Source organism: Salmo trutta, chromosome 8 (genome assembly GCF_901001165.1).
Source record: "Salmo trutta chromosome 8, fSalTru1.1, whole genome shotgun sequence".
Classification (NCBI taxonomy): Eukaryota; Metazoa; Chordata; class Actinopteri; order Salmoniformes; family Salmonidae; genus Salmo; species Salmo trutta.
In genome coordinates this window covers 5,705,898-5,777,986 of record NC_042964.1, presented here as the reverse complement: position 1 = coordinate 5,777,986, position 72,089 = coordinate 5,705,898, and positions in this window count along the sequence as shown.

The following is a 72,089-nucleotide window of genomic DNA, read 5'->3' as shown; positions in this document are numbered from 1 at the left end:
GTGTGTGTGTGTGTGTGTGTGTGTGTGAGAGAGAGAGAGAGAGAGAGAGAGAGAGAGAGGTTAATAAAAGTCCTTCACTTGATTAATCCTTGACTTTGTTAGTGACAGCAGGTGAGAACTCGCTGGGAACAGCGGGTTAACATTGTGTGTCAGTCATAGCTGTGTAACTTACTCCTATTCCTGTAGAGAGACGGAGAGGGCTGAAATAAATCTACACATGATATCTTATTACTTGTATCCAAGAATAGACACATGCAATGTTCCCTTCTGCATTGGCAACTCTGATTAAATCATGAAGTGATGATGGAAGGGAATGTCATTCAGTACAAATATGACCTCTTAAGCACAGGCTGAACCACTCAATAAAGGCTTCAGTCATATGTATTAAGCACAGGTTGAACTTCTCACTAAAGGCTTCAGTCATACATGTCATGTCACTACTTCACAGGAGAGGCAATTGAACATATTTTATTTTTATCATTAGGCGCTATTTGGCAAAAAAAAAGAAGCCTTTTGGAACATGTGAACTTTCATGTGCCTTAATGACAAACGTGTATGCTGTATGTAAATCCGAATAAACATTTTAAAATATGAGCCTAGTTGGTTTAACCACAGAAAAAGACAGGATCCTTCCCCCTGCAATAATTGGCTGAGATAATGGATGGGCTGGACATGCCGAAAGATGAGCTTGGATTGGTCTGCCATGTAGCATGCTTCTGTCTATAACGTGAGCTGCTCAGTATGTGTCGATAATTCTTGCTACCCATGGCTTTTTTAAAAGACATCATGGAGAACTGCGAAAGTGTTGTTACTGCTCTCAACATTGCTGCCCTGAATTTAACAAGCGCTATTGGCAAAGGTCAGTGGGAAAAAGTTGTGATGGACTACTTTCTGGAGGACGATTGTGCCATGCTGACTCTCTCTGAATCTGACAAAATCCCTGGTTGAGGTAAAAACATTTTAATTGAATCAGACACTGTAGTCTTCTGATAACAGCGATGGGGAAGGAACGGCGATCAACAGTGTCACGGAATAAGTTGACAGAGTTTTGAAATCAGTGTAACGCCTGATGGAAGCAGAGTATGATTACAAACGCAGAGGGAGCTGAAAAGAGAACTCAGAAGGCTGTTGTATAAAACACTTGTCTCTGGATTACATCTTCAAACTAAGGGCATCCATGGCATCCATGACAGAAAGGGAGAAGCGTTCATCCATGTATACGAGTAAGAGTCTGACATTTTCAGATATAATATGTTTCTAATTTTGTCAGAAACAAATTTATTGCAAGTTAAACCATACTGTTAGCTAGTTAGCTAATGTTAACTGGCTGGCTCGCTAGCTAACGTTCTGTGTATGATCTGTGTAGTACTATTATTCATATATCAGGAATCCATTTGCATTGCTAGTTATATCCTAATGTTAGCTAGCTAGCTAATATTGAACCTATTTGGTTAGCTTTAGCTACCTGCAGATTCATGCATGGTGGCTAGCTATGAGAATCTGTTTGTATTGCTGGTAGTATGGGTTGCGATTATGGTTCATTGTTTAAATAGCAAGCTACTGGACATGTCTAAACAAAGAGTCCACTATGCAAGTAACCATTTCACTGTAACATTTACAGCTTCTGTATTCTGTGAATGTGAAAAATAATCGTAGATTTTATTTGATATGGTGTGTGTTTACCAGAGACGGTAATGTGAACAACAACATGACCTGCACCAAAGTCAGATTAGGATATAGGCCAAGGACTAGATACAGTGTATTTTTCTACTACTTTCTGCTACTACTTTCACTACTTTTAGTCTTGAAACCTTTGGTTGTTTACTACACTACCTTACTCACTCTGTTTAGCACATGACCTCACATGTGAACACTTAAAGAGATGGGTGGGGCTAAGGTTTAAGAGGGTGTTAACAATGCTGAATGGGTGTAGACAAAGACGAGCTCTCCAGTAGGTGTACTAAAACATTCAAGGTCACATATTACAACAAATATTGTGGTTAAACTCAAATATACTAATTGATAAAAAAAAACATTATTTGTGATTTTTTTGTTGTTGTAAAACAGTAGAATCTTTGTTGATGATATCATACATAGGACTGGTGGAGTTATGTCACACATGCAGCTAACAAAAATATATGGAAATGTCTGCTCTATTCAAAATTACAACCAACTGATTTCAGCATTACCTCAAAAATGGAGAAGGTAAGTGGAAGAGGGAAAAGGTAAGGAATGTGTCTGTTGGCCCTACATTAAAGACCAAAATTGGTTAAAGAAAGTTGTGATAAATAAAAAAGTATACCAGTTTCATATACAGACAAAAAATGTACAGCTGCACCATACAGGTTGCAAAATAGTTGGGAAGAGATTTTCGATGTACCGATTCCATGGCACATGGTTTATGAACTGATACACAAAACACCCGATTCAAAACTTAGAATTTTTCTATTTAAATTATTATACAAAATTATTGAAACTAATATAATGTTATATACATGGGTGATACATTCATCCCAGCTCTGCAGATTTTGATGCTTATAGACAGAATAATTAGATCACTTGTTTTGGTACTGCCCATATGTAGCTTGTTTTTGGTCGCAGATTCAGGAATGGATGAAAAATTGTAACATTTATCTGGAGCTAACTCTTCAAATAGCAGTGATGGGTGACTTGAAAAGCCATAGTCAATTGATCAACAATATAATAATACTATTAGCAAAAATGTTTATCTTTAATTTACAATCTGTAGGAACTATGAGAATAGAAAGGTTCAGACCTTTTGTGAAACATTACAGTACAGTTGAAAAACATATGTCAATTACAAATCCTGTAACGCCTGTCGTAAGTGGTAGTTGAAGTGGACCAAGGTGCAGCATGGTAAGTGTTCATGATTTCTTTATTCATAAACACACTCAAACAAAATAACAAAAGCGAAAACGTACAGTTCCGTCAGGTACAGACACTAAACAGAAAACATCCTCCCACAAACACAGGAAGAAAACAGGCTGCCTAAGTATGATTCCCAATCAGAGACAACGATAAACAGCTGCCTCTGATTGGGAACCACACTAGGCCCAAAAACATAGAAACAGAAAACATAGAGTTTCCCACCTGAGTCACACCCTGACCTAACCAAACATAGAGAATAATAAGGATCTCTACGGTCAGGGCGTGACAGTACCCTGCCCCCCAAAGGTGCGGACTCCGCCCGCAAACCTGAACCTATAGGGGAGGGTCCGGCTGGGCATCTCCTCTTGGTGGAGGCTCTGGTGCGAGACGCAGATCCCCCTCCGCTTTGGGATCCCCCCACTTTCGTGGAAATCGGACCGTGGATTGTCGCTGGAGGCTCTGGACCCTGGATCGTTGCAGGAGACTCTGGACTGCGGACCGTCGCTGAAGACTCTGGACTGCGGACCGTCGCTGGAGACTCCGGACTGCGGACCCTCGCTGGAGACTCCGGACTGCGGACTGTCGCTGGAGGCTCCGGACTGCGGACCGTCGCTGGAGGCTCCGGACTGCGGACTGTCGCTGGAGGCGTCAGACTGGGGACAGTCGCTGCAGGCTCCGGACTGGGGACCGTCGCTGCAGGCTCCGGACCGGGGACCGTCGCAGCAGGCTCCGTGCCATGGATCATCCCTACAGGCTTCGCGCCATGGATCATCACTGGAGGCTTCATGCCATGGATCATCAATGGAGGCTCCGGGCCATTGAACATCACTGGAGGCTCAGTGCCATGGATTGTCACTGGAGGCTCCGGGCCATGGATTATCACTGGAGGCTTCGTGCCATGGATCATCCCTACAGGCTCCGGGCCATGGATCATCACTGGAGGTTTCATGCCATGGATTATCATTTGAGGCTCCAGGCCATGGATTATCACTGGAGGCTTCGTACGTGGAGCAGGCACAGGGCGTACCAGGCTGGAGAGACGCACTAGAGTCCGGGTGCTCGGAGCTGGCACAGGATATACTGGGCCGTGGAGGCGCACTGGAGGTCTTGAGTGTAGGGCTGGCACAACCCATCCTGGCTGGATGCTCATTTTAGCCCGGCAAGTGCGGGGCGCTGGCACAGGACGAACTGGGCTGTGAATGCACACTGGCGACACAGTGTGTAGAGCTGGCGCAGGGTATCCTGGACCGAGTAGACGCACCAGAGACCAGGAGCGCTGAGCCGGCACAATCCGTCCTGGCTGAATGCTCACTTTAGCCCGGCAAATGCGGGGAGCCGGCACCGAGCGCACCGGGCTGTGAGCGCGCACCGGAGATACGGTACGCATCATCGCATAACACGGTGCCTGACTGGTCACACGCTCCCCACGGTAAGCACGGGGAGTTGGCTCAGGTCTCAACACTGACACCGCCAATCTCCCCGTGTGTCCCCCCCCAACATTTTTTTTTGGAGCTGCCTCTCGGGCTTCCGTTGCTGTGCTACTTCCTCATATCGCCAACGTTCATCTCTCGCTGCCTCCATATGCTCCCTTGACCGGCGATATTCCCCAATCTGCGTCCAGGGTCCTTTGCCTTCCAGGATCTCCTTCCATGTCCAACTATCCTGGCCACGCTGCTTGGTCCGTTTTTGGTGGGAGGTTCTGTAACGCTTGTCGTAAGTGGTAGTTGAAGTGGACCAAGGCGCAGCGTGGTAAGTGTTCATGATTTTTTTGTTCATAAACACACTCAAACAAAATAACAAAAGCGAAAACGCACAGTTCCGTCAGGTACAGACACTAAACAGAAAACAACCTCCCACAAACACAGGAAGAAAACAGGCTGCCTAAGTATGATTCCCAATCAGAGAAAACGATAAACAGCTGCCTCTGATTGGGAACCACACTTGGCCCAAAAATATAGAAACAGAAAACATAGAGTTTCCCACTTGCGCCACATCCCATCTATCTCTGAAAACCATCCAGTTCGGATTTGTCACACCCTGACCATAGAGATCCTTATTATTCTCTATGTTTGGTTAGGTCAGTGTGTGACAAATCCGAACTGGATGGTTTTCAGAGATAGATGGGAGGGGTTGAGGGTAGCTGAAGGGTGGGACTAAAAACAAATTAAGAAAGATAACTAATGTGAAATGTACCGTGTCTGTAAAAAATGTATGCATAAACAGGAAGTAGAAGCCTAAGTATTGTTGTCTATTAGTTTATTTCAATTAGGGGAGGCTGTGTTAGTGCTATTAGACCAAGAAGGAAAGTTATGGAGTTCTGCATCAGATGACCTGGCCTCCACAATCACCTGACCTCAACGCAATTAAGATGTTTAGGATGAGTTGGAACGCAGAGTTATGAAAAAGCAGCCAACAAGTGCTCAGTATATGTGGGAACTCTTCAAGACTGCTGGAAAAGCATTCCTCATGGAACTGGTTGACACAACACCCAACAAGGCCTGACTGGGGCCTAGGGAGCATAGGTAGTCAACCAACAAGGCCTGACTGGGGCCTAGGGAGTGTAGGTAGTCATCCAACTAGGCTTTACTGAGGCCTAGGGAGTGACCCTGTATGGAGATTCTAAGCTTGAGAATTACTGATCAACACACACACCACACTCACAATGTCTCTCACACACACACGCACAAGCACACCCACACCCACACCCACACCCACACCCACACCCACACCCACACACACACACACACACACACAATGAGCCTAGTGTACTTGTCACCTGACACCGCCTTCAATGGCATTTTGTGAGGAGTAACAGTAACTGACAAGAGAAAGGTTATTGTTTCAACGTTCCCTCACCAGTCTAACTGATTTTTTCACCCTGTGTGGTCGATGTTCAACTCCCCTGACAACATTGGCATTTGTCTATGGTCCTAAAGCCTAGTCAGAAGGACTTCCCTGGATTTTATATTTTTTATTCATTTAACAAGGCAAGCCAGTTAAGAACACATCCTTATTTACAATGACGGCCTACCCCGGCCAAATCCTAACTCAGACGATGCTGCGTCACTTGTTCGTCACCCGATGGGACTCCCAATCACGGCCGGTTGTGATACAGACTGGAATCGAACTAGGGTCTGTATGTGATGGCTCTAGCACTGAGATGCAGTGCCTTAGACCACTGTGCCACTCAACTGAAAGTAACTCTTCCAGGACACTGTAGGACATTCTTGTGTTTGATCACTCTTCACACCACTAAAGAGCTGTAAATAACACAGAAGTCATCTAAAAATTCTAAAGAAGTAGTGTAAAGATTCTAAAGAAGTAGTCTAAAGATTCTAAAGAGGTAGTCTAAAGATTCTAAAGAAGTAGTTTAAAGATTCTAAAGAAGTAGTGTAAAGACTCTAAAGAGGTAGTCTAAAGATTCTAAAGAAGTAGTCTGAAGATTCTGAAGAAAAAGTGTAAAGATTCTAAAGAAGTAGTGTAAAGATTCTAAAGACGAAGTGCAAAGATTCTAAAGAAGTAGTCTAAAGATTCTAAAGAAGAAGTGTAAAGATTCTAAAGAGGAAGTGTAGATTCTAAAGAATTGTGTAAAGATTCTAAAGAAGAAGTCTAAAGATTCTAAGGAAGTGTAAAGGTTCTAAAGAAGTAGTCTAAAGATTCTAAAGAAGTAGTCTAAAGATTCTAAAGAAGTAGTCTAAAGCTGGTTTTGTCCAACAAAGTGGAAACAGTGAAATAAAATGCCTCGCCAAATAACTACGGAACATATCTAAAAGACAGAATCACAAGACTAGAACATTCAACTGATAGACAGAAACTGTGTTTTAAATTGGGGAAAGTCCAGTGCCAAAGTACCAATCAATGACTTTGAGAGGTAATAATAGCTCTAATAGCACACAGTGAGTAGCCACTCAGTGGTCTCCAGGTAGAGTTGTACATGACGCTGTGCATTCCTAAGCACCTTTCTTTGACTAGGAACTCCAGTTAAAAGTCCCCCTTCCATCCCTCTGAACTGCCCCAGAGGACCACTTCATGAGGAACACTGGATCTTGTTTTGGATTGATAATCAGGCTTTGGGTTTGTTGACGGGTCGGGGTGACTTTGTTCTCTCTGATAACGAGCTCTTTTATATATTTTTTTCTATTTTACCCTTTTTTTGTTCATTAATATATATTTTTTTAATTCCCAAGGATCATGCATCGGATATTTTATTTTGGGATGCTGCAAAATGCGCACTGAGATATCGCAGTACATTTGATTGTGTGTTAGGCCACTTGGGGAAATGCATTGCAGTGTTATGCTTAGTAGACTAGTTTCTAGTTTTGGAAGCTACTTCCAACATAAGGACCATTTTAAAATATTACTGAGAAATTGCTTTGGGTTTGGGGTGACATTGTTTTAAATAACAGGGGGGTGATTTTTCATTCTTTGATAATTCTAAAATAAGGTACATGTAGGGTACATCAGCTCTTCTGGGGCCCAGTGAGTTCCATTGGGGACTTTTCACATTATTCTCCTGCAGTCAGTTTCCATTTTTTATATATATATATATATTCAGAGTACATTGAGCACTTTGCATTCAGTTGCTCCACTTGCGAGTCTTTGAAAGTGTGCATGTGTGGTGAAAACACATTATGTGTGTCCGTGTATGTGTGTATATTTCCGCCTGGCTCAAAGTGAGAGAGATATAGAGCCAGTAGAGAGACAGAGATGATTCCTCGTTACCTCTCTAACACTCCACAGTCCCCCTACCTCTCTAGCTCTCTAGCTCTCCACTGTTCCCCTCGGCTGAGAGAGAAAGGTTACGGATGGCGAGGATGGGGATTGAAATTCAGGACCACTTCACCTAACCCAGTAGTGGATGTCTGGAGATTAATGAGCTATTTGGGTAGAGTTCAGCTATTTCACATGCACCAGGTCCACATTAGTGATATAATTAATTTTACAACGCTGGGGTGTTGCCACCCTGTCGAGGCACAGTGCATGCGGCGTGCGGCTATGATAAGCATTCTCTAATTAAACAGGTAAAAAAAAAATAAGATTGGCCACCTTTTGACATTCAAAAAGCTTTGGGAGACAAAACATGCTTTCGCTCCCAACCCCGCAGGGAGAGATGTTGTTGTTTGAATGGGTGACGAGGCAGAGGGCAGGAGGGAGGGAGAGCTGTGAGTGTTGCTAACACGCTGGTGGGGGATTGTTTGACAGGACAGGGCATTAACCCTCCCCTCAGGTAGACCTTTCAGGTACATCACCACCCCCCCCCCTCCCCTCAGGTAGACCTTTCAGGTACATCATCACCCCCCCTCCCCCCTCAGGTAGACCTTTCAGGTACATCACCACCCCCCCCCCCCCCTCCCCTCAGGTAGACCTTTCAGGTACATCATCACCCCCCCTCCCCTCAGGTAGACCTTTCAGGTATATCATCACCCCCCCTCCACTCAGGTAGACCTTTCAGGTACATCATCACCCCCCCTCCCCTCAGGTAGACCTTTCAGGTACATCACCACCCCCCCCCCCCCCCCCCCTCCCCTCAGGTAGACCTTTCAGGTACATCATCACCCCCCCTCCACTCAGGTAGACCTTTCAGGTACATCATAACCCCCCCTCCACTCAGGTAGACCTTTCAGGTACATCATCACCCCCCCTCCCCTCAGGTAGACCTTTCAGGTACATCACCAACCCTGTTCACAACTTTACTGATCATACTGCATTACAGTTGAGTGGGCATATGCTAATTTGTCCAAAAACATAAAATATAAAACAGAGAGAGTGCTTTTTCTTTTTCTTTCTAAGTGTAAAAAAGACAGTTGTTGGGATGCATTTCCATTTTTTTCAACTATGTGATTTCAAAAGCCAATGCATTATTAATATGGAATAAATGATATGAGTGTTTTCCAACAGTTAAAGCATCTCTTGAGGGAAGAGGACATGAACTCAGCTGTCCATGTCTACAGGTAACCAATTGAAGGCTGCCAGGTCAGAACGCCCGCAAGCTGAAACACTATTCCATTTATAGAGTTATATGGACTTATGGGTATTAACATGCCATTATGGCTAAATATGAATATTTATTTTCCTTTTGACACTAATATATGAAATGCTAATACAACACACACACACACACACACACACACACACACACACACACACACACAGAGACACACACACTGCACACGCGTACTCTACACACACATACACACACACACACACACACACACAATTGCTATCCAGTAGGTCATATCTCGACATTCTCAATATCATCTCTCATCATTTTAGCCTGTTACAGCAGCTCCTTTCTCTCCTCCTCCTCCTCCTCTCTCCTCCTCCTCTCCTCCTCCTCCTCCACCTCTCTCCTCCTCCTCCATCCTCCTCCTCTCTCCCCCTCTCTCCTCCTCCATCCTCCTCCTCTCTCCCCCTCTCTCCTCCTCTATCCTCCTCCTCTCTCCTCTTCCGCACTCTCTCACCTCTTTCCCCAGCCCAGCCTCTCTTTCTGGATGACAACGCAGACGAAATGGCCAGAAGTAATGAGAGACAACAAGCATTGGCGTCTGTGCCAACACCTTGCGGCACCGCACTGTTGAAAGCTCTTTTCCTGCATGACAGATGGATATTGTCTTTGGACTGATTAATGTGCCCAGCCACTCTACACCAGCCACTATTAAAGGGAACAAGTGGTGCCAGGATTCTAGATTTATTCTGTCTATAGAACAGGTGATGTACATGTTTCACACCCTTGCCAACTCCCCTTTAATATGCAGCAATGGGATAACCCTCCTGAGCATGAAGGGGGTCGGGTGTGCTGATCAGTACTGTGGACACAGTACTGATATATAATATTATATGAAAGCTGGGTTCAAGATGTATGCGTTTTCATTCAAATGCTTGGAGTGTTTTATTGCGTATGCGTGGAGTGCCAGATGGGTGGGTTTTGCACTTTTGGGACTACTACATTGGTTCCATTGTGTCAGGCAAGCTCAAAGTATTTGAGAGGAATCACATTCTATTTGAACCCAGGTCTGAATGATACCTCTTCGAATGCATTGTTTCTGGGATATGTCTGTCAATGGTACGCTACATTGTTGTATGCACACTACATGTCCAAAAATATGTGGACAAGCCTTCACATTTGTGGATTTGTCTATTTCAGCCAAACCCGTTGCTGTCAGGTGTATAAAATCAAGCACACAGCCATGCAATCTCTATAGACAAACATTGGCAGTAGAATTACTGAATTACTGAAGAGCTCAGTAACTTTCAACTTGGCACCGTCATAGGATGCCACCTTTCCAACAAGTCAGTTTGTCAAATTTCTGCCCTGTTAGAGCTGTACCGGTCAATTGCCAGTGCTGTTATTGTGAAGTGACAACGTCTAGGAGCAACAACAGCTCAGCCACGAAGTGGTAGGCCACACAAGCTCACAGAACGGGACAGGCCAGTGTTGCAACACTCACTACCAAATTCCAAACTGCCTCTAGAAGCAACGTCAGCAAAATAACTGTTCGTCGGGAGATTCAAGAAATGGGTTTCCATGGCCGAGCAGCCGCACACAAGCCTATGATTGCCATGAGCAATGTCAAGGGGGGGCAACTCCATATTAATGCCCATGATTTTGGAATGAGATGTTCGACAAGCACATACTTTTGGCCGCCTTAAGAGTTGTCCTACAATGCTTACATAGTAATGCATATGAAAGATAATTTACAGGATAGATAAATGTCATTTTCCACTAAACAGATGTCTGGCATGCCCCAATGCACTAGTATGTGTTCAACACTGGTTGTCAGAGGCAACCTCCTCTATTATTCATATATATATATATATATATATATATATATATATATATATATATAAAACATGAAAAAAAGCAATATGCTACCTTTCTCCTGGGCGGGACAAACCACCTCCACTCCATCATGTCCATGGTGACCTGTAGAACCAGCCAGAAGGGGGCTTAATAGCCCTCAAACCCGAGTGACAGTGAGTCTGATCTGGGGTGGGCTCTCCGTCTACCCGGACTCCCTACAGACCCATGGCTGGACATAGTGTATTATCCTAGACATCTGATAAACCTCCTTCTCCCCCCGCACAGGGACCCCCACATGTCGTATGTCATCTGTACGCTGTAAAGCCACCAGCTGCGAACAAGCCACCACTGTCCCTCTCCGGCCATCGAGACAGCCGCCATGGCTCTCTATAGGGAAAACACTGTCATTCCATTAGAAAGCCATTACAATAATCCACCAACACATTCTCCTCCTCCTCCTCTTTTCTACATTCCCGCTCTCTTTTTCCACCTCATTCCTTAAAGAATGTGTAGTAGGTTAAAAAGTATATTGAATGATAATGAACTTACATTCATCAATCTGACTCCATTATTATGTGAATAAGTGCTATCGACCCATAGGCGTGTCCGACCCTTGCATCAGCACTCAGAATACTATACATTACACATGTTCAACATAACTGTTAAAGGAATTATTAAGAGGCTGAGAAACAAAGAGCTAATATCTTGCGATCGATGTCCTAGCGTTAAATTATAGAGTTTACCTTCACTCAGAGCTGCACAGTTAGAGGCTAAGAATATATGGTATGTGTAGTGTGAATAACATTTACCACTAAATGATGAATGTATAAGTCAATCAAAGAATGACTCTGTAAAACGAGGAATGCATTTACTCAATTCAACTAATAGGATTTATTAGTCGCTCAATAAGTCACACTCAAACAATTATGGTGTACATGAAATACGTGATACGTTACAGACTACTCAGAGTAAAATGACTATCAACTAAATCAGACTTAACATGGTTACCCGGTATCTTCAGTTTAGAGTAAATCTCTAAGAGAATTAACTAAGTCTGTCTGATACACAGCAGCTTTGTAACAAGTGAGAGTGTATTCACTGCATCCTTTTAACCAAATTCAAGCAGGGACTCACCCCCAACCTGAATTAATGTTTCTTTGCACTTTGCTAGTGAAAACAAAAGACAGGGACAACACATCCAGACATCCAGATTCTAATCTAATCAACTCAATTTTAATGTTATGATCGGACAACAGGAAGGTGCCTGATAACAAGCCAACCCAACATACAATTTCAATCCAGTCTCTTTAAAATACATCAACCAAAAAAACATACAATACAATACGACATCTATATTCACAGGTCTTTATGAACTCTAAAACAAGCCAAACATTCATTCACACAGTAACATCCGTTTAGTCCAGATAAGATTTCATGTACTTCACACCTGTGCTCACAGGGTTCTGTGGGAATGTCCCATCCTGGAGATTGCCACGTCAAAGGTGTTGCTCTCTTCTTTGACATGCATTATACAGCCATCCATCCGGACAATGCCATATTGAATGAACACACCAGGCTGGCATCAGCAAGTCACCAGCATCTTCATCACTGGCCTTCATCATTGTTCACATTTGTTCACTCTCTCTATTTTTCTACTACAACTGTTTCCCCTTTTGAGATTACTGGTGGGTAAAGATGAAAAATAGTGTTTCTGCACAGTGACATATAAATCAGTTCGCCAAGGTTTAATTTCCCTGGACAATGTTAGCTACATTGGTGGGCCTACGACTGGCACACACACACACACACACACACACACACACACACACACACACACACACACACACACACACACACACACACACACACACACACAGGCTGTTGTCCAGGGAAAAGTCATGAGTGAACTTTTTAATACCCTTCCCTGTTGACAAGAGCAAGGCTATTTATCCCCTCCTGACAGGAGTAATACGTCCCTATTAAATTACAATATATCATAAAAGAATAAAAGGAGGGACACAGCAGTCTCTTCATAATCCAACACGGTGCATCAGGAGAGTCAGACAACGTTGAATTGATTTTGTCTATTTGACACTTTGACTCTGTGCTCTCTTTCCCATTTAGATTCGTTGTTCAATTTAGTGTGCAACTCAAACCAGAATTTCAGTTGTCAAAAACAAAAACCGTTTCTCCTAGATCCGTCACCATCCCCGTGACAGGCAGCCACTGCACCACACCGCAGAGAAATATGGAAGACAAGCTCTCTGACAAGGGAAGGGAGGGATGAGTGGAGGGAGGGAGGGATAGAGGGGGGACACTGGAGAGGTAGTTCAGTGAATCAGATCTTCATTTTCAACCCTTTGACATGTGTCACTGTGGCGCCCGCTGTGGTTGCGTAACTACAGCCCCCCCCCACCCCCACACCCCCACCCATCCCCCCGACTGCACGAGGACTCACAGAGGTCACTGTCGGGCGTCCAGATATGTGCCTGATAAATAGAGGCTGGGACGGGGGTGGGGGGGGAGCCAGCGTGCGGAGAGCCAAGGGAAAGGGCAGTGTCACATGGAGCGGTCACAAGACGTTATCTAGCGCTGTGTGTCAGGGGTAATGACAGAGAGGAGAGGAGAGTTTAGAATACATTATCTCCCTCAGGGTGAATTCATATCTATAGACCACTGGGCTCACCACCTACATGGGGAAGCTACTGTGTCCTTCTGTGAAATAGACAGCATGTTGTACTCATGAAATGTCAATCCTATTTCTGTGGAAACAACATCAGTTTGAATTACATTTTGGGAGCAGAATTCAAGGCTTGAAGAGGACTGAAGCACTTTTATAGAACATGTCTGTGCAGTACTTGTGTGTTCATTTTAGGGTTAAACAGTTGATTTTAAAAGACGATGGTCAAAGCTCAAGTAAATATTGAATCCAAATGTAAAGCTAATTAAGGTCACGTTAAAAGATAATTTTCTGTATTTTCTCTGTCATTTTCAGGATTAGGATCATATTCTGCGTTGAGGCCGTTAAATATAATTGAATATTTAACTACTATATCTTTAAATAATATATTAATAAATTGTATGTGAATTCCATCATTTGAAAGGATTTGCATTTATATTAATTTATTTAAAAACTTGTAAATTGAAGTTATTTTTCCCATTACATTATGTTGCTGATTTTGTATCTTTTACTTTTATTGAAAAGTATGAGCTGAGTAAATGATTGCTATGAGATCCACATGTATTGTAGGAGAAGATGATTGTAATTCAAAATGACCAGAATATTACAATTATAATACAATAATAACAGTATATAGAAAGGGGTGGAAACATGTTTTCTTAAATGGGGGAAATAGGTCAAAGTGAGGGTCCTCCTCCATCTTCTAAATCATATTATAAACTGGGTGGTTCGAGCCCTGAATGCTGATTGGCTGGCAGCTGTTGTATATCAGACCTTATGAACTGGGTGGTTCGAGCCCTGAATGTTGATTGGCTGACAGCCGTGGTATATCAGACCGTATACAATGGGTATGACAAAATATTTATTTTTACTTCTCTAATTACGTTGGTAACCAGTTTATAATCACAATAAAGCACCTCGGGGGTTTGTGGTATATGACCAATATACCACGGCTAAGGGCTGTGTCCAGGCACCCTTAGCAGTGGTATATTGGCCATATACCACACCCCCTCATGCCTTATTGCTTAATAGTAGTATGTAATCATAAAAGAGGTTATCAGCCTCCAATTCTTCCTCAGATCTCTTTTCTGTGTCTTTCCACTTAAATAACTATCTTGGACACTCTAGATCTGTCTTCCTCATTCCACTCTACAGTGATTGGCTTGGACCTAATCTAGATTTCCCTGAACAAATAATCTCTGTGGTACTTCTACCATCCAGACCCACTGGATTCATCCCGGAGTCTTCCTGTAAAGCTGGAAATGGAGTTGGTTTTGATGAGGCATCTCTGCCATCTTTGACTGTGACTGATGGCTGAGGCTCTGATAGGGTGGGAGCATTAACGCATCGCAGCCCTCCATCGACCTCCAGGAGCACTTAGCCAGCACAGGGGGAGACCCGGCTCATCCCATCCCATGACGGGTGAGACCATTAGGGTGATGCACGACGGCCCATTCCTCATCTTCCCGGTCTGGGTAATGGATCAACTCCAACCCCCAGGCTCAGAACAGGCCTCCATGGCTGGAGCGGAGGGAGGATTCGAGGTAAGGAGGACTAGAGGTATGTGTAAAGGGTGTTGGGGCGTGACCCTACAGACTCGACAGGCCATGGGATCACATCCTTACTAATAAAATCACCAGAGGGGTTCACTGTAACGAGTCCCTACTGCAAATCAAATTCATGTCAGATATCAATTTAATGAACACATTTTAATAAACAAAACTTCATGTTCATATGCTTTATAATGCATCCAGACGTGAATGTGTATAAAGGTTGAGGACACAGAGATGAAATACTGTGGAGCGAACGCCCATAGTCTGATCTCCTAATGATATCCTTGGAGTGCCAAACACATCTAATGAATAAAATGTAAATGAATGTTACCATATTAGCTGGCAAAGAAATATCTAAAAGGCTTACAGCAAGGACTTTGGGGTAGTGTAACAGTGCCTTTAATTTCAAGATATCCCCCTCTTCTTGTTGAACTGAAACTCACTATCTCTGGGAATTATATTATCAAAGCTTAGTTTTATCCCACTGCTACTAATAAAATAGCTGACTATCAGTGTTTCCAACTAACTTTCTCCTTCAGCTACAGTGCACTGCAGCCTATGGCTATCCAGCCCAACATGTCTCTCCTCACTAATAAATAAATGGTTAAATTCAATAGAAATACATTGGTGATATTAACTAGTCTAAATTAGGTAGAGAGAGAGAGAGAGAGAGAGAGAGAGAGAGAGAGAGAGGGAGAGAGAGAGAGGGGAGAGTGTGAGAGAGAGGAGAGAGTGAGAGAGAGGAGAGCTGTGAGAAAGAGGAGAGGGTGTGAGAAAGGGGAGAGGGAGTGAGAAAGAGGAGAGGGAGAGAGAGAGAGGGAGAGGGAGGGGAGAGTGTGAGAGAGAGGAGAGAGAGGAGAGGGTCTGAGAGAGAGGAGAGGGCGATAGGAAGAGGAGAGGAGAGGGAGAGAAGGAGAGAGAGACAGAGAGATATGGTATATTGCCTCGGAGCAGGAAGTGTATATGGGTCAGCACAGTGCATCGTCAGAGAGAAAGAGAAAACAAAAAAAATATTGTGTGTAAGGAAAATTAGGAACCTTGTTATCTTGTGCAGAAAATGCACACACACACATGGCTATTGCTTATATGTTAGAAAACATTTGTATACAGATATCAGAACACACACATAGTGCTGAGTGTTAAATAACCACAGAATAATGATTAGCTTTTAACAGCCCTTTCTGACAACAGAGCATCTGGTGATTGAATTCCACCCACACATTTATTCCTTAATGCCACAAACATGTGATTAAAATGCCAACATCATGCTCAGCACTGCAACATCGTCAATAAACAAACAGCAACACATAGCATTGGATTCGAGCACCTTACGGGGGAGCTTGTGCAACTCACCCTTAAAGACAGCTTGTTATTATAATACTCCACCAACTCACCCTTAAAGACAGCTTATTAATACAACACTCCACCAACTCACCCTTAAAGACAGCTGGTTAATACAACACTCCACCAACTCACCCTTAAAGACAGCTTATTAATACAACACTCCACCAACTCACCCTTAAAGACAGCTGGTTAATACAACACTCCACCAACTCACCCTTAAAGACAGCTGGTTAATACAACACTCCACCAACTCACCCTTAAAGACAGCTTGTTAATATAATACTCCACCAACTCACCCTTAAAGACAGCTTGTTAATATAACACTCCACCAACTCACCCTTAAAGACAGCTTGTTAATATAATTCTCCACCAACTCACCCTTAAAAACAGCTTGTTAATATAATACTCCACCAACTCACCCTTAAAGACAGCTTGTTAATATAACACTCCACAAACCAGGGGCGGACTGGGACATGAATTCGGCCGTTGCATTTTATCCACACCATACCACTTATTTTTGCCTTTGGAGTACTAACATTATGTAATAACATTGGGAACATGGTTTTATGTAAATAAATGCTTAATTCTGTGTATTTGATGATAATAATCCAACGGATATCCTTCTACTAAGCTGTCAAAAAAAAACTCTACTCAACCTTTGTATGGTATTTTTACCGTAAACGTCTCCTTACGGAAAAAATATGATAGACATATAAATAGAGTGTCATCAACAAAGTGCAAAGGCATATACATACAAATAATGCATTGATGAATCCATCTATAAATCCTTAAAAACCATATAGCTTAGATGAACAATTCATGTCTCTTCGTTCCATTCACCATATAACTGTCACGATCATCGTAAGAACATTCAGACCAAAGCGCAGCGTGAAATCGGTTCGACTGTGGACCGTCATAGGAGGTTCTGGACTGTGGACCGTCGTAGGAGGTTCCAGACTGTGGACCGTCATAGGAGGTTCTGGTCTGTGGACCGTCGTAGGAGGTCCGGACTGTGAACCATCGCCGGAAGCTCTGGACTGGGGACCGTCGCCAGAAGCTCTGGACTGGGGACCGTCGCCAGAAGCTCTGGACTGGGGACCGTCGCCGGAAGCTCTGGACTGTTGATACGCACTGGAGGCCTAGTGTGTGAGCCGGTACAGGTGACACGCACTTCAGGGCGAGTGCGAGGAGCAGGCACAGGACGTACCGGGCTGTGGAGGCGCACTGGAGGCCTGATGCGTGGGACCGGCACAGGTTGCTCCGGACTGGTAACATGCTCTTCAGGGCGAGTGTGAGGAGCTGGCACAGGACGTACCGGGCTGTGGAGGCGCACTGGAGACCTGCTGCTTAGAGCCGGCACAAATTGTACCGGAACGATGACACACTTCGCACGGCGAGTGCGGGGAGCTGGCACAGGACCTACTGGGCTGTGGAGGCACACTGGAGACCTGGTGCGTAGAGCCGGCACACATGGTCCCGGACAAATGATACACTCCTCAAGGTGAGTGCGGAGAGCTAGCACAGGACGTACAGGGCTGTGGAGGCGTACTGGAGACCTGGGGCGTGGAGCCGGCACAGTTTTTTCCAGACTGCTAGCATGCTCCTCAGGACGAGTACGGAGAGCTGACTCAGGTGGCATCAAACAGATAACACGCTCCTTAGGGCGAATGTCGTGCAATTTTATTTTTGGGCTGTCCTTTGGGCTTTCCTTGTGGCCGCGAACCCCGGCGTTGTCGCTGTCCTCCCTTCTCTCCTTGCGTCTGCCGCCAAGGAAGGCGATCCTGTCCTGTCAGGATTTCCTCCCAAGTCCAGGATCCCTTCCCATCCAAAATCTCTTCCCAAGTCCAGGATATTCTCTCCTCCTGGGCACGCTGCTTGGTCCTGTTGTGGTGCGATTTTTTGTCACGATCGCCGTAAGAACATTCAGACCAAAGCGCAGCGTGAATTCGGTTCGACATTTTATTAGAAGTGACCCGCTCAAAAAAACAATAAAGAACAAACAAAAACGTGACGTTCTGGAGTGCTCACAGGCAACTACACAAAAACACAACAAGATCCCACAAAACACAGTGGGGAAATGGCTGCCTAAATATGATCCCCAATCAGAGACAACGATAAACGGCTGCCTCTGATTGGAAACCATACCAGGCCAACAAATAAATAAAACAACCGAGATAACCCACCCTAGTCACACCCTGACCTAACCAACATAGAGAATAAAAGGCTCTCTATGGTCAGGGCGTGACAATAACTATTCATGAACTATTACCAAATTGCTTCAAATCAAAACGCAGAAAGAGTGGTAGAGTTGGTGGGTTAGGATGTGATTGACATGATTTTTAGTGCTCAGTGCTATTACACTTTGCAATCAACAACATTTTCAAAGTTTTCTCTGTGAGGCTCCTACACTGACTAAGTAGCATCTGATAATGTGAGAAAAGTCTCTCTACATCCACTGAGGTAGTGGGGAGGAACAGATGTATCGCCGTAATGTGAACTAAGACTGTCATCCTATCCTGCCTAACTACCCACCAGTCCACTGCACTCACTTCCATAGCGTCTGCCTTGCCTTTGCCCATGTATCTGTGCCACTCCTCTGCAGACACCCGGCTAAGAGCAGGGTTGGCATGGACATAGTCCTTAATGTGCTTTCTTGCTCCAACCACCTGGGCTGGATCTAGAACAGTTAGAGACGTGAACAAGGGAAGGCAGTGGTGCTTCTCCAGCACTGTCTGCAGTTTGATGGAGCATGCTGTCATGGCAGCCTGGAACACCTCAGTGCAGGAGAGCCTGTCTTCCTCCTGAATCTGCCCCAGCAGCTTTGTTGTATGAGGGAGCCAGTCGTCAGCCCCAGCTGCTCTGCCATACTCAAACTCCATTTTCATGTCCTCCAGCTTGCTGGAGATGTTGTGGGCTGTTGGCACAGAGGTGTCCTCCAGCTTGCTGGAGATGTTGTGGGCTGTTGGCACAGAGGTGTCCTCCAGCTTGCTGGAGATGTTGTGGGCTGTTGGCACAGAGGTCTCCTCCTGCTTGCTGGAGATGTTGTGGGCTGTTGGCACAGAGGTCTCCTCCTGCTTGCTGGAGATGTGGGCTGCTGGCACAGAGGTGTCCTCCTGCTTGCTGGCGATGTTGTGGGCTGTTGGCACAGAGGTGTCCTCCAGCTTGCTGGCGATGTTGTGGGCTGTTGGCACAGAGGTGTCCTCCTGCTTGCTGGAGATGTTGTGGGCTGTTGGCACAGAGGTCTCCTCCTGCTTGCTAGAGATGTGGGCTGCTGGCACAGAGGTGTCCTCCAGCTTTGTCAGGTTAGCCGCTATCTCCACACTATGCTCCACAATGAACACTGCCTGAGCCTTCAGCTGGGCCTTGTGTTCCCACCGCAGCACATAAAGGTCCTGGACACACTTGGCCGTTTCTGTTTGTAGTGAAGTCTGTGAGCCTCATCCATGTACTCTGTCAGGTCCTCCACAGCACGTATCCAGGAGCCCCACGTGGTCTGCACAGCAAACACAGGAGAATGACCATTATCCAGTAGGAATGCGCTCAGCTCCAGATGACACTGGGGAGCCTGACAGAACACCTTCTTCACTTGAACACACAGCCTGTTCATGTCCTCAGAACACCTCTGGAAAAACCTCGGTCACCGGGCTCAGGAGATGGGCAAAGCAGGTGACGTGAGTCGCTTACAAATGAACACACATTGTTAGTCAACCCCATTGTTGTGAAGACAGGAAATTACATCTTGGGGCACAGTGGTAAAGTTTCCTTTATCCAAGAAACCCTGGTCTACAACAGGTCACTCACCCACTGGCTGGAGTAGAATGATGAAATCACATATTTCAAATGCATTGGTCATCTCATCAAGAATGCCTTTCCCTTCACAGCATCTTTGATGTCCTGCTCATATTGTGGATAGCATTTTGTTGCACCCGCAATAACATCTGCTAAACACGTGTATGTGACAAATACATTTTTATTTTGTTTTATTTGATAGTGCTCTGGCAGGTACGCAGTACGCAGATGGCGTAGGATCCTCCCTGCTTGCAGTGTTTCTTCAGAAATGTGCAGCGCTTGGGCCCCTTTTCAAGATATCTGCTTTGATTCATTTTCTTGTGAAGTCCAAGATGAACTCCTTTCTCTTATTTGTGGAGGTGATCTTTTAACAGACAGAAGGCCAGGGTCTGTGTTCTTGTTTGGACAGATTTTTATTTAAAAAATAAATAAAGAATAATGGTTACATTTAGTAAATGAAGAATTCTCAGGTTGAGTTCAATAGCAGGCTTACAGTAGATCTCAAGCTTTGAAGCTAAGCTCACTCTATCCTTAAGTGACACACGTACACAGCCCATAAACTTGACACAAAGCCCATAAACTTGACAGTATGTCTCACACACATAGATTTTCAAACAATGACAGTTAACAAAAAAATTCATACTAAATACATTTATTAATAATAAATAATAATTTTTCCACATTATGTTGCTTTACATCCTAATTCTATAATTGATTAATAAAAAAATCCTCATCAATGTACACACAATACCCTATAATACAAAGTGAAAACAGGTTTTTTAAACTGTTGCAAATATATAAAAATATTAAAAACAGAAATAATACGTATTTATATACGTTTTCTGACCCCTTGCAATAAAACCGGAAATTGATGATTACAGGTTTCGACCAGTGTGGTATCATTGTGCGCCCCGTGTATTTATTCGAGCTACTCCTCACTCTTTTGTTTGGGTTTCTACCCTGTGTTTTGTATACGTGTTTGTTTCGTCTTTGTCCCCATGCCTTTACATGGCACACTGTAATTTGGCTCAATAAAAACCCCTATTACGCATTCCTGCACCTGTCTCCTGATCCCTTTATACCAAAGTGACTACCACGACCAAACCAGGACAACGCTTGGCCAATTATGCCCGCCCTATGGGACTCCCAATCACAGCCGGTTGTGAAACAGCCTGGATTCGAACCAGGGTGTCTGTAGTGACACCTCAAGCACTGAGATGCAGTGCCTTAGACCGCTGCGCCACTCAGGAGCCCCTATATAAGGTCCCGCTGTTGACAGTGCATGTTGGAGCAAAAACCAAGCCATGAGGTTGAAGGAATTGTCCATAGAGCTCCGAGAGAGGATTGTATCGAGGCACAGATCTGTGGAAGGGTACCAAAAAATGTCTGGTACTTAACATTACCTCAGCTAAAATAGACCTCCGTTGCTCCACTGCAGTTCTAACGCCGTATGTAGTTGATGGACTGCTGACAGTCTTTGCAGAAAAGTACTCATCCATCCTTGTAGAGTTCAGCTGGAAACTCCCTGGCTCTGTCCCTGGCTGTTTTTCTGGTCGCCAAGTATTTACTCCTCAGCTCCTCTGCTGTTAATCTGGCCATTTTCTTTGCAAGATACTTCTCTTCTAAAACAGCTATCATTCACTCACCGAGCTGTTTGCACCCTCCACCTCTCACTCACACAGGGGAGTGGTTAAACCTCTGGGTATACTTTTCGGTGAGTCAAATAAATAAATCAAAACAGAGGAAAAAAGTTAAATTCAACAGGTACATTTTATTTAACTTTGCTATCAGTTGGCATCTTATTTTTAGCTTTAGATTTTTGTCAGAGTTCTGCAGATTCTGTGCGTGTCTGCCCATGAGACCTGTAGGCCTACGCTATCGCAATGGCTGGTGCGCATTTCGCATGCATCGCTCCATATCTCAAAGCCATGTAAAATAGCTTGGTTGCAAAATAGTTTATACTGAGATGAACATTGAGAAATAAGAACAACAACAGGACAAAGCTTCCTGCAAATGCATTTTTTTTAATGTTATACAATTAGAACGCATTTTTCTCTTGAGAGGGGAGTGGCTCTATCGTCACAGCATATATCTTTGTGTGTGTCAATTTCGACCACCCACTCAACAAAATAATGGTCCAGCCCATCTGGCAGAATTGTCAGATGGCCAATCTGCCCCTGCCACCGACTCACCCTTAAAGACAGGCATGTTAATAAAATACCCCACCTACCCATGTGCTCCTAGAGCACCTCTCCATTTTTAGTTCAACCAGTAATTTTTTTCTCAAGCATTGTGGTTGAGTGAACTTTGCTAGTTAACCCTTATTGGTGTCATTCACATTATTACAATAAGATCGTCTTGTCTGGGAAGGAAAGAGACCACGGAATAACAGAACTCATCATCTGTGCTAATGAAATGAGAGGGGGTGTCACGGCTCTCTACGAGAGGTGGGTGTAGGAGTCAGGCGCAGGAGAGGAGTACATTTGTAGAAAGTGTTTTTAATAAAGTCCATCCAAAACATACAGGCACAGGACCATAACACAGTCCAAAAATCACCACTAGAACAAAGTCTAGGGAAAACACCTGAATGACAAAAATGAACAAAATAACGTCACCCAAAATACAAACAGGGAAAACGAAACAAACCCGCATGAAACAAAGCGGGTAGGGCGAAAATAGATATCCAAACGAAACAACCCAAACAAGGCACAGGTGCACAATCAAAACAGACAAGACCAAACGAAAAAGAAAAAAGGATCGGTGGCAGCTAGTAGACCGGCGACGATGACCGCTGAGCACCACCCGAACAGGGAGAGGAGCCACCTTCGGTGGAAGTCGTGACAGGGGGTATATTGATCAGAGGTAGAGCGAGAGAGAGATAGAGATGGAGGAGGAGAGAGTACAGTCTAGCACACAGACATGTTCAGAGTGCAGAGACAGAGACAAAAGAGACAGAGAGAGAGAGACAGAGAGAGAGACAGAGAGAGAGACAGAGAGAGAGACAGAGAGAGAGACAGAGAGAGAGACAGAGAGAGAGACAGAGAGAGAGACAGAGAGAGAGACAGAGAGAGATGTAGGAGGAGGAGGAGGTGGAGGAGGAGAGAGTACAGTCTCGTATGCAGACATGTTCTGAGTGCAGAGACAGAGACAGAAGAGAGAGAGAGAGAAATAAAAAATAACATTGTTCATCTCCTGGGGACAGCAAGGGCTGGCAGACATCCCCCCCTGCAGACGGACACTCACACATACCGTACCTACACAAACATCAACACACACAAGTATTGCCAGACACATAGATAGACACGCCCTACTAGATAGGTCATCAAGACAAGGCACAAGGACCTGGTGGGCGTGTGGTATTTCTATGTTGAAGAGGAACACACTATCATACCCTTATCTCTATGGACAGGTCTGGTGTCTGAGAGACAGTAGGGTCGTTCATCACTATCTATTGGGTTGAGAGAGAGAGAGAGAGAGAGAGAGACTCAACCCAGAGTCTCTCAGAGTGTTCACAGTCAGCCCACTGACACCCCTATCAGACCACTGCAAAATCAGTCTACTTGATCAGAGCAATATTCAATCATGAGGCATCAAAGCCAAAGGAACTAAGTAACATTAAGAAATGCTATAGATGGAAGGAATGCAGTTTGGAAACCTACTAAAAAACAATTAGGCAACAACAAATTCAATCCCTTTTAGACAATTTCCTTGGTAAAACGTTCCACTGTAATAGTGAAGGTGTAAACTTGGCAGTAGAACATTTTAACAGTATATTTGACCTCTCAGCTTCCCTGTCAAATCTAAAAATCTCAAATAGAAAACCAACTAAAATGAACAACAAGAAATGGTTTGATGAAGAATGCAAAAATCGAAGAAAGAAATTGAGAAACCTGTCCAACCAAAAACCGGAAAATCTGAGTCTACGCCTTCACCATGGTGAATCTGTCACGTTCACTGTCTTCAAACTCCCTGTCGTAAATAAACCAAGGCGCAGCGTGCATGGAATTCCACATCTTTTAATGAAGATGAAACTCACCAAAAAAAACTAAACAGAAGAAAAATGAAACATGACGTTCTGGGCTGCTCACAGGCAGCTACACAAAAACAAGATCCCACAATCACAGGTGGGAAAAGGGCTGCCTAAGTATGATCCCCAATCAGAGACAACGATAGACAGCTGCCTCATACCCGGCCAACAAAGAAATAGAAAATCTAGAATGCCCACCCAAATCACACCCTGACCTAACCAAATAGAGAAATAGAAAGGCTCTCTATGGTCAGGGCATGGCAGTACCACCCCCCCCCCAATGGTGTGGACTCCGGCCGCAAAATCTGACTCAATAGGGGAGGGTCCGGCTGGGCATCTAGCCTCGGTGGCGGCTCCTGTGCGGGATGTAGACCCCGCTCTGCTCGCGGATCCGCCATCCTCGGTGGCGACTCTATCTCGGGGGTCGTCGCCGAAAGCTCCGGACTGTGGATCATCACCGGAGGACCCGGACCGTGGATCATCGCCGGAGAACCCGGACCGTGGATCGTCGCCGGAGGACCCGGACCATGGATGGTCGCCGGAGGAACCAGACCGTAGATCGTCGCTGGAGGCTCTGAACTAGGAATCCCCGCTGGAGGCTCTGAACTGCTGGCCGCCGCTGTAGGCTCTGGACTGCCGGCCGCCGCTGGTGGCTCTGGACTGCGGACTGTTGCTGGAGGCTCTGGACTGCGGACCTTGGCTGGAGACTCTGGACTGCGGACCATCGCTGGAGACTCTGGACTGCGGATCATCGCTGGAGACTCTGGACTGCGGAACGTCGCTGGAGGTTCCGGACTGGGGACTGTCGCTGCAGGCTCCAGACTGGGGACTGTCACTACAGGTTCCGTGCCATGGATCAACACTGGAGGCTTCTTGCCATGGATTATCACTGGAGGCTCCGGGCCATGGATCATCACTGGAGGCTTCATGCCATGGATTATCACTGGAGCCTCCGGGCCATGGATCATCACTGGAGGCTTCGTGCCATGGATCATCACTACAGGCTCTGGGCCATGGATCATCACTGGAGGCTTTGTGCCATGGATCATCACGGCAGGCTCCGGGCCATGGATCATCACTGGAGGCTTCGTGCCGTGGATCATCACTGGAGGCTTCGTACATGGAGCTGGAACGGGTCTCACCAGACTGAGGAGATGTACTGGCAGCCTGGTGGTGGAGCTGCCACAGAGCTTACCAGGCTGTGGAGACACACTGGAGACTGGTTGCATGGAGCAGGCACAGGGCGTACCAGGCTGGAGAGACGCACTGGAGGCCGGGTGTGTGGAGCAGGCACAGGATATACTGGGCCGTGAAGGCACACTGGAGGTCTGGAGCGTAGAGCTGGCACAACCCGTCCTGGCTGGATGCTCACTTTAGCCCGGAAAGTGCGGGGTGCTAGCACAGGACGCACTGGGCTGTGAAGGCGTACTGGCGACACAGTGCGTAGAGCTGGCGCAGGATATCCTGGGCCGAAGAGACGCACCGGAGACCAGGAGCGCTGAGCCGGCACAATCCGTCTTGGATGATGCCCACTCTAGCACGGCAAATGCGGGGCGCAGGCATAGAGCGCAACGGGCTGTGAATGCGCACTGGAGACACAGTGCGCATCACCGCATAACACGGTGCCTGACCGGTCACACAGTAAGCACAGGGAGTTGGCTCAGGTCTAAACCCTGGCTCCACCAATCTCCCCGTGTGCCCTCCCCCCAATTTTTGGGGGGGAGCTGCCTCTCGGGCTTTCGTTGTTGCCGTGACTCGCGATCTTGTCACCGTTCCTCCCTCGCTGCTTCCACCTGTTCCCATGGGAGGCGATCCATTCTGGCCTGGATCTCCTCCCACGTCCAGGATCCTTTGCCCCTCGTCTTCCCCGTAGGCGCAGGCAGCTTGGTCTTTTTGTGGTGGGATCTTCTGTCACGTTCACTGTCTTCAAACTCCCTGTCGTAAATAAACCAAGGTGCAGCTTGCATGGAATTCCACATCTTTTAATGAAGATGAAACTCACCAAAAAAACAAAACAGAAGAAAAACGAAACGTGACGTTCTGGGCTGCTCACAGGCAGCTACACAAAAACAAGATCCCACAATCACAGGTGGGAAAAGGGCTGCCTCAGTATGATCCCCAATCAGAGACAACGATAGACAGCTGCCTCTGATTGAGAATCATACCCGGCCAACAAAGAAATAGAACATCTAGAATGCCCATTCAAATCACACCCTGACCTAACCAAATAGAGATATTGAAAGACTCTCTATGGTCAGGGCGTGACAGAATCACTAAAGCAATACAGAAATACACTAGCTCAATGTAATTGAAGAATCCATACTCTAACCGCTTCTGGGAAAATTGCAAAACACTAAACAAACAACAACACGAAGAATTATCTATCCAAAATGGAGATGTATAGGTAAACCACTTCTCCAATCTTTTTGGCTCTATAACAAAGAACGAAGAGCAAGAACATATACATGATCAAATACAAATCTTAGAATCAACTATTAAAGACTACCAGAACCCACTGGATTCTCCAATTACCTTGAATGAGCTGCAGTACAAAATAAAAACCCTCCAACCCAAAAAGGCATGTGGTGTTGATGGTATTCTCAATGAAATGATCAAATATACAGAAAACAAATTCCAATTGGCTAAACTAAAACTCTTTAACATCATCCTTCGCTCTGGCACCTTCCCCAATATTTGGAACCGAGGACTGTTCACCCCAATCCACAAAAAAGGAGCCAAATTTGACCCCAATAAGTACCGTGGGATATGCGTCAACAGCAACCTTGGGAAAATCCTCTGCATTATCATTAACAGCAGACTCGTACATTTCCTCAGTGAAAACAATGTACTGAGAAAATGTCAAATTGGCTGTTTACCAAATTACCGTACAACAGACCATGTATTCACCCTGCACACCCTAATTGACAAACAAACAAACCAAAACAAAGGCAAAGTCTTCTCATGCTTTGTTGATTTCAAAAAAGCCTTTGACTCAATTTGGTATGAGGGTCTGCTCTTGAAATTGATGGAAAGTGGTGTTGGGGGTAAAACGTACAACATAAAATCCATGTACACGAACAACAAGTGTGCGGTTAAAATAGCCAAAAACACACACATTTCTTCCCACAGGGCCATGGGGAGAGACAGGGATGCAGCTTAAGCCCCACCCTCTACAACATATATATCAACGAATTGGAGAGAGCACTAGAAATGTCTGCAGCACCCGGCCTCACCCTACTAGAATCTGAAGTCAAATGACTACTGTTTGCTGATGATCTGGTGCTTCTGTCACCAACCAAGGAGGGCCTATAGCAGCACCTAGATATTGTGCACAGATTCTGCCAGACCTGGGCCCTGACAGTAAATCTCAGGAAGACCAAAATAATGGTGTTCCAAAAAAGGTCCAGTCGCCAGGACCACAAATACAAATTCCATCTAGACACCGCTGCCCTAGAGCACACAAAAAACTTTACATACCTTGGCCTAAACATCAGCGCCACAGGTAACTTCCACAAAGCTGTGAACGATCTGAGAGACAAGGCAAGAAGGGCATTCAATGCCATCAAAAGGAACATAAAATTCAACATACCAATTAGGATCTGGCTAAAAAATACTTGAATCAGTTATAGAACCCATTGCCCTTTATGGTTGTGAGGTCTGGGGTCCGCTCACCAACCAAGAATTCACAAAATGGGACAAACACCAAATTGAGACTCTGCATGCCGAATTCTGCAAAAATATCCTCTGCGTACAACGCAGAACACCAAATAATGCATGCAGAGCAGAATTAGGCCGATACCCGCTAATTATCAAAATCCAGAAAAGAGTCGTTAAATTCTACAACCACCTAAAAGGAAGCAATTCCCAAACCTTCCATAACAAAGCCATGACCTACAGAGAGATGAACCTGGAGAAGAGTCCCCTAAGCAAGCTGGTCCTGGGGCTCTGTTCACAAACACACCCCACAGAGACCCAGGACAGCAACACAATTATACCCAACCAAATCATGAGAAAACAAAAAGAGAATTACTTGACACATTGGAAAGAATTAACAAAAAAACAGAGCAAACTAGAATGCAATTTGGCCCTAAACAGAGAGTACACAGTGGCAGAATACCTGACCACTGTGACTGACCCAAACTTAAGGAAAGCTTTGACTATGTACAGACTCAGTGATCATAGCCTTGCTATTGATAAAAGCCGCCGTAGGCAGACCTGGCGCTCAAGAGAAGACAGTCTATGTACACACTGCCCACAAAATTATGTGGAAACTGAGCTACACTTCCTAACCTCCTGCCCAATGTATGACCATATTAGAGACACATATTTCCCTCACATTACACAGATCCACAAATAATTCGAAAACAAACCCCGATTGTGATAAACTCCCATATCTATTAGGTAAAATACCACAGTGTGCCATCACAGCAGCAAGATTTGTAACCTGTTGCCACAAGTAAAGGTCAACCAGTGAAGAACACTCACCATTGTAAATACAACCCATATTTATGCTTATTTATTTTCCCATTTGTACTTTAACCATTTGTACATCGTTACAACACTGTATATGTACATAATATGACATTTGTAATGTCTTTATTCTTTTGAAACTTCTGTGAGTGTAATGTTTACTGTTTACTGTTTATTTCACTTTTGTATATTATCTACCTCACTTGCTTTGGCAATGTTAACATATGTTTCCCATGCCAATAAAGCCCCTTGAATTGATTGAATTGCATTTGGAGGGAGAGAGAGAGACACAGAGAGAGAGAGAGAGAGAGAGAGAGAGAGAAAGAGAGAGAGAGAGAGAGAGAGAGAGAGAGACAGAGAGAGAGACACACACGGAGAGAGAGAGAGAGAGAGAGAGAGAGAGAGAGAGAGAGAGAGAGAGCAAGAGATATAGATATAATTGCATTGAGAGAGATATATTGTCTGGGTTTCTTTAGGGAGAAAACAGGCACGTTGTAATCTTCTAAAACAGGGAAAGGCAGAGTCAGCCAGATTAGGCAAGTAGAAAGGTAAACCTGAAATAATGTAGTAGTAGTAGAATTCTTAATAATGCAGTTTGTTGGTTGGCCCTGCTGAGAGGAAGAAAATGCTGAGGATGCACTGTGCTGACCCATATACACTACCTGCTCTCAGGCAATATACCATATCTCTCTGTCTCTCACCCTCTCTCTCTCCCTCTCTCTCTCTTCATACATCCATCTCTCTCTTTCTCCCCACCTCTCTCTCTCTCACACTCTCCCTCCCTCTCTCTCTCTCTCTCTCTCTCACTCTCTCTCTCTTTAATTTTCCCTAACCTCTACCTCTGTCTCTCTCCCCCATCTCTATATCTTATTCTCTCTGCTTATTGTTTAAATTAGAATGCTCTTCCCATTCCCTCTATTTCTTTTCCAGTCTTTTCTCACCTGAGCCTCTTTTTTTCCATTTTCATTTTCTCCTCTTTGACAATAAAAGAGGTTTAATCCATTACTTGTGTGGTCAGGAAAATGCGTGTCGGCTGGGGTACCATTCCACCTAGCCCTGTAGAAAATGAATGAATGACTATCCACTTGCCAAGAGATTAGCTGACGATACAGTTGTCAATAGATTTGACAGGGGAAGTGGTTGACAAATGATGTACCACTGATAAAAACAGCACCAAGTTTTGATCTGGATACCGGATAATACCCACCAACATTTTGTCAACAGCACTTGCATGCTGGTTACCTACATGACCAATTTCTTTCTCGCTGCTTCAGGAGAGGAAAACACAATATAACACTAGTAGTGCCTTTCATATCCTATAACTTCAGTTCAAATCACTTCCCATAGGTAATACAAATCCTTCCTCTCACCCTCATCATCATCCAATGACATGCAGGTATTGACGCACCATACTTAAGGTGTCATAATGCATGAGGGTTCCACGGTGGGCCCTGTTAGTGCCTGATGAAAACCTAAGAGGACCCGCACCTTGTTGCAGCCAGTGTTACTATTGGGTTTGGTGACAAAACTTTATATACAGATCAAACCACTCGGCACAGCTAGGCAGAGCTTGTCTGCTCACCACTGTATCATTAGCTGAGATCAAAAGAGTGCGTTGATTAGCTAACGAAATGCCACAGACTCACCGCAGTTACATCAGTCTTGTTATAATGTGAACATGCGTAAAACGTAGAGGCCGCAATGACAAGCAGAGACAGGCATAGCATTATTCATGATTCAAAATGACATATTCAATGAAGCATTCAAACATGTTGAATAATCAGATGAACAATAAGCATGATTATGCATAGCTGTGGTAGGCAGATGTAATAGTAGCTCATTCTATGTGAAGAAAATGTGAAATCTATATGCTAACCAAAAACAATGGCCACAGCCATTCTCTAACTCAACCTGTCTTTGTTCGTCTTTTGGCCTTTTGTTTTTGGTAGAGGAGAAAGGGGGGCTAAGCGTATAATTACAAAGACAGACTTATTTTCTGCTTGACAGGATCCTCACAATTCTAGTTTCTGTTTCAAGAAGAATAGGGATATTGAGAACCATGTACCTCCAGCTTTAGAGCTTTAGAGCTAGTAGTAGAACTATACCTCCAGCTTTAGAGCTAGAAGTAGGATTATACCTCCAGCTTTAGAGCTAGTAGTAGGACTATACCTCCAGCTTTAGAGCTAGTAGTAGGATTATACCTCCAGCTTTAGAGCTAGTAGTAGGACTATACCTCCAGCTTTAGAGCTAGTAGTAGGACTATACCTCCAGCTTTAGAGCTAGTAGTAGGACTATACCTTCAGCTTTAGAGCTAGTAGTAGGACTATACCTCCAGCTTTAGAGCTAGTAGTAGGACTATACCTCCAGCTTTAGAGCTAGTAGTAGGATTATACCTCCAGCTTTAGAGCTAGTAGTAGTAGGACTATACCCTCAGCTTTAGAGCTAGTAGTAGTAGGACTATACCTTCAGCTTTAGTAGGATTATACCTCCAGCTTTAGAGCTAGTAGTAGGACTATACCTCCAGCTTTAGAGCTAGTAGTAGTAGGACTATACCTCCAGCTTTAGAGCTAGTAGTAGTAGGACTATACCTTCAGCTTTAGTAGGATTATACCTCCAGCTTTAGAGCTAGTAGTAGGACTATACCTCCAGCTTTAGAGCTAGTAGTAGTAGGACTATACCTTCAGCTTTAGTAGGATTATACCTCCAGCTTTAGAGCTAGTAGTAGGACTATACCTCCAGCTTTAGAGCTAGTAGTAGGACTATACCTCCAGGTTAGTGGTAATCCTATACTTCCAGGTTTAGAGCTAGAAGTAGGACTATACCTCCAGGTTAGTGGTAATCCTATACTTCCAGGTTTAGAGCTAGTAGTAGGACTATACCTCCAGGTTAGTGGTAATCCTATACTTCCAGGTTTAGAGCTAGAAGTAGGACTATACCTCCAGGTTAGTGGTAATCCTATACCTCCAGGTTAGTGGTAATCCTATACTTCCAGCTTTAGAACTAGTAGTAGGACTATACCTCCAGGTTAGTGGTAATCCTATACTTCCAGGTTTAGAGCTAGTAGTAGGACTATACCTCCAGGTTAGTGGTAATCCCATACCTCCAGGTTAGTGGTAATCCTATACTTCCAGCTTTAGAACTAGTAGTAGGACTATACCTCCAGGTTAGTGGTAATCCTATACTTCCAGGTTTAGAGCTAGTAGTAGGACTATACCTCCAGGTTAGTGGTAATCCTATACCTCCAGGTTAGTGGTAATCCTATACTTCCAGCTTTAGAACTAGTAGTAGGACTATACCTCCAGGTTAGTGGTAATCCTATACTTCCAGCTTTAGAGCTAGTAGTAGGACTATACCTCCAGGTTAGTGGTAATCCTATACTTCCAGGTTTAGAGCTAGTAGTAGGACTATACCTCCAGGTTAGTGGTAATCCTATACCTCCAGGTTAGTGGTAATCCCATACTTCCAGGTTTAGAGCTAGTAGTAGGACTATACCTCCAGGTTAGTGGTAATCCTATACTTCCAGGTTTAGAGCTAGTAGTAGGACTATACCTCCAGGTTAGTGGTAATCCTATACCTCCAGGTTAGTGGTAATCCTATACTTCCAGGTTTAGAGCTAGTAGTAGGACTATACCTCCAGGTTAGTGGTAATCCTATACTTCCAGGTTAGTGGTAATCCTATACTTCCAGGTTTAGAGCTAGAAGTAGGACTATACCTCCAGGTTAGTGGTAATCCTATACTTCCAGGTTTAGAGCTAGTGTTTATAATGTATTATATTTTCACCTATTGTCCAGGAGCTTTTATTCCCACAACCTCCAAGAAACTATTCTTTATATAGTACAACACATTAAGAACACCTGCTCTTTCCTTGACTTAGACTGACCAGGTGAATCCAGGTGAAAGCTATATTCCCTTGTTGATGTAACTTTTTAAATCCACTTCAATCAGTGTAGATGAAGGGGAAGAGACAGGGTTAATGAAGGATTTTTAAGCCTTGAGACAATGAGACATGGAATGTGTATGTCTGCCATTGTGTATGTCTGCCATCGCTGAATCAGCGAGACAAAATATGTATATGCTTTTGAAAGGGTTATGGCAATAGATGGCCAGGCTCACTGGTTTGACTGGTTATGGCCAGGCTCACTTGAGTGTGTCAAGAACTGCAATGCTGCTGGATTTTTCCTAATCAACATTTTCCCATGTATATCAAGAATGAACAACCTCTCGAAGGACATTCAGCCAACTTGATAACTGTGGGAAACATTGGCGTCAGCATGGGCCAGCATCCCTGTGGAACGCTTTCGACACCTTGTAGTGTCCATGCCCTGACGTATTGAGGCTGTTCTGAGGGCAAAAAGGGGTGCAACTCAATATTAGGAAGATGTCCTAATGTTTTATAAACTCAGTCATGTCAAATGATAGCGTTTACATATTATTTACATTAGCCATATTAGCTATTAAAATATTATCTTTGTTCAAACATTCATAGCTGTAATGTGATAATTGAAAAACAAGAAAAATAGGTAATTGGAGATGTGTATAAAGCCCACATTTTCTCCATGAGAACACAACTTGAGGTCTTAATGTAGGTAGGAGGAACAAGGTCAATGCTAACAAATTCATTAAGAAAACCCTGTTTACACATATGATTCTGATATCGACATACACAATCTGAAATGTGCATTATTTTCCTCCCAGACAATCAATGGGTGCTACTCTGTTGAGTTTTTAAACCGCCGATTGACATTGATGAATGGATGTGTCAGTAGAACGACCAATAGAAATGCCAAGTAGAGAAGAGAAGGATGAGGAACAAAGAAAACAGACACAACGGACAAAAGTGATAACTTAAAGACAAAATATTTAGGAAAACATATTACATTAAGATCATAAGAAAAAGCTTCACCCCTTAACCCCGAGACAAAACCTGCATCCCTCAACACCCTAGCCAACAGCTTCACCCCTTAACCCCTAGACAAAACCTGCATCCCTCAACACCCTAGCCAACAGCTTCACCCCTTAACCCCTAGACAAAACCTGCATCCCTCAACACCCTAGCCAACAGCTTCACATCTTAACCCCCAGCCGACAGCTTCACATCTTAACCCCCCTTGACAAAAGTAGAGCAGTGAGATGAGGGGAGAGCAGAGGAGAAAGGGAGGGAAGCAAAGGAGGGGGAAGGGATCAGCCTGAGAATTGCTGATGTCTAGCACTGGGAGGCTCATGGGTGGGGGGGAGAGAGAGAGAGAGAGAGAGAGAGAGAGAGAGAGATTGTCTGTGTTTCTTTGGGGAGAAAACCGGCACATCGTAATCTTCTAAAACAGGGAAAGGCAGAGTCAGCCAGAATAGGCAAGTACAAAAGGTAAACCTGAAAATAATGTTATGCTGCCTTTACACTCCAGTCTCATCACTCACAAAGCAAAACTCAGATATACGAAGTGAAAGGCATTAACAAAAACACCAAATGCTACAGGAGGACTGGACTGTGTTGCTAAACGTATACTCTGCTCAAATTAGATTAAACCCACCTTCTAATACAGAGGTCAGGCGTTTGAATGCAACTTCAATCTTATAGCTTAGTTAAAAGCTATTAACAGACAATTAACACAGCAGCTTCTAGCACACAACTCCAAGTTAACTGAGACAACAATTGTCTGTGGGTGGACAATATAGTGTACCGATCCTAGCCATGTTACAATTCCCACTAAGTGGGTTAAACTTATTAGCACGATACGTTGGGAGTTTGCCTTTCACGCCACAGACCATGGTTCGCTTCCCTGCTCTGGAGTTCACCACAGTATATTGAAGTCGCGGCTGCAGGCTCCCAGTGATTTCTCCTCGGCTGTCAGAACGTTTTTCCTGCCCTGTCGTTGTCCGCCACCTTCCCTTCCACCTGACTGCTCTCATTCGCTTTCTGTTTTGAAAAACATAAGCCAGCGCCGACTCATGCATATGTTAGTTGGCCACGAAAAGGTAGCTTATTAATATAATATTGCATTCTCAACCAAGTCATGAATAAGTAATGAGCACCTCGCCAGGGTAAGGTACAGTATGTCAGGGGAGAGGAGGACACACAGCCGGGGTTGTAACACCCGTAGCTCCAGTCGAACCGTGGATCAGGATGGTCTGTTCCCCTTAAGGAGGACATTCCGTCCTGGTTATGTACCTGCAACTCAGCTCCCAGAGGGCTCGGTGGTTTCAGACACACACAGCAGAAAATATAACCCAGTAGAACAGTGGGAGAAACACAAACAAGAAAACTTTTCAAGAGCTCAAAATGAAGCTGCGCCAGAACCGGTCACAATTCACTAAGGGTGCAGTTGAAATCGGTGAGGGGGCACAATTTTGGGAAGTTCTTGCATTGGAATTGTATTGAATTCTCCTTATATCACGACATACCAAAATAAACATAAAGTTCAAAGAGTCTCCGAGACCATTGACTGAATGGTTTTGAAGTGACAGGTTGTATGTAGCCTGTAGCCTGTCTGCACTGGGTTGTACAGGACAATGGACAGCACCCTACACACTAAAGCAAGGCCGTTTTGGTAATGAATACAGGCTACAAGATAATAATTCACCTAACGAAAACAGACTACCGTATGTGGATGCAACTGTACACACAGCTGTCTTACCAAAATAATGCTAACTAAATTCTGAACATAGAAGCCTAGATATTCATATCCAAACTAAATTCTGAACATAGAAGCCTAGATATTCATATCCAAACTATATTCTGAACATAGAAGCCTAGATATTCATATCCAAACTAAATTCTGACCATAGAAGCCTAGATATTCATATCCAAACTAAATTCTGAACATAGAAGCCTAGATATTCATATCCAAACTAAATTCTGAACATAGAAGCCTAGATATTCATATCCAAACTAAATTCTGAACATAGAAGCCTAGATATTCATATCCAAACTATATTCTGAACATAGAAGCCTAGATATTCATATCCAAACTAAATTCTGAACATAGAAGCCTAGATATTCATATCCAAACTAAATTCTGAATAGCAGTAGTTTGACTTAATCAGCGAATAAATGAATGTGAACAGGACAAAACTGCGCAACCAAGTAGGCCTAGTAAACAAAACATGAAAACGATAAAGGCATGACACATTCTATATTAAGGCAAGTTACATTAACAGTAAAAACAGTAAACAAATGGTGAATGGAGATCCAAATAACCAAAACATAGCCCACATTCTACAGCCTACTACAGTGAGATGCAGCCTACTACAGTGAGATACAGCCTACTACAGTGAGATACAGCTTACAGCCTACTACAGTGAGATACATCCTACAGCCTACTACAGTGAGATACAGCCTACTACAGTGAGATACAGCCTACTACAGTGAGATACAGCTTACAGCCTACTACAGTGAGATACATCCTACAGCCTACTACAGTGAGATACAGCCTACTACAGTGAGATACAGTCTACTACAGTGAGATGCATCCTACAGCCTACTACAGTGAGATACAGCCTACTACAGTGAGATACAGCCTACTACAGTCAGATACAGCCTACTACAGTGAGATACAGCCTACTACAGTGAGATACAGCCTACTACAGTGAGATACAACCTACTACAGTGAGATGCATCCTACAGCCTACTACAGTGAGATACAGCCTACTACAGTGAGATACAGCCTACTACAGTGAGATATAGCCTACTACAGTGAGATACAGCCTACTACAGTGAGATGCAGCCTACTACAGTGAGATACAGCCTACTACAGTGAGATACAGCTTACAGCCTACTACAGTGAGATACATCCTAAAGCCTACTACAGTGAGATACAGCCTACTACAGTGAGATACAGCCTACTACAGTGAGATACAGCTTACAGTCTACTACAGTGAGATACATCCTACAGCCTACTACAGTGAGATACAGCCTACTACAGTGAGATACAGTCTACTACAGTGAGATGCATCCTACAGCCTACTACAGTGAGATACAGCCTACTACAGTGAGATACAGCCTACTACAGTGAGATACAGCCTACTACAGTGAGATGCCTCCTACAGCCTACTACAGTGAGATGCAGCCTACAGTCTACTACAGTGAGATGCAGCCTACAGCCTACTACAGTGAGATGCAGCCTACAGCCTACTACAGTGAGATGCAGCCTACAGCCTACTACAGTGAGATACAGCCTACTACAGTGAGATGCATCCTACAGCCTACTACAGTGAGATGCATCCTACAGCCTACTACAGTGAGATACAGCCTACTACAGTGAGATGCAGCCTACAGCCTACTACAGTGAGATGCAGCCTACAGCCTACTACAGTGAGATGTATCCTACAGCCTACTACAGTGAGATGTATCCTACAGCCTACTACAGTGAGATGCATCCTGCAGCCTACTACAGTGAGATGCATCCTACAGCCTACTACAGTGAGATGCAGCCTACTACAGTGAGATGTATCCTACAGCCTACTACAGTGAGATGCATCCTACAGCCTACTACAGTGAGATGTATCCTACAGCCTACTACAGTGAGATGCAGCCTACAGCCTACTACAGTGAGATGCATCCTACAGCCTACTACAGTAAGATGCATCCTACAGCCTACTACAGTGAGATGTATCCTACAGCCTACTACAGTGAGATGCATCCTACAGCCTACTACATTGAGATGCATCCTACAGCCTACTACAGTGAGATGCAGCCTACAGCCTACTACAGTGAGATGCATCCTACAGCCTACTACAGTGAGATGCATCCTACAGCCTACTACAGTGAGATGCAGCCTACAGCCTACTACAGTGAGATGCATCCTACAGCCTACTACAGTGAGATGCATCCTACAGCCTACTACAGTGAGATGCAGCCTACAGCCTACTACAGTGAGATGCAGCCTACAGCCTAGTATAGTGAGATGCATCCTACAGCCTACTACAGTGAGATGCAGCCTACAGCCTAGTACAGTGAGATGCAGCCTACAGCCTACTACAGTGAGATGCAGCCTACAGCCTACTACAGTGAGATGCAGCCTACAGCCTAGTACAGTGAGATGTATCCTACAGCCTACTACAGTGAGATGCATCCTACAGCCTACTACAGTGAGATGCAGCCTACAGCCTAGTACAGTGAGATGCATCCTACAGCCTACTACAGTGAGATGCAGCCTACAGCCTACTACAGTGAGATGCATCCTACAGCCTACTACAGTGAGATGCAGCCTACAGCCTACTACAGTGAGATGCAGCCTACAGCCTAGTATAGTGAGATGCATCCTACAGCCTACTACATTGAGATGCAGCCTACAGCCTAGTACAGTGAGATGCAGCCTACAGCCTACTACAGTGAGATGCAGCCTACAGCCTACTACAGTGAGATGCAGCCTACAGCCTAGTACAGTGAGATGTATCCTACAGCCTACTACAGTGAGATGCATCCTACAGCCTACTACAGTGAGATGCAGCCTACAGCCTACTACAGTGAGATGCAGCCTACAGCCTACTACAGTGAGATGCAGCCTACAGCCTACTACAGTGAGATACAGCCTACTACAGTGAGATGCATCCTACAGCCTACTACAGTGAGATGCATCCTACAGCCTACTACAGTGAGATACAGCCTACTACAGTGAGATGCAGCCTACAGCCTACTACAGTGAGATGCAGTCTACAGCCTACTACAGTGAGATGTATCCTACAGCCTACTACAGTGAGATGTATCCTACAGCCTACTACAGTGAGATGCATCCTGCAGCCTACTACAGTGAGATGCATCCTACAGCCTACTACAGTGAGATGCAGCCTACTACAGTGAGATGTATCCTACAGCCTACTACAGTGAGATGCATCCTACAGCCTACTACAGTGAGATGTATCCTACAGCCTACTACAGTGAGATGCAGCCTACAGCCTACTACAGTGAGATGCATCCTACAGCCTACTACAGTGAGATGCATCCTACAGCCTACTACAGTGAGATGTATCCTACAGCCTACTACAGTGAGATGCATCCTACAGCCTACTACATTGAGATGCATCCTACAGCCTACTACAGTGAGATGCAGCCTACAGCCTACTACAGTGAGATGCATCCTACAGCCTACTACAGTGAGATGCATCCTACAGCCTACTACAGTGAGATGCAGCCTACAGCCTACTACAGTGAGATGCATCCTACAGCCTACTACAGTGAGATGCATCCTACAGCCTACTACAGTGAGATGCAGCCTACAGCCTACTACAGTGAGATGCAGCCTACAGCCTAGTATAGTGAGATGCATCCTACAGCCTACTACAGTGAGATGCAGCCTACAGCCTAGTACAGTGAGATGCAGCCTACAGCCTACCACAGTGAGATGCAGCCTACAGCCTACTACAGTGAGATGCAGCCTACAGCCTAGTACAGTGAGATGTATCCTACAGCCTACTACAGTGAGATGCATCCTACAGCCTACTACAGTGAGATGCAGCCTACAGCCTAGTACAGTGAGATGCATCCTACAGCCTACTACAGTGAGATGCAGCCTACAGCCTACTACAGTGAGATGCATCCTACAGCCTACTACAGTGAGATGCAGCCTACAGCCTACTACAGTGAGATGCAGCCTACAGCCTACTACAGTGAGATGCATCCTACAGCCTACTACAGTGAGATGCAGCCTACAGCCTAGTACAGTGAGATGCAGCCTACAGCCTACTACAGTGAGATGCAGCCTACAGCCTACTACAGTGAGATGCAGCCTACAGCCTAGTACAGTGAGATGTATCCTACAGCCTACTACAGTGAGATGCATCCTACAGCCTACTACAGTGAGATGCAGCCTACAGCCTAGTACAGTGAGATGCATCCTACAGCCTACTACAGTGAGATGCAGCCTACAGCCTACTACAGTGAGATGCAGCCTACAGCCTAGTACTGTGAGATGTATCCTACAGCCTACTACAGTGAGATGCATCCTACAGCCTACTACAGTGAGATGCAGCTTACAGCCTACTACAGTAAGATTCAGCCTACAGCCTACTACAGTGAGATGTATCCTACAGCCTAGTACAGTGAGATGTATCCTACAGCCTAGTACAGTGAGATGTATCCTACAGCCTACTACAGTGAGATGTATCCTACAGCCTACTACAGTGAGATGCATTCTACAGTCTACAGCCTACTACAGTGACATAGAGCAAACAGCTTACTATAGTGAGACCAAGCCTACTACATTGAAATGCATCCTACAACCTACTACAGTGAGATGCAGCCTACAGCCTACTACAGTGAGATGCAGCCTACAGCCTAGTACAGTGAGATGTATCCTACAGCCTACTACAGTGAGATGCATCCTACAGCCTACTACAGTGAGATGCAGCCTACAGCCTACTACAGTGAGATGCAGCATAGAGCCTACTACAGTGAGATGCAGCCTACAGCCTACTACAGTGAGATACAGCCTACTACAGTGAGATGCATCCTACAGCCTACTACAGTGAGATGCATCCTACAGCCTACTACAGTGAGATACAGCCTACTACAGTGAGATGCAGCCTACAGCCTACTACAGTGAGATGCAGTCTACAGCCTACTACAGTGAGATGTATCCTACAGCCTACTACAGTGAGATGTATCCTACAGCCTACTACAGTGAGATGCATCCTGCAGCCTACTACAGTGAGATGCATCCTACAGCCTACTACAGTGAGATGCAGCCTACTACAGTGAGATGTATCCTACAGCCTACTACAGTGAGATGCGTCCTACAGCCTACTACAGTGAGATGTATCCTACAGCCTACTACAGTGAGATGCAGCCTACAGCCTACTACAGTGAGATGCATCCTACAGCCTACTACAGTGAGATGCATCCTACAGCCTACTACAGTGAGATGTATCCTACAGCCTACTACAGTGAGATGCATCCTACAGCCTACTACATTGAGATGCATCCTACAGCCTACTACAGTGAGATGCAGCCTACAGCCTACTACAGTGAGATGCATCCTACAGCCTACTACAGTGAGATGCATCCTACAGCCTACTACAGTGAGATGCAGCCTACAGCCTACTACAGTGAGATGCATCCTACAGCCTACTACAGTGAGATGCATCCTACAGCCTACTACAGTGAGATGCAGCCTACAGCCTACTACAGTGAGATGCAGCCTACAGCCTAGTATAGTGAGATGCATCCTACAGCCTACTACAGTGAGATGCAGCCTACAGCCTAGTACAGTGAGATGCAGCCTACAGCCTACCACAGTGAGATGCAGCCTACAGCCTACTACAGTGAGATGCAGCCTACAGCCTAGTACAGTGAGATGTATCCTACAGCCTACTACAGTGAGATGCATCCTACAGCCTACTACAGTGAGATGCAGCCTACAGCCTAGTACAGTGAGATGCATCCTACAGCCTACTACAGTGAGATGCAGCCTACAGCCTACTACAGTGAGATGCATTCTACAGTCTACAGCCTACTACAGTGACATAGAGCAAACAGCTTACTATAGTGAGACCAAGCCTACTACATTGAAATGCATCCTACAACCTACTACAGTGAGATGCAGCCTACAGCCTACTACAGTGAGATGCAGCCTACAGCCTAGTACAGTGAGATGTATCCTACAGCCTACTACAGTGAGATGCATCCTACAGCCTACTACAGTGAGATGCAGCCTACAGCCTACTACAGTGAGATGCAGCATAGAGCCTACTACAGTGAGATGCAGCCTACAGCCTACTACAGTGAGATACAGCCTACTACAGTGAGATGCATCCTACAGCCTACTACAGTGAGATGCATCCTACAGCCTACTACAGTGAGATACAGCCTACTACAGTGAGATGCAGCCTACAGCCTACTACAGTGAGATGCAGTCTACAGCCTACTACAGTGAGATGTATCCTACAGCCTACTACAGTGAGATGTATCCTACAGCCTACTACAGTGAGATGCATCCTGCAGCCTACTACAGTGAGATGCATCCTACAGCCTACTACAGTGAGATGCAGCCTACTACAGTGAGATGTATCCTACAGCCTACTACAGTGAGATGCATCCTACAGCCTACTACAGTGAGATGTATCCTACAGCCTACTACAGTGAGATGCAGCCTACAGCCTACTACAGTGAGATGCATCCTACAGCCTACTACAGTGAGATGCATCCTACAGCCTACTACAGTGAGATGTATCCTACAGCCTACTACAGTGAGATGCATCCTACAGCCTACTACATTGAGATGCATCCTACAGCCTACTACAGTGAGATGCAGCCTACAGCCTACTACAGTGAGATGCATCCTACAGCCTACTACAGTGAGATGCATCCTACAGCCTACTACAGTGAGATGCAGCCTACAGCCTACTACAGTGAGATGCATCCTACAGCCTACTACAGTGAGATGCATCCTACAGCCTACTACAGTGAGATGCAGCCTACAGCCTACTACAGTGAGATGCAGACTACAGCCTAGTATAGTGAGATGCATCCTACAGCCTACTACAGTGAGATGCAGCCTACAGCCTAGTACAGTGAGATGCAGCCTACAGCCTACCACAGTGAGATGCAGCCTACAGCCTACTACAGTGAGATGCAGCCTACAGCCTAGTACAGTGAGATGTATCCTACAGCCTACTACAGTGAGATGCATCCTACAGCCTACTACAGTGAGATGCAGCCTACAGCCTAGTACAGTGAGATGCATCCTACAGCCTACTACAGTGAGATGCAGCCTACAGCCTACTACAGTGAGATGCATCCTACAGCCTACTACAGTGAGATGCAGCCTACAGCCTACTACAGTGAGATGCATCCTACAGCCTACTACAGTGAGATGCAGCCTACAGCCTAGTACAGTGAGATGCAGCCTACAGCCTACTACAGTGAGATGCAGCCTACAGCCTACTACAGTGAGATGCAGCCTACAGCCTAGTACAGTGAGATGTATCCTACAGCCTACTACAGTGAGATGCATCCTACAGCCTACTACAGTGAGATGCAGCCTACAGCCTAGTACAGTGAGATGCATCCTACAGCCTACTACAGTGAGATGCAGCCTACAGCCTACTACAGTGAGATGCAGCCTACAGCCTAGTACTGTGAGATGTATCCTACAGCCTACTACAGTGAGATGCATCCTACAGCCTACTACAGTGAGATGCAGCTTACAGCCTACTACAGTAAGATTCAGCCTACAGCCTACTACAGTGAGATGTATCCTACAGCCTAGTACAGTGAGATGTATCCTACAGCCTAGTACAGTGAGATGTATCCTACAGCCTACTACAGTGAGATGTATCCTACAGCCTACTACAGTGAGATGCATTCTACAGTCTACAGCCTACTACAGTGACATAGAGCAAACAGCTCACTATAGTGAGACCAAGCCTACTACATTGAAATGCATCCTACAACCTACTACAGTGAGATGTAGCCTACAGCCTATTACAGTGAGATGCAGACTACAGCCTATTACAGTGAGATGCAGATTACAGCCTACTACAGTGAGATGCAACATACAGCCTACTACAGTGAGATGCAGCATACAGCCTACTGCAGTGAGATGCAGCCTTGCACAGCTGTATTCCCAAACAAATTGGCCTGTAGGCCCACTTCAAACATGGAAAGTCATGCAGCAACACCTTGTGGTATGGCACAATACACTTCTGTGGCACAATACACTTATGTGGCACAATACACTTATGTGGCACAATACACTTCGACCCACGTAATCTATTAAGCAATGCCGGTCTACTATTAGCACGTTTCCAACACGTACAGTTATTTTTACAGCCACAATAGAACAATAGGCAGGTAATTAAAACGTAATAGAACATATCCATTTGTATGATGAAACATTCCAATATGTAGCTATACCCAGGGGCATCATTTGGTTTCTTACATTGGAATTATAGTGATTTATGCCTATATCATGAGCATAAAAGTCATGAGCACAATGAGCATATATCATGAGCATATATCATGAGCACAATGAGCATAAAAGTTCAAATGCAGAGACCATTGAGTGCTTTTGACCAAGAAGCAACGGTGTAAAGTACTTAAGTAAAAATACTTTAAAGTACTACTTTAGTCATTTTTGGGGGTATCTGTACTTTATTTTACTATTTATATTTCTGACAACGTTTACTTTTACTTCACTAGATTCCTGAAGAAAATAATGTACTTTTCACTCCATACATTTTCCTAACACCAAAAGTACTAGTTACATTTTGAATGCTTAACAGGACAGGAATATTGTCAAATTCACACACTTATCAAGAGAACATCCCTGGTCATCCCTACTGCCTCTGATCTGGCGGACTCAATCAACACAAATGCTTCGTTTGTACATTTTATCTGAGTGTTGGAGTGTGTCCCTGGCTATCCAATTTTTTTTTTTTTTACTAGAAAACTTGTGCCGTCTGATTTACTTAATTAATATAAGTAATTTTAAATTATATATGCTTTTACTTTTGATACTTAAGTATATTTTAGAAATTACATTTACTTTTGATACTTAAGTATATTTAAAACCAAATACTTTTAGACTGTTACTGTCTACTGGGTGACTAATCTTTACTTTTACTCAAGTTTGACAATTGGAAACTTTTTCCACCACTGCCAAGAAGTGACAGGTTGGTGCGAAATGTCCATTGTGCACCATGGACCGTGTGTCCTACACACTAAAGCAAGGCCATTGAAAACTTAGGCTGGCTAAGGAAGTCGTTTTTCCATTTCATACTGTAGCTTTTTTCTGAAATGACGTCACTTGCTATACCACCAATATTTTGATCAAAACCAAACAGCTAGATTGTTTATTTCCTTTTCAGAAGAGTTGCAGCCTCACTGATCCTCTGTGGAACTTCCTGAGTAATCAATCATTCCTTTCTCTCTGAAATCTTCTTGTAAGATCCCCCTCAAATGCCAGTTGGGTTAGTTGAGCTTTCCTCAGGTGTAGCGTGCTTCTTCTGTGCTGACTGAACACTTGTGTCAAAGTGGATAACGAGTGCTCTCATGTAGCTGTGGACGCTCCAAAAGTCAGTCCATGTTTCAGTGCCGTAACCACGGTCGGCATAGTAGACAGAGGCCCAGAGAGATATCAAGTGGGGTCCATTTGCCCTCATTGGATCCAGAGCGTGCAATTTCAGTCTTCAAAAACTGGAGCGCGACTCTAAACTCAGCTCTACCAAATCTGTTTTGCTTAGATTCAGCAGTGGTTTCACCTTTTTCACATCTAGAAAGTCTTGGATCTTAAGGTCAAGGGCACACAGGGCCTCCACCAGTTGGTTGTTACCTTCGCTGAATCGTTCTGACATTTAACCAATGACAGCATCCAATGTGTTGAAGAACACATCTTTTTCACTGAGTCTCTTCTCCTTTGTTCTGCTGGCCTACTGTACTGTCCACCACGTATTGCTGGAGATTTCTACTTACATAACGTCATCGTTTGCTTGGAACTGGTGGTACGTCATTGACATTGGCACTGTACTGTGCCCAAATGGCTTCGATCTTGCTTTCACTCCTCAGCTTCTCGATGCACTCCAACGCACTGTGGACCACTTTGACTCCAGTGGAAAGATTTGTTGCTTTTGCCTGCAGTAATTTGTTTGGCGGATGGAGAAAACTGAGGATTCTGTGCATCATGGTTGCTGTAAACTAAAAGCAGGAGTCCGTCACCAACTTCAGCAGCCCTGGAGCCTCATTTCTTACTTCGGTGTTGTACAAAATAGTTGCATTGGATGTCAGAGTGGAACTTCACAATGCTGACACGTGTCCCTTCTATTTGGCGTTGTTTGGGAACTCTCATATCCATTGTGGCAGTGGCAGATAAACTGATTCCAGCTAGCTAAATAGGCTAAGGCTAATAACACTAACGCTTTTTACAGCTAGCAAAGAAGCTAACTAAACGGTGTAGTGGTGGGGCATGACGCAGAGTTGGGTGAAGCAGCTTCAACGGTAAACATGGCCCGCCCTTATAAATCAAAATAAAAAACTAAAGGCGTATCACGTAATTCACTTAGCCTACCACAGATGAGAAGCATTTTTTTCTCCCTTTTTATGAAAACCCAAAGGAGTAATTCCTAATGGCCCCAGTGGCTCTCCAGAGCCCCTACACACATTGGGCCACGCTCTGTCCATTGTGCTGACAGCGTAGGGCAGATACTGATTTTGCGCCAACCTGTCACCCAATCAATCATTTCAACCTTTTTACTATTTTCATATAGGGACAAAACAAAAAAACTGATGGAGCTCAAGTCCCCTTCTGTCCCCTGGTTGTTCCGGGCCAGAACTGCAGAATATAGGGTGTTGTCTGTCTCTCCAATATGTCGTCCTCTTGGTAATATCCTTTTACTTCTATTTCTAGACCATGACAGGGCCATTTCTATCTCTTGCACGTTTCAAGGGCTGCAACGTTCGCTGCATGGACAACGTTAACCGGTCTTGTATTTTTCCCCAGTCTGTGTGTGCTAACTTTCTTTCCCTTATAGTCAGAGTCTGGGGGGGTCAAAGGTTCATAACAAGCAACAATCCAATTTCACAGAGCCTGCTTCTGACAGACACCGTGTGATCCGAGGGAGACCCCTCCCACCCCCCTCTTCTGCATATCCTCAGGAACCTAATCAAAACCTTAATTAGCCTAGTAGTTTGGTAATAATTGGCAGCTCAGGCAAGGCCCTCAAGCCCTTCTTCTGTGAGGTGCCTACTACTGGACACAGCTAATCACGTAAGGAGGGAGACGAGCTACAGGAAAATGACCTGACAAGACCCCTGTGTGTGTGCATGGGGTTTGAATTGTGTGTATGTGCGTGTGTGCGTGTGTGAGTTTGTGCGCATATGTGCACGTGTGTAAGTGTGTATATCGGTATGTTTTATATGTGATTTAGAGCTGTGAGGGTCTATTTCAAATATCCTCAGCATCACTCACTTCAACCTCCAGCCAACTATGAATCACCCTCCATCCCACCTCCCCCCTCCCCCCTCCTCCATCCCCCTTCCCCTACCGGGAAGGTTTGCACTGCAGCATCCAGGTGCTTGGCAGACATTTGGGCAGGAACGGTGTGGTATTTGTCTTGAATACCGTATGTTAAGAGGTTACTCTCCCAGAAATGTCAGCAGGCCTATGCCAACTTCATGTTACTTTCAAAGAAGGCACACACCTTGACTTGTCAGGACTTTATCGAAGTCAACAGGAAGTTGTCATTTCGAAGTGAGTTAATAGCTTGGGCATGTAGGAAGTTGTCATTTAGAAGTGAGTAAAGAGCTTGGGCAAACAGGAAGTTGTTATTTAGAAGTGAGTAAAGGGCTTGGGCAAATAGGAAGTTGTCATTTGAAAGTGAGATAAGAGCTTGGGCAAAAAGGAAGTCCTCATTTAGAAGTGAGTTAAAAGCTTGGGCAAACAGGAAGTCATCATTTAGAAGTAATTTAAGAGCTTGGGCAAATAGATATAGAATATAATATATGACATATGCTGCTTATCTACCTATCTTCAGAGAGGAAAGAGAAAGTGGATAGTGAGCGCTTATGCATACTTTTTTTGCACTATCTTTCAGTCACTGATAAGAGAGAGAGAGAGAGAGAGAGAGAGACTTTTCCCTGTGGGAAAACTTGTCAGTTTCCCCACTGCTCGTTTTGGGTGTACTTAACAGACGTGAGGTCTTTCTTCGCTCCAAGGCTATGTCAGTCTTCACACAGCACAAAGGAGCAAAAATAACATTTCAACAGACACCACCAAAGGCTCCTCATACTCTGAGGGTTGAGAACTAATCGAATAGACTGCCGCTTCTCAATACCAGACAGTACCGTATCTAAGAGACTGGACTGAATAAGGGCAATTCCATGGTAACAGAATGACACTGAGACTCCAAACAAAAAATATGAATCTCAAACAAATAATGCAACTTTATGCACAACGACAACTTACAACAATTTCCACTGATAATTTTACAAAAACATATTGGCTTTGTCGGAAAACCCATACTGTACGTGTATAAAATAGTAGGCTGTTTGAGTGTGATTTCTTTCTTTTTTTAATAGTATGCCAGATTTCGAAAATCTAATATACTTTAAATACTTGGATGTCATACAAATCACACATGACATTCTTAGTATGCGAAAATAGAATGTTTAATATTATGCTACATTTCAAAAATCACATGGTTTAATTTTGGCTCTTCATGTAGTATAATTTGATTCACACTTTTCCACAATGCATTGGAAGAGGTGGGCTGTGAGTGATAGGCCCTAGTTCTCTTCAAGTAGCCAAACAACCAAACTAGGGTACTTTATTGGGAAGATGCTCAAAGCTTCTGCAGTGGTGTTCAAATATAGGCTAAGTCATTTTTGCAGTCTGTAAAATGATCACGAGTGCTGCATCTTTGAAAACAGAAGTATTCTTTTTTCAAAGTGGATTTCTGTTTTCTCACTGAAAGGTGTTTCTAAAATCTTGTGGCCTTCATCAGAGCTTTTAAACTAAATACTAAACCACATTTTTATTGTTGAATGTGTCGGCACTAGGGACTCGGATGTGGCAGCTGGTTAGTGATGTCAGGTTAATCATGCCTTTTGATTTGAACATACAGTGCCTTGCAAAAGTATTCATCCCCTTGGCGTTTTTCCTATTTTGTTGCATTACAGCCTGCAATTTAAATGGATTTTTATTTAGATTTCATGTAAATGGACATACACGAAATAGTCCAAATTGGTGAAGTGAAATGTAAAGAATTACTTGTTTCAAAAAATGTTTAAAAATGTTTTATGGAAAAGTGGTGCGTGCATATGTATTCACCCCCTTTGCAATGAAGACCCTAAATAAGATCTGGTGCAACCAATTACCTTCAGAAGTCACATAATTAGTCAAATAAAGTCCACCTGTGTGCAATCTAAGTGTCACATGATCTGTCAAATGATCTCAGTATACAGCTGAAGTTGGAAGTTTACATACACATTAGCCAAATACATTTAAACTCAGTTTTTCACAATTCCTGACATTTAATCCTAGTAAAAATTCCCTGTCTTAGGTCAGTTAGGATCACCACGTTATTTTAAGAATGTGAAATGTCAGAATAATAGTAGAGAGAATTATTTATTTCAGCTTTAATTTCTTTCATCACGTCCTCAGTGGGTCAGAAGTTTACATACACTCAATTAGAATTTGGTAGCATTGCCTTTTAAATTGTTTAACTTGGGTCAAACATTTTAAGTAGCCTTCAACAAACTTCCCACAATAGGTTGGGTGAATTTTGGCCCATTCCTCCTGACAGAGCTGGTGTAACTGAGTCAGGTTTGCAGGCCTCCATGCTTGAACATGCTTTTTCAGTTCTGCCCAAAAATGTTCTATAGGATTGAGGTCAGGGCTTTGTGATGGCCACTCCAATACCTTGACTTTGTTGTCCTTAAGCCATTTTGCCACAACTTTGGAAGTATGCTTGGGGTCATTGTCCATTTGGAAGACCCATTTGCGACCAAGCTTTAACTTCCTGACTGATGTCTTGAGATGTTGCTTCAATATATCCACATAACTGTCCTTCCTCATGAAGGTTCATTGTTGGGATGGTGTTCTTTGGGTTGCAAGCCTCCCCCTTTTTCCTTCAAACATAACAATGGTCATTATGGCCAAACAGTTCTTTTGATTTTCCCATGATGTCAAGCAAAGACGCACTGAGTGTGAAGGTAGGCCTTGACATACATCTACATGTACACCTCCAATTGACAAAAAATATGTCAGTTAGCCTATCAGAAGCTTCTATAGCTATGACATAATTTTCTGGAATTTCCAAGCTGTTTAAAGGCACAACTTAGTGTATGTCAACTTAGTGTATGTACACTTCTGACCCACTGGAATTGTGACACAGTGAATTATAAGTGAAATAATCTGTCTGTAAACAATTTTTTGAATAATTACTTGTGTCATGCACAAAGTAGATGTCCTAACCGACTTGCCAAATCTATAGTTTGTTAACAAGAAATGTGTGGTGGTTGAAAAACTAGTTTTAATGACTCCAACATAAGTGTATGTAATCTTCCAACTTCAAATGTAAATACAGCTCTTCTGAAAGTCCCCAGAGTCTGCACCCCAACTGAGCAAGGGGTACCACCAAGCAAGCAACATCATGAAGACCAAGGAGCTCTCCAAACAGGTCATGGACAAAGTTGTGGAGAAGTACAGATCAGGGTTGGGTTATAAAAAAATATCCGAAACGTTGAACATCCCATGGAGCGCCAATAAATCCATTATAAAAAATGGAAAGAATATGGCACCACAACAAACCTTTAGGAGAGGGCCGCCCACCAAAACTGATGGACTAGGCAAGGCAGGTATTAATCAGGTAGGTAACAAAGAGACCAAAGATAACCCTGAAGGAGCTGCAAAGCTCCACAGCGGAGATCGGAGTATCTGTCCATAGGACCACTTTAAGCCGTACAGTCCACAGAGCTGGGCTTTACGGAAGAGTGGCCAGAAAAAAGCCATTGCTTAAAGAAAAAAATAAGCAAAAACTTTTGGTGTTAGCCAAAAGGCATGTGGGAGACTCCCCAAACATATGGAAGAATGTACTCTGGTCAGATGAGACTAAAATGTAGCTTGTTGGCCATCAATAAAAACATTATGTCTGGCGCAAACCCAACACCTCTCATCACCCCGAGAACACCATGTTTTTCATCGGCAGGGACTAGGAAACTGGTCAGAATTGAAGGAATGATGGATGGCGCTAAATACTGGGAAATTCTTGAGGAAAACCTGTTTCAGTCTTCCAGAGAGTTGAGACTGGGACGGAGGTTCACCTTCCAGCAGTTCAATGACCCTAAGCATCCTGCTAAAGCAGCACTCAAGTAGTTTAAGGGGAAACATTTAAATATCTTGTAATGGCCTAGTCAAAGCCCAGACCTCAATCCAATTGAGAATCTGTGGTATGACTTAAAGATTGCTGGACACCAGCTGAACCCATCCAACTTGAAGGAGCTGGAGCAGTTTTGCCTTGAAGAATGGGAAAAAATCCCAGTGGCTAGATGTGACAAGCTTATAGAGACATACCCAAAGAGACTTGCAGCTGTAATTTTTGCAAAAGGTGGCTCTACAAAGTATTGACTTTGGGGGGGTGAACAGTTATGCATGCTCAAGTTTTCAGTTCTTTTGTATCACAATAAAAAATATTTTGCATCTTCAAAGTGGTAGGCATGTTGTGTAAATGATATGACACAACCCCCCCAAAAATCTATTTTATTTCCAGGTTGTAAGGCAACAAAGTAGGAAAAATGCCAAGGGGGTGAATACTTTCGCAAGCCACTGTATGTACTGTCTTAGTTTTGTAGGCTTCATGTTTAATTATTTAACATATGAATCAATCCTCAGCAGTCATTCTGATCTTGTTCCCTCTCTGATCACTGAATTTACCATGCACCTGACTGTCCACATTGTTCGACTGACTGTCCACATTGCAATAGCCTTTTGATTTGAATATTGAAAAGTTTTGGTGTGTACTAGGCTGTTTGATTTAATTTATATATGTTACAGCACTTTGATTTCATGAAGAAATATGTTTAAATGGAAACAATTTATCTGTTTCCTTTTTAAATAGGATAGATGGGCTATATGGTCTACTACGGTATAGGTCTAATGTCATAGTCTGCCTATAACCAGCCAGCGTAGGCCGATAACTCCATTCATATTCTATTCAGAGTTTAGACAAATTGATCGTATTGGAAATGAGATATTATCAAGCTGGTTAATGAGATGCATGTCTGTTGAATTTGGAAATATCCACCTCACTCGGCCCCGCCCCACATACTCAACCAATTACGGGCTGCTACTGAGTTGCGGCCGTGCGATACTGCATACTATTTATTAAAAGGTACGTGCTAAATAGTTTGCAACAATTAGTAAATAGTATGTAGTTTAAGCATGTAGCATGCTAGCATGCGTGTTATGACACTGACACTTACTTGAAGAACAGTGGAGATATAAAGTTTCGTAACAGAATGAAGGTAAAATGTCCATCAGTTTGTTATGTGACAAAGTTTTCCAAAATCTCTGTGAAAGATATACTCTGAATTAAGATTCAAAGATGTCTGCAAAAAGAATGGGATGTCAGCTATATGACACCTTGAGTTTGAATAAATCTCCTTTGGTTTTGAACTACAGTAAGTGAAGTTATGTAGATGAATATCTGATAACAGAATGACAGTAACAGAATGACATCATCGGTCTCTGATCTGTACTATACAGAAATGTATAATTATGACTCTGTGCTGTTGTAACGGGGGTCGTATAAAGGGGACCAAGGCGCGGCGTGTAGAGTGCTCATATTTACTTTTAATGATAACACTTAAACAAAAAACGACAGCCAACAGTTCCGCCAGGTGATACTCACAAAATGGAAAACAACTACCCACAAAAACCCAGAAAGAAAAACCCCTACTTAAATATGATCTCCAATCAGAGGCAACGAGGACCAGCTGCCTCCAATTGGAGATCAACCCCCCCAAAAAAACATAGAAATAGAAAACCTAGAACACAAACATAGAAATAGAAACATAGAAAAACACCCCTTGTCACACCCTGACCTACTCCACCATAGCAAATAACCTCTTACTATGGTCAGGGCGTGACAGATGTATTCACTGTGATGTGTCCTGAATTGGCTATTATTCTCAACATCGGCTATTATTCTAATGAGCGCCCTGTCAAACAAGACCACATTTTGTTGGTATGGATCGGACCAAATCTGAACCATTCATTGACGCCTATGTTTCACAAGATTAGAGCGAGAGAGAGAGAGAACGCGAGAGAGAGATGAAGAGACAGGGAAAGAGCAGGAGCAATAGAGAGAGAGAGAAGGAGGGGTTGCCAAGACTGTTTTCAGTTATGAGCTGAACATAACGGTATGCCGGAAGACAGCAGCAGGTAACCCAACTGTGGTTTGTTTTTACTATCATTATCAAATTTGCCAATTCAATTGCAGTCATTCTGTTGACCAGTTTAAATAACTTTAAAAAACCATAACAAAGTTATTTTCAGTAAAAGCACTTTTGGTAACTGGTAAGTCTGCCTTTCCTTGTTTCTATGAACTTTTTTAATCCTCCCTCCTCATGAGGGAGAAGAATTAGAAAATATATCAAAGATGTGTTTTTTTGTAACAGAATAACAAGACACAAGGCAATATTTCTTAAACTTACAGAATGCAAGTCATTTCAGCAAAATATAATGTTGTTATTAACGTTGGCAAGGATCTTAACTTCAACAATTGTCACAGTTGTCCAAAGGAGTAGACCAAGGTGCAGCGTGGTAAGTGTTCATCCTTGTATTTATTTTATATCAGAACACAAAACAATGCTAACGACCGTCAAGTCTTGTAGGCTTAACAAGCAGTACAAAAATAAAGATCCCACAACTACAGGTGGGGAAAGGCTGCCTAAGTATGATTCCTAATCAGAGACAATGATAGACAGCTGCCTCTGATTAGGAACCATACTCGGCTCAACACCAAGAAATGGACACCATAGAATGCCCACCCCACATCACACCCTGACCTAACCACATAGAGAAACAAACCGTCTCTCTCAGGTCAGGGCGTGACAACAATATTTTGTTTTGAAGTATTTCTGATACCTTTTAATAAGACTTTTACCGCTATATTTTTTCTAAAACCCCTTTCCATCTGTTGTAACATAAATCAAAGCCTTTGCTCATTCCTAATTTTAGGATCGAAAATTGTTGAAAATGTATATATACTTTAATTAATTACAACATATTAATTAATTAAGATTAATTAATTACAAAAGACTTAACTTTCATTTGGCACCAAATTTTGAAGTTCTCCTATAAACTTCACGTGTTGTTGCTCATTGGTCCTTTTACATGAAAATTAACTTAACAAACAAAATATTCATGTCAACTGCAATACTGACCGGTTGACATGAATGTGATCTATGGATATGTGTTGGAAGGGCCAAAAAGGAAAAAAAATAATATATATTATTGTCTAGGCCTTTTGACCCGACAGGAGAAAATCCATGCCAACCCAATCTCGTTGTGGGTGTTATGATACAACTAATCCAATAGCCTGTGAAATGAAATCAATGGAGTTACTCAACTCTGGAGCAGTGTCAATCCGGCGAGATTGGAGTACCAGTGGATTGGGCGGGAGTTCTCTACCACCTAAAAAGATTTAGGTCAATACTGCTCTACCAAGCAAAAAAAAGGCAGTAACTGCTCATTTGGTCGAAAATGAGTTAATGTCATTTTAGCTACATTAAATACATGCTTAATAATCATGAGGACAAGTGTCCTGCCTCTATTGTATTGTGTTTTAGAGAAGATGGGGGTCATTTTAGCAGTAACTGCATAAAGTTACTGTGAAACCAAGGTAAATCAAAGCTATTTTTCTCAGTTCCACGCTATGAGCATTTACTGCCTTTTTGCTTGGTAGGGCAAAATAGCGCTAATGAAAAAGGTTGGGGAAGCAAGCTAAGAGAGGAACTGTCTGCCAACACATATGAAAGATTGTGTTTATTGTCGACTGTGATCAGGGAGGCAGGATAATACTCAACCTCTAAGGAATAGGAAAGCTAACAAACAAAACGTTTTCTACGGTATGTCGGCCATTTTGTTGACACTTGTTAGTTTTGCTCATTTTCAAATTTCAGTATTATCCTGTGGGGAACTTCTAATCCAGATAATACTCCCTGTAAACAGCTTTTACCAATACACCCTCCAACTTTGTTGTGATGTCTAATATTTCTATATTTGCTATTTGATCAAATCCTCCTCCTTCTCCCAATGGATCACTTGGGGTAGTGTATTTCAGCAAAGTGCTGCAATGGAAAAAATAGCCCCTTGAATGACAGTTGTCGGGTCACAGAATATTGACTAAGAAATGGAACACACACTACCAACCAGGTGGCGTGTCTCGGAGGAATGTATCGTTTGACCGTGTCAGTGGCGCTGTCACAGCAGACACGTCACTCAGCCCTTCAACAACAGAGAGCTCATATTGTGCTGCAAACAGCACAGAGGCCAGTCTCAATTCCTCTCATTGATTTGGAGTTCAAGGTTTTGATCAGGCCCCTTCTGACATGTCGTGCTTAGGACAGGGTGTGTGTGTGTGTGTGTGTGTGTGTGTGTGTGTGTGTGTGTGTGTGTGTGTGTGTGTGTCATTCAGCATGTGCTAGTGAGCGACAGAGAGAGAGAGAGGGGGAAGAGGTAGTGGTGGTTTTGTGTAGATGACAGGAGGGGGAGAGTTGAGCTGCAGTGGTAGGGCGGTGTGTGGGGGATGGGGGGTGAGCTGCAGTGGAAGGGCGGTGTGTGGGGGGGAGGGTTTAAACTGCAGTGGAAGGGCGGTGTGTGGCAGGTTGCTGCTGAAGTTGCTTTGGTAGCAGTCAATTTTGCTGACAGGGTCAGCAAACTCTTTATCATTCCTTGGAAAACAAAGCCAGATTGTTGAATTATCAATTCTAATTCACAGTGGAATGGAGGGAAAGGAAGGGGAAGGATGGTGGTGTTGAACAGTTTTTTCCTCCTTGTGCACTACAGGCCCACTCAGTCAAACAGACTTCGACTTAAGTCTCAGTTTTGCTTCTTCGAGGCATTGATGTACAGTAAATTGATTTAGCATAATTTAATACAAATACAGAGTTCTTACAAGATCAACATTCTGTACTGTGAGCATACTGTATGCTAAGTCATTATGTTACTGTATTCTACACCTGTTGTTACTGTATCCTGCGTCATTATGTTACTGTATTCTACACCATGTTGTTACTGTATCCTACATCATTATGTTACTGTATTCTATATCTGTTGTTACTGTACCCTACATCATTATGTTACTGTATTCTACACCATGTAGTTACTCTATCCTAGGCCATTATGTTACTGTATTCTACACCATGTTGTTATTGTATTCCACACCATGTTGTTACTTTATTCTACACCATGTTGTTATTGTATTCCACACCATGTTGTTACTGTATATTACACCATGTTGTTACTGTATCCTACACCATGTTGTTACTGTTTTTGACACCATGTATTTACTGTATTCTACACCATGTTGTTACTGTGTTCTATACCCTGTTGTTATTGTATCCTGCACCATTTTGTTACTGTATTCTACACCATGTTGTTACTTTATCATACATCATGTTGTTACTGTATCCTACGTCATGTTGTTACTGTATTCTACACCATGTTGTTACTGTATTCATGTCATGCAAAACTGGACACTTCACTCAATAGAGGCCCCACCTGCTAGCCAAAATGACAGAAGACTCTGGGACTAATCAAATGAATGGGTGCATCATTCAATCTACATATATGCTAAACTGACCTCAGTGCCGTACATGTACAACATCCTTTGTCTGTTAAATCTAATCACGGAGAATCCCATTAGGTTGAGTCTATGCTTACAGTAGGTCTATGCAAATAGACAGCATCTACCAGTAAACTCAAAGATAGCCTTCACAAAAGCCCCAATGGGAAATGCTGATAATTTAAGCATCCACAATGCAATTATCCTAATTAAATTTCTCTCTTTCCTGAATGTTAATCTTGTGATGCCTTTTTATTTGTTGTTTCCTGGAACGCTCTCCCAGGATTTTCAAGGAAGTCTTATTCTCGCTGCTGCCAGGATTCCCAATCATTTTCATAAATGTGATTTCTCCCACAGTGTGCTGAAGGCCTTCTGTCATGGTAACGTTAGTGGACCTAGACATGATACTGGCCGTGTTTGAGTCTGACTGTTGATGGTCAGCTGAGTTGTGTACTGTGTGTATCTCTTGTAAGTTCGTCTGTACACACGGTTGTGTGAGACCGTGCAAGTATTGCAAAGAAAAGCACTGATGCGATGCAGCATCTTCTGCGGACAATCACACACTTAGACACATTTGCATTTGAGCTAATCCCAGCGGTTTAATCGATGCAGACATGCCCTAGCATCAGCAGTATGACGGAATGCAGCACCCTGGTAGCATAACAACGGAGAGGCCTGGGCAACACAACAGCCGAGGAATGGGAACCTTTAGTCAATAAAAACGTGAAGGGTCAGCAGACTCTATTGACCAGTCTGAACACTCCACTTCAAAGACTACCCTCTCTTCCCTTTTGTCCTTCTCTTTGCTGTTCTCAGCCCCAGCGGGGATAGAGAGGCTGCTGCCTATCTGAAACATTTTTGTTTCTTTGAATGCTAATGCTATGTCCTTGGGAACTAACTTTGTTGTACTGCATTGGATCAAAATAGTCCCCTAACCCCCCCAACCTTCAAAGCCCCTGTCATACCAATGGGACTTGAGGCATGTAGATACACGACACACACACGCAAACACATGCACGCACACAGACACGGAAGAATGCAGAAAAACAGATACACACTCTCGCTCTCACACACACTCATAAACACAAACACACAAAAACAAACATACAGTGCCTTGCAAAAGTATTCATTCCTCTTGGCGTTTTTAAAAAAAATTAGCATTACAACCTGTAATTTAAAATGATTTTTACTTGGATTCCATGTAATGGACATACACAAAATCGTCCAAATTGGTGAAGTGAAATGAAAAAAATAACTTGTTAAAACAAATTCTACAAAAGAAAAAATGAAAAAAGTGGTGCGTGCATATATATATATTCACCCCTTTGCTGTGAAGTCCCTAAACAAGATCTGGTACAACCAATTACCTTCAGAAGTCACATAATTAGTTAAATAAAGTCCACCTGTGCGCAATCTGTGTCACATGATCTGTCACATGATCTCAGTATATTTACACCTGTTCTGAAAGGCCCTAGTTGTCACGGATCCCTCCGGAATGTTCACTGCGCACACCTGTCCCCTATTCCCACCGATTAGTACTTGTATATGGGTGGCAGGTAGCCTAGTGGTTAGAGCGTTGGACTAGTAACCGGAAGGTTGCAAGATTGAATCCCTGAGCTGACAAGGTAAAAATCTCTAGTTATGAACAAGGCAGTTAACCCACTGTTCCTAGGCTGTCATTGAAAATAAGAATTTGTTCTTAACTGACTTGCCTAGTTAAATAAAGGAAAAATAAACATTTATAAAAAATATAAGTGTTCCCTTTGGTTTCCATTGGGCTATTGATTATTGTTCCCATGTCTGTTGGTGGTGTGAGTACCAAGAGGTTGGTGTGGCTGTTATCCTCTCTGGGATAGAAGTCCCGCTAGCGGGACAACTTCCGGTCAAACTGGAGGGCGCGCAATTCAAATAAATAATCACAACAATTATGCATATTAAACATTTAGGTACATACAAGTGTCCTACAGTTGATGTCGGAAGTTTACATACTCTTAGGTTGGAGTCATTAAATTCTTGTTTATCTAACTGCACTGTCTGATTTACAGTAGGCTTTACAGTGAAAGCATGCCATGCGATTGTTTGAGGACTTCGCCCCACATCAAAATATTTTTCCACCAGCACAGGTTTCATAAATTCACAAATAACGATTAAATATTCACATACTTTTTGAAAATCTTCCTCTGATGTGTCATCCAAAGGGTCCCAGCTATAACATATAGTGTCGTTTTGTTAGATAAAGTCCTTCTTTATATCCCAAAAAGTCAGTTTAGTTGGCGCCATCGATTTGAGTAATCCACTCGTTCAACATGCCAAGATAGGATTCCGAAAATCTACCCCTAAACTTTGTTTCAACAAGTCAAAATACATTTATATTTAATCCTCAGATACCCTAAAATGTAATAAAACTACAATATTTCATATGGAAAGAAGTATGTTCAATACGAAACCAATATTAGCAGGTGTGCGTTGTCACACCAATTTCCAAGCAGATGTCCTTCTACTAAAACTTATTGTTCTTCCTTGTTTTGGAAGAAACAAGCCTGAAATCTTGAACAAAGACTACTGGCACCCAGTGGGAGCCATAGGAATTGCATACTGGGAGCTAGATTACATTATTTCTCTACTTTCCATTGTAAGAGCATGGGCTCTCAAAAAAAAAGAATGTTTGATTTTTCTTTCGATTTTTCCTACTATATCTATTGTGTTATAGCCTCCTACATTATTTAAACATTTCTACAAACTTCAGAGTGTTTTCTTTCCAACGGTAACAATTATTTCCTAGGTCGTCATTGAAAATAAGAATTTGTTCTTAACTGACTTGCTTAGTTAAATAAAGGTAAAAAATATATATATATATCAGGGCTTGAGCAACAGGCAGTTTACTTTTGGCACGTCAATTAGGCGGAAATCGAGATAAAAGGACCCTAGCCTGAAGAAGTCTTTAAGCTGCGTGCTATATATATTGTGTATTACGGGTATCGTCCAGTGGCGTTCAACGAGGCTTACCCTCACTCTTTTGTTTGGGTACAGCCCAATGTTTTAGTATACGTGTTTGTTTTGGGTGTATTAAAAACCCCTATTGTGTATTCCTGCGCCTGTCTCCAAAATCCTTTATACCATTGTGACACTAGTGTCTGCAACACCACTGAGCAAGGGGCAACACCAAGCAAGCGACACCATGAAGACCAAAGAGCTCTCCAAACAGGTCAGGGACATAGTTGTGGAGAAGTACAGATCAGGGTTGGGTTATAAAAAAATATCTGAAACTTTTAACATCCCATGGAGCACCAATAAATCCATTATTAAAAAATGGAAAGAATATGGCAGCACAACAAACCTGCCAAGAGAGGGCCGCCCACCAAAACTGATGGACCAGGGAAGGAGGGCATTAATCAGAGAGGCAACAAAGAGACCAAAGATAACCCTGAAGGAGCTGCAAAGCTCCACAGTGGAGATTGGAGTATCTGTCCATAGGACTACTTTAAGCCGTACACTCCACAGAGCTGGGCTTTACCAAAGAGTGTCCAGAAAAAAATCTATTGCTTAAAGAAAGAAATAAGCAAACACGTTTGGTGTTCGCCAAAAGGCAAATGGGAGACTCCCCAAACATATGGAAGAAGGTACTCTGGTCAGGTGAGACTAAAATTGAGCTTTTTCTGGTGCAAACCCAACACCTCTCATCACTCCGAGAACACCATGTTTTTCATCGGCAGGGACTGGGAAACTGGTCAGAATTGAAGGAATTATGGATGCCGCTAATTACAGGGAAATTCTTAAAGGAAACCTGTTTCAGTCTTCCAGATATTTGAGACTGGGACGGAGTGTAACGACTGTCTTCGTGAAGAGATGACCAAAATGCAGACGGGATATGAATGCTCATCTTTATATTTAATTACAATAAAGTGAACACAGAAAACAAGAAAAACGAAGTACAGGTGACAGTTTCACAGGCTATACACAACGCAATGCAAAAACAACAACCCACAAACCCCAGGTGAAAAACACACTCCTAATATATGACTCCCAATCAGGAACAACGATAACCAGCTGTTCCTGATCGGGAGCCACACAGACTAACAAAGAAACAGACATACTAGAAAAACCATACAACACAATCCTACTGCCACGTCCTGACCAAAATCTAATACAATTACTCCCTCTGCTGGTCAGGACGTGACACGTAATTTCACCTTCCAGCAGGACAATGACCCTAAACATACTGCTAAAGCGGCACTCGAGTGGTTTAAGGAGAAACATTTAAATGTCTTGGAATGGCCTTATCAAAGTCCAGACCTCAATCCAATTGAGAATCTGTGGTATGACTTAAAGATTGCAGAACCCATCCAACTTGAAGGAGCTGGAGCAGTGGCTAGACGCGCCAAGCTTATATACCCCAAGATAATTGCAGCTGTAATTGCTGCAAAATATGGCTCTACAAAGTATTGACTTTGGGGTGGTGAATAGTTATGCACGCTCAAGTTTTCTGTTTTTTTTGTCTTGTTTATTTTACAATAGAAAATATGTTGCATCATCAAAGTGGTAGGCAATCAAATGATAAAAACCCTCAAAAAATACATTTTAATTCCAGGTTGTAAGGCAACAAAATAGGAACAATGGCAAGGGGCTGAATACTTTTGCAAGCCACTGTATGTATTGTCTTTGTCACACAGTTCAGCACACTTATTTCCATGGTGTTGTTTTCCTAAACCACTAACCTCCCAGGAGGAAAATCATGATGTTGTCTACGGAGACAGAGGAACAGCCTCTTCAACACATTGGTTGTCGATCCATGCGTACCAACCTAGTTATGCTCTTACTGACCCACTTAGCAACAGAAAAACAGGGTTCAGGTAGTATTTAATTTAGCCTGTCTGGAGATCCAACCACACCATCCATCATACCGCGTGTCAAGATTGCAGGCTGGTGGTGGTAGTGTTATGGTGTGTTTTCATGGCACACATTGGGCCCCTTGATAAAAGTGGAGCAACGTTTGAATGCCACAGGATATCTGAGCATCATTGCCAATCAGGTGCATCCCCCAACCAGGTTCAGCAGTGTATCCATCTGTGAATGTATTTTTTCTACAGGATAATGCCCGATACCACAAGGCTAGGATTGTCCAGGAATGGTTCCACAAACATGACAGTGAATTCAGCTTACTGCAGTGGCCTGCCAGTCACCAGATCTCAATCAATTGACCATCTATGGGATGAGATGGAGCAAGTTATTTGGAGTAGAGATCCACTATCAACCAACTTTACACAACTGTGGGAAGCATTGGAGTCAACATGGGCCAGCATCCCTGGGGAACGCTTTCAACACCTTGTAGAGTCCATACCCCAATGAATTGAGGCTGTTCTGAGGGCAGAAGAGGGTGCAAGTCAATATTAGGAAGGTGTTCTTAATGTTATATAAACTCAATATACATTCATGTTGTCACGCCCTGATCTGTTTGTGCTTGTCTCCATCCCCCTCCAGGTGTCGCCCATCTTCCCTATTATCCCCTGTGTATTTATACCTGTGTTCTCTGTTTGTCTTTTGCCAGTTCGTCTTGTTTGTCAAGTCAAGCAGCCTTTTTCTCAGCTCCTGCTTTGACCCTTGCCTGTCTGGACACTGAGCCCACCTGCCCGACCACTCTGCCTGCCCCAGACTCTGAGCCTGCCTGCCGTCCTATACCATTGCCCCTACTCTGGATTACCGACCTCTTCCTGACCTGACCCTGAGCCTGCCTGCCGTCCTGTACCTTTTCCCCACTACACTGGATTATCGACCCCTGCCTGCCTTGACCTGTCGTTTTCCTGCCCCTGTTGCTGTAATAAACATTGTTACTTCAACACAGTCTGGGTCTTACCTGAAACGTTATACATGTACTATGTTATTTTTGGACTGTTTGCAATACAAAATGTGACTATGAGAAATGGCACTTGAATAGCAATCTAAATCATCTCTCTGTTTTTTCCTTTCATCTAGAGAGCTCCTTTTAAAGTAATTTCTTTCCTCCCTGAACTTCAGAACAATTTTTTGAATAGGAGCAGAAAATACTAAAGTGACACCGACAGAATCTATTATGACTAAAGAATATGATCTCCCAATGGTCTTGAGTTGAGAAATGCAGTGTGTCCATTCTGTATAAGAATGTGGATAATGTGTTTGGCCTTTTGCATTGAGGTTGTGAAATCTTCACAGAAGTTGCATTGAGGTTATATACACCATTGTTAATTAAATATACCTTATCCGCCATCAGATTTCAAAACCTCAATGTAAAAGGCCCATGAGATACACACATCCGGATATGCATGCACACACACACACACACACACACACACACACACACACACACACACACACACACACACACACACACACACACACACACACACACACACACACACACACACACACACACACACACACACGTCCCAAGAGACCATTTGTGTGTGTGCGTGTGTGAGTGTGTGTGTGAGTGTGTGTATGTGTGTGTTTCTTCTGTGTTCTGAGCAGGCCTGATAACCAGACCAGAATATGCGGTCACCTTGCTTCTTGATTAAAGGTTGGTGCCTCTTAAAGTGCTTAAAAAGATGACTGTTTTGTCCTCAAACGGGGGAAAAGAACACAGAACAAAAAAGCCTGTTTTTATCAGTCAGAGCCAGAACTCCATATTTCTCTATTTTCTTCAGATTAGGCTTATTCGTGAGGTCCTGTAGGTGAAATGCCTTCAAAGATAATAAAGAGATTAAGATCATACTCATAAATCCCTGCCAGGAAAGTAAAGCTTCACGAAACAAACAAAACAGACCAACTTTGTAGAAATGTCACTTTCTCTCCTTTCACAGTACTCTGTCTTAGAGTTAAAGTCTTACATTTCCACATTCAGATCTGTTGAATTTTTTTCAGGGTTGTTTTTCCTCTGGTCAAGTATATGAAAGTCTGTAAAAGGTGAAAGCACAGCAGACTTTTAATGATAAAAGTGTTGAAAAAAAAGCAATGAAGTCCAGTTCAAAAGCTCCAGCACATTTAGCTCTAGTGATTTCGCACATTTAAAACACACTCCCTTTGCAATGGAAAATTATAGAAAGTGAAATTAACAAATAAAACACTTACTAGTACTATTTTTCTGGAAGAGGTTGTGGTTTATTTGTACACAGGCTGTTCCAATCAATCCACGTCCAAGTTGGACATCCATTGTCCCCAGATTGCACTATTTGGAGGGCTATTGAGGCCCCAGGTGTCACTTAAAGTCCTGAAAATATCACAATGACAATTGCACAATGGCAGTGATTAAAAAACAACCAGCGTTGAGTCATAACAATTGCAATTCCAATAAATGGACTATAAATTCAAATGACCTCCTTCATAGACCCACATTTATTTTCTTCAAAGCTTTCACCGTCATTGTAATTATGAATCAAATCACAAACCCACCATAAGAGAGGCTTGTGAGAGGCTAAGGTGTGTGCAAAGCTGTAGTATTTATAGAAGTCAGAAGTTCATGAAATTCCAAACAAAGGAATGTGAGGAATGTGCGGTTTATGAGTAATGCATATTGTTGAAGAGGTAAAACAAAAAGAGTTAAAAGAATTAGGTTCCATATGTTCCCATAGTTTATCTTCTTCTCTTTCTTTATATATTCAGCCTTTTCCTTTTCTTTGTTGTTCAATTTCACTTTCTCTTACTTTCTGTCGGCGTTGGTCGTTCCATCTGTCATCTCTCTATTGGTCCTTCCCTCTGTCATCTCGTTGTTGGTCCTTCCCTCTCCCAACTAGGTTCATATAGAGCAGTGGTCCCCAAACGTTTTTATAGTCCCATACCCCTTCAAACATTCAACCTCCAGCTGCATACCCCCTCTAGCACCAGGGTCAACGCACTCTCAAATGTTGTTTTTTGCATATATATTTATTAAAAACAAGAATGAGTTTTTGTCACAACCCGGCTTGTGGGAAGTGACAAAGAGCTTTTATAGGACAATGGCACAAATAATCGTATAATAATAATGTCACGGTTGTCGTAGGATGAAGGAGCGGACCAAAGAGCAGCGTGTGTATCGTTCCACATTTTCTTTATTAAACTATGAAACTATGCAATACATACAAATAAACTAATAAACAAAACAAAAAATCGTGACGAAGAGGTGCAACATACACTAACTCAAAATACAATCTCCCACAAACCCAGGTGGAAAAAACAACTACATTTACATTTACATTTACGTCATTTAGCAGACGCGACTTAACAATTGGTGCATTCACCTTATGATATCCAGTGGAACAACCACTTTACAATAGTACATCTATATATATTTTTTTGGGGGGGGGGTTTAGAAGGATTACTATATCCTATCCCAGGTATTCCTTAAAGAGGTGGGGTTTCAGGTGTCTACGGACGGTGGTGATTGACTCCACTGTCCTGGCGTTGTGAGGGAGCTTGTTCCACCATAGGGGTGCCAGGGCAGCGAACAGTTTTGACTAGGCTGAGCGGGAACTGTGCTTCCGCAGAGGTAGGGGGGCCAGCAGGCCAGAGGTGGATGAACGCAGTGCCCTTGTTTGGGTGTAGGGCCTGATCAGAGCCTGAAGGTACGGAGGTGCCGTTCCCCTCACAGCTCCGTAGGCAAGCACCATGGTCTTGTAGCAGATGCGAGCTTCAACTGGAAGCCAGTGGAGTGTGCGGAGGAGCGGGTGACGTGAGAGAACTTGGGAAGGTTAAACACCAGACGGGCTGCGGCGTTCTGGATGAGTTGTAGGGGTTTAGTGGCACAGGCAGGGAGCCCCGCCAACAGGGAGTTGCAGTAATCCAGACGGGAGATGACAAGTGCCTGGATTAGGACCTGCGCCGCTTCCTGTGTAAGGCAGGGTCGTACTCTGCGAATGTTGTATAGCATGAACCTACAGGATCGGGTCACCGCCTTGATGTTAGCGGAGAATGACAGGGTGTTGTCCAGGGTCACGCCGAGGCTCTTAGCACTCTGGGAGGAGGACACAATGGAGTTGTCCACCGTGGCGAGATCATGGAAAGGGCAGTCCTTCCCCGGGAGGAAGAGCAGCTCCGTCTTGCCGAGGTTCAGCTTGAGGTGGTGATCCGTCATACACACTGATATGTCTGCCAGACATGCAGAGATGCGATTCGCCACCTGGTTATCAGAAGGGGGAAAGGAGAAGGTTAATTGTGTGTCGTCTGCGTAGCAATGACAGGAGATACCATGTGAGGATATGACAGAGCCAAGTGACTTGGTGTATAGCAAGAATAGGAGAGGGCCTAGAACTGAGCCCTGGGGGACACCAGTGGTGAGAGCACGTGGTGCGGAGACGGATTCTCACCACGCCACCTGGTAGGAGCAACCTGTCAGGTAGGACGCAATCCAAGAGTGAGCCGCGCCGGAGATACCCAACTTGGAGAGGGTGGAGAGGAGGATCTGATGGTTCACAGTATCAAAGGCAGCAGATAGGAATAGAAGGATGAGAGCAGAGGAGAGAGAGTTAGCTTTAGCAGTGTGGAGAGCCTCCGTGACACAGAGAAGAGCAGTCTCAGTTGAATGACCAGCCTTGAAACCTGACTGATTTGAATCGAGAAGGTCATTCTGAGAGAGATAGCAGGAGAGCTGGCCCAGGACGGCACGTTCAAGAGTTTTGAAGAGAAAAGAAAGAAGGGATACTGGTCTGTAGTTGTTGACATCGGAGGGATCGAGTGTAGGTTTTTTGAGAAGGGGTGCAACTCTCGCTCTCTTGAAGACGGAAGAGACGTAGCCAGCGGTCAAGGATGAGTTGATGAGCGAGGTGAGGTAAGGGAGAAGGTCTCCGGAAATGGTCTGGAGAAGAGAGGAGGGGATAGGGTCAAGCAGGCAGGTTGTTGGGCCGTCACAAGACGCAAGATTTCATCTGGAGAGAGAGGGGAGAAAGACGTCAAAGCATAGGGTAGGGCAATGTGAGCAGGACCAGCGGTGTCGTTTGACTTAACAAACGAGGATCGGATGTCGTCGACCTTCTTTTCAAAATGGTTGACGAAGTCATCCGCAGAGAGGGAGGAGAGGGGGAGGGGGAAGAGGATTCAGGAGGGAGGAGAAGGTGGCAAAGAGCTTCCTAGGGTTAGAGGCAGATGCTTGGAAGTTGGAAGAGTGGTAGAAAGTGGCTTTAGCAGCAGAAACAGAGGAGGAAAATGTAGAGAGGAGGGAGTGAAAAGATGCCAGGTCCGCAGGGAGGCTAGTTTTCCTCCATTTCCGCTCGGCTGCCCGGAACCCTGTTCTGTGAGCTCGCAATGAGTCGTCAAGCCACGGAGCAGGAGGGGAGGACCGAGCCAGTCGGGAGGATAGGGGACATAGAGAGTCAAAGGATGCAGAAAGGGAGGAGAGGAGGGTTGAGGAGGCAGAATCAGGAGATTGGTTGGAGAAGGTTTGAGCAGAGGGAAGAGATGATAGGATGGAAGAGGAGAGAGTAGCAGGAGAGAGAGAGCGAAGGTTGTGACGGTGCAATACCATCTGAGTAGGGGCAGAGTGAGTAGTGTTGGAGGAGAGCGAGAGGGAAAAGGATACAAGGTAGTGATCGGAGACTTGGAGGGGAGTTGCAGTGAGATTAGTAGAACAGCATCTAGTGAAGATGAGGTCAAGCGTATTGCCTGCCTTGTGAGTAGGGGGGGACAGTGAGAGGGTGAGGTCAAAAGCGGAGAGGAGTGGAAAGAAGGAGGCAGAGAGAAATGCGTCAAAGGTAGACGTAGGGAGGTTAAAGTCACCCAGAACTGTGATGGGTGAGCCATCCTCAGGAAAGGAACTTATCAAGGCGTCAAGCTCATTGATGAACTCTCCAAGGGAACCTGGAGGGCGATAAATGGTAAGGATGTTAAGCTTGAATGGGCTAGTGATTGTGACAGCATGGAATTCAAATGAGGAGAGAGACAGATGGGTCAGGGGAGAAAGAGAGAATGTCCACTTGGGAGAGATGAGGATTCCAGTGCCACCACCCCGCTGACCAGATGCTCTCGGGGTGTGCGAGAACACGTTGGCAGACGAGGAGAGAGCAGTAGGAGTAGCAGTGTTTTCTTTGGTAATCCATGTTTCCGTCAGCGCCAGGAAGTCGAGGGACTGGAGGGTAGCATAGGCTGAGATGAACTCTGCCTTGTTGGCCGCAGACCGGCAGTTCCAGAGGCTGCCGGAGACCTGGAACTCCACGTGGGTCGTGCGCGCTGGGACCACCAGGTTAGAGTGGCAGCGGCCACGCGATGTGAAGCGTTTGTATGGCCTGTGCAGAGAGGAGAGAACAGGGATAGACCGACACATAGTTGATAGGCTACAGGAGAGGCTACACTAATGCAAAGGAGATTGGCATGAAAATTAACTAAACAACTGGGGAAGCGAGAGAGCAGGGCCTCCCTCACTAACAATTCACTGAAACACTAAAACGCTAAAATATAACTTTTCTAGCTACCACTAGAAATTAAAATTGATGTAAACTACAGTGGTTCAATGTTTCCAGGAATAGGCTCAAACTTAGTTTATTCCCCTAGATAACTTGGTACAGTATTCTTCCGTGAAAACCCACCTAGTGCACTGTGTCCTATGATGCTGTAGCTAACCAGCTAACTAGCATGCTAGCATCCTAAAAACACACGGTTAGCACCAATACTTGGTAACAACAAGCTACCAATGGATCATTCGTGTCCGTGTCTAATTCATAAAGCAGAAGTAATTTAATGTTGGCTAGCTAACACAAAGTCAGTCTTGCTAGCTACACAAGTGGCCTACACATCTCGAATGTTCAGAAAGTTAAGCTTACGTTGCAAAAATCTTATTGACTAAAAATGATACAGCTAGCTGGTAGGGTTAGCTAGCTAGCAGTGGGCGCGTTGTAGACTATGTTAGAAAATGTAGCTGGCTAGCTAACCTCGAAGGTTACTCTGTACTACACCTTTATCTTGATACAAAGACAACTATGTAGCTAGCTAACATTACACTAGTCAAATCGTTCCGTTGTAATGTATATAGTTTCTACAGTACTGCTAATTGGTAAAGTTGGCTAGCTAGCAGTGGCTGTGGTGTTATGGTGTTGACGCCGTTTCAAAAACGGCGCAAACGAACGAATACAGCTGGCTAGCTAACCTTGTTAGTTCCTCAGAGCTACACCTTTATCCTTGATACAAAGACAGCAGATACAACTATGTAGCTAGCTAGCAATACACTAATCAAATCGTTCCAATGTAATGTAATGTAATGAAATGTAATATTACCCGTGGAGCGAGGTGCAGCGCGACCACTCACTCCAGCATCCAACTACTTAAGTATGATCTCCAATTAGAGACAACGATGACCAGCTGCCTCTAATTGGAGATCATCCCGAAAAAAGCCCAACATAGAAATACAAAACTAGAACATAACAACATAGAAAATCTAAACTAGAAAAAAAACCTGTCACACCCTGACCTACTCTACCATAGAAAATAACAGCTTTCTATGGTCAGGACATGACAAATTATTTAGCCATCTTACATATAAAGCTTTATTTGTTAATCAAAAATTGTGAATAACTCACCACATGTTAATGAGAAGGGTGTGCTTGAAAGGATGCACATAACATGCAATGTTGGGTTGTGTTGGAGAGAGTCTCAGTCTTAAATCATTTTCCACACACAGTCTGTTGCTTTATTTTAGTTTTCATGCTAGTGAGGGCCGAGAATCCACTCTCATATAGGTACGTGGTTGCAAAGGGCGTCAGTGTCTTAACAGCTCAATTTGCCAAGGCAGGATACTCTAAGCGCAGCCCAATCCAGAAATCTGGCAGTGGCTTCTGATTAAATTCAATTTTCACAGAACCGCTTGTTGCAATTTTGATGAGGCACTCTTGTTCAGACATCAGTAAGTGGACTGGAGGCAGGGAATGAAAGGGATAACGAATCCAGTTGTTTGTGTTATCCGTTTCGGAAAAGTACCTGGGTAATTGCGCACCGAACTCACTCAGGTACTTCGCTATATCACATTTGACATTGTCCGTAAGCTTGAGTTCATTTTCACACAAACAAATCATACAATGATGGAAAGACCTGTGTGCTGTTCTTGTTAATGCAGACAGAGAGGAGCGCCAACTTCTTAATCTTAGCCTCAATTTTGTCTCTCACGTTGAATAGATTCAAGATCATATAGGCGAGAAAAAACGTCACCCTGATAGGCCAGTCGTGTGAGAAACTCTTCATTATGCAAGCGGTCAGACAAACTCGTCTCTCAATTCCAAAAAACGTGTCAATACTTTGCCCCTTGATAACCAGCGCACTTCTGTATGTTGTAAAAGCGTTACATGGTTGCTGCCCATAGCATTGCATAGTGCAGAAAATACACCAGAGTTCAGAGGCCTTTCTTTAACAAAGTTAACCATTGTCATTGTAGTGTCCAAAACATATTTCAAGCTGTCAGGCATTCCCTTGGCAGCAAGAGCCTCTCGGTGGATGCTGCAGTGGACCCAAGTTGCGTCGGGAGCAACTGCTTGCACATGCGTTACCACTCCACTTTGTCTCCCTGTCATGGCTTTTGAGCCATCAGTACAGATATCAACACATCTTGACCACCTAAGTCCATTTGATGTCATAAAGCTGTCCAGTACTTTAAAAATATCTTCTCCGGTGGGCCTGGTTTCCAGTGGTTAGCAGAAGAGGATGTATTCCTTATTTGACACCCCATAAACGTAACGGACATATACCAGGAGCTGTGCCAGGCCCGCCACATCTGTTGACTCATCCAGCTGTAAGGCATAGAATTCACTGGCTTGTATGCGAAGCAGTAATTGTTTCAAAACATATCTTGCCATGTCACTGATGCGTCGTGAAACAGTGTTGTTTGATGAAGGCATTGTCTGTATAGTTTTTTGGGGCCATTTCCCCCAGCAATATCCACGACAGCAGGAAGAATTAAGTCCTCCACAATAGTATGGGGCTTGCCTGTCCTAGTATGGGGCTTGCCACTCTGTAGCTCACCATATAAGACGCTTCTAGCACCTTCTTATTAAGGGTATATGTTGCTTTTAAACATTTCTTACTACTCCAAAGTCATCTTAATTCTCGCTCAAAAAACTACTGTGGCTTATTTTTCTAATTGGCATGTTTTGTTTCTCAATGTCTGCGCAAGAGTGATGGTTTTATTGAGTTGTGAGATAGTACTTTTGCACATATAACACACTGTGGCTGAGGAAAGGCACTACACCCAATATAAGTGAACCCCAAGTCAATGTAGTGGAATTCCTGCGAGAGAGTAACGGTAAATGTGTTTTGATGTTAATTATTTGACTAGGCTACCTGTATTTGAGTTGAGTTGAGTTTATTTTTATTTTATTTTTACAGGGACAGTGCACATTAATCAACGTTTCAGTAAAAGTGCCGGTTTTAGTCAGCCGGCTAATATACAACTGCAGTCCTTGGGCAGGTTATTAAAAACAATTACAATATAGACAATCATTGAGCAGTGAGCACATGCAGAGCAACATAGGACATGTAACACGTAGCATGCAGACAGAGCAACATAGAACAAAAAGCAACAAGACAAAATCCATAAAAGCAACAAAGTGTTTCCACACCTCACAAGCTACAGATAACAGACAACATGGAAAGCGCCAATACACAGCTAGGGATTATGTTCACAAGTCTGATTGACCTTTAGTCATGTAGTCATGATTTTTGTGAAAGTGTGATAGGTGGTGCAGTTATGTGTGTCTGATGGCAGTGTGTTCCAGACATGGGAAGCTCTCAGAGAGAAAGCAGATTGACTAAAGGTGCTTTTCCTTAAGGGAACTATACAGTCACCTCTCATGGCAGAACTTGTGGATCTGCTGCCATATGTTTGGGTTTTCTGTTGAACAAAAGTACTGAGTGGAGGGGGAGCCAGACCATTTAGGATCTTGAATACAAGACATGTGTCAGTGTATTGCACAAGATTTTCCCAACTCAAGAGCTCATGCTTTCTGAGGATTAAGCAGTGATGATGGCTATTGGGCTTCCTATCAAGCACTTTGAGAGCCTGTTTGTAGACAGACTGAATAGGCTTTAATGTTGTACAGCAAGCTTGGGCCCAACTAGTAAAGCAGTATGTTAAGTGGGGGAGTATCATACATTTGAAGTACTGTTTTGCTACCTCTGTAGTCAAACAATTTCGTATAAATCGGAAATTAGCTAAGTTGAATTTGGTTATTTGAAAGACCTTTTTCACCTTCTTTTTAAAAGAGAGCTTGAAATCAAGTATGATGCCAAGGCACTTAAAATCAGATACCACCTGGAGCTTCTCCCCTGACACATAGACATCTGGCCCAGTAGCATCAGTTTCCCTCTTTGTGAAGAACATAAAGACTGTTTTCTCACATTGAGATGCAAACATGAGTCACTGAGTCACTTTGTAACCTGCACCATTACAGTAGTGAGTTCTTGTGCAGCTTGTTGTTTGCTCTTTGCAGGCACATACATCACTGTATCACCTGCATACATTTGAACTTCAGACCCAGTACAGACAGAGGGCAGATCATTAATGTGCAGGCTGAACAGGAGGAGCCCCAGTATTGACCCTTGGGGCACGCCCACATCATAGCTGAGAGTGGGCGACAGCTCACTCTGACACACTGAGTTCTGCCTTCAAGGTATGATTTCATCCATCTCAAGGCATCGGGGGAAAAGTTGATCTTTGACAATTTTGTGATGAGAACCTCATGGTTAACAGTATCAAAAGGCGTTCCTTACAGAAACACAGCCCCAACAACACCCCCTTTGTCCATCTTGAAGGGACTGTTGTTGAGGTGGGCAATCAGTTGCTCTGCTACACACTTTTCAACAACCTTCGACACCCCAGGTAGTATACTAATGGGCCTGTAGTTACTCACGTCAACAGGATCACCCGATTTAAAGATGGCTGTTATTATGGCTGACTTTCAGAACCCTGGAAACACCACCTGACCAATAGATATGTTGGTGACCTTAGTAATGGGGCCAATGAGTGACTCTTTGTAGTTTTTAAGAAAGGTAGAGTCCAGCCCAAACACATCTTTGGCTTTAGAGTTCTTTAGTGAGCTAATCACCTTGTTCCCCTCTGACTCAGAAACCTCCCTTATGATGAAGACAGGTTGAGTGTCATTCACTAGCGCTGAGCCCAAGAAACCAGTGGAGGGGTTCTGTGTCAGTACCCTGACATTGTGTTGTTATTTCTCTGAACACTAGATGGTTTAATTTTAGGACAGTGAAACGAGGCTACTCAGGCGAGAGAAAAAACTCACCCAAATGTATAGCCCCGTTGGAAAATAGAAATGGAGAGTTTTTTA